Source organism: Colias croceus, chromosome 6 (assembly GCF_905220415.1).
Source record: "Colias croceus chromosome 6, ilColCroc2.1".
Classification (NCBI taxonomy): Eukaryota; Metazoa; Arthropoda; class Insecta; order Lepidoptera; family Pieridae; genus Colias; species Colias croceus.
Genome location: NC_059542.1, coordinates 7413145 through 7485233, shown reverse-complemented (window position 1 = coordinate 7485233; position 72089 = coordinate 7413145). Strand labels below are relative to the sequence as shown.

General features: G+C 31.3%; 1 protein-coding gene across 1 annotated transcript; it reads left to right on the top strand.

Annotated features, from left to right (window-relative positions):
- Nucleotides 1–27065: 27065 nt before the first annotated feature.
- Nucleotides 27066–49897, top strand: LOC123692828. Its single transcript, XM_045637626.1, has 6 exons — nt 27066–27233; nt 36955–37160; nt 39663–39798; nt 41300–41433; nt 43327–43531; nt 47808–49897. Exons 1-6 carry the CDS (start codon nt 27194–27196, stop codon nt 47900–47902), a joined length of 816 nt encoding a protein of 271 aa, XP_045493582.1. The 5' UTR covers nt 27066–27193; the 3' UTR covers nt 47903–49897.
- Nucleotides 49898–72089: the final 22192 nt, after the last annotated feature.

The window sequence follows — 72089 nt, the reverse complement described above, 5'->3', positions numbered from 1 at the left end:
CACAAATCGCGATAGGCGCACTAAAAAGGCGAACAAATTAAAAACAAATAACAAGGAAAACGTCAGGCGGTAATTTGATCTTTTTACACTCGAACAAGTGACCGATCACATCTCGATTTCACGCAGGAAATCACTCCGGAATGTTTGCGATTCGCTGATTCAGAAATCTGTTTCCTCGTAACTTGGAGTGTATTGATGTTATGACTGCCACGTTGGAGCCGACTCGCTGAATAGGCTGTGGAAAGTGATGAATTGTGGTGCTGTAATCGTGTTCTTTATATTGTTTGTTGGTAGTTCTGCTTTCCATGTTATAAGATGTGTTCCGAATATGTGTGTACCTAATTAAAAAAAAACATTTTATACCCTCATAGGTAGAATGTAGATTGTGTATGCAATGAACATGAAATAGGCTAATATTATATTGATGATAGGTAAATTATAGCTACGTTTATTATTATTAGGGCTGATTTTTCAATCCTTGGTTAAAACTTATTTGTCGAATAATGTATAAAACTCCCATTTTAAAAACGTATTCTAAGTGCTCGTATTTGACAGTTTACGTGACATTTTAATATTGTCGTGTAATACTTTATTGGACGGATAAGTTTTATCCAAGCATTGAAAAATCGGCCCTTAAAGTAAGTTAAATATTTTATTTAACAGATAGAACGTCTTGTCTGTTTTCTTATTATTACATTCTTTACAAGTTTCCAAGTAATAAACAGCATTAAATCACGTTCACTAGAAAATATTTAGAAATTCAACCTTTCTATTTGAGATCTTGTTACTATAATAAAATTCTCAGAAATTCTTCAAGAATTGTTTTACCCTACATTTTATACCAAGAATCGTAGGAAAATGCTTAACGTGTAGATCGGGATAACAAAATATTTAGATGTTACACAAACAACTAACAGCTGAGCCGCGGTTCAATAATAAACAATTAAAATTAAGCAAATCATACAATAACATTAATAACAATTTATTTAATTTCCTCTAAATCACCAAGGATTCATAAACTTTCACGCACATAGATAAGACGCAAGACACATAAAAGTTAAAAATAAACCATTCATCTTCAGCCCGATTTCTCTAAACTCAATCTTTGTGAAAAGGCTTGAGCACTTTATTATCTGGTCAATCAAATGGGGATTTAGGATATCGATTGAACGTATGTAATATTAATAGCTTCCTTGTTATAATGATAAAAGACAAATGTGTGACATGCAGGCATCCTGATTTTCACTGGTAAGGCTTTTCAGTCCGTGGAATCGGGAATTACCGATAGAGAAAAGAAAAAGATTCAAAAGTGTACATAGAAAAAGTTGATCATTATCTGCAAGTTGTTCCATACAACAATTTAAGAGAAAGCGGACTTTTATGCTGATACGTAGTAAGTAATTCGTTTGTCTTTTTTTCATGTCGTAACAGTATGATTAGATTTATGGTATTATCCATACTAATATTATAAATTCGAAAGTAACTCTGTCTGTCGGTCTGTTACTCAATCACGCCTAAACTACTGAACCATTTTCATGAAATTTGGTATGGAGATATTTTGATACCCGAGAAAGGACGTAGGCTACTTTTTATCCGCTAAAAATTGAAAAACTACACAATCCTGGAAATCCCACGGGAACGGTAACTATGCGGGGTTTTCTTTGAGTGCGCGGGCGAAGCCGCGGGTGGAAACCTAGTTTATATATATGGTAATAGTAACGAGGCTAGAGAGCGATCGGCTTCTTTTCACCACGATGGGACATCTCCTTCAAAGCCCTGGATAACAAACCTAATATCTATTCTATAACATTAAATGGAAGTCAATCAAATATACCAATGTTAAACGGGTTGAATTCAAGCGGAGTATTTAACATTCAAAGCAGACTACGGGAAACCTCAATAGATTTCCATATATTGGAAAGTTAAGTCAACTATCTGTACCACAGTAATTAGATCCGCGTAAAGTACCTAGACGCTGTTAGGTTCCAAACGGCAATTAAAACATTGGAGGACAAATTACATTTTATAAGTCTCATATGTTTTACATTCCGTAATAATTCATTTCAACAGTATAATATTATCTTGTCTTAAAATCATGATAATTCAATAGCGATAAATTAAGCCTCTATAGTATAAGAAAAACAAAGTATAATTATTAAACACCGTGGATAATATTATAGGCACGTAGTAAAACCTATTCCCATATTAAAAAATTCTTCATTAAGTTACTGCAATATTTCCGTAAATTCAAAGTAAAGGAAAATTTAAATATAAACAATTATATTTATAGTACTGAGGGTTTAAGTAGACTAACAATAACTACCGTAGTGGATGCAAACTGAAGTATAATTTCAAGTGGTTCTTGCATTTCTTTCTAAAAATAAGTCCGCCTACGCTTTCTCTTCTTGAGGAATTTACAATTATTATTGCTTTAGACTATTGTAATGTCAATGTTTGCAGCTCCTCTTTGTACTTTACAGTTAGTTAACTGGAAATAAAAAATCTTGTTAGAGTTTTTTTGGTATCGAGTATGTTAATCGACGTTATAATATGATAATAGCTGCGCTTTGCGGTTCCACCCGCATGGCTCCGCTCCTGTTGGTCTTAGCGTAATGATATATAGCCTATAGCCTTCCTCGATAAATGGGCTATCTAACACAGAAAGAATTTTGCAAATCGGACCAGTAGTTCCTGAGATTAGCGCGTTCAAACAAACAAACAAACCCTTCAGCTTTGTAATATTAGTATAGAGTACCTACTAGCTATGTACAAATTTCTATCTAAATTCGTTATTCTCAATCAAGTAATTAACTCCGATAGATCTAAAAATTGCTATTATAAATTAGTATTTTTCTTCGATAAAATAAGAATTCTTAGCACGTAAGTATTAAGAATTCTTTAATATCGATGCCAGGTCTTGTACCTCAGTTTATTTTCGATCAAGATTTAATTTATTTTATGAATAAAACAAGAAATAAATTACTAAATATAGATGTTCAAATGTTTGTCAATAGTCAAAAGATTCCTCGAATAAGCCGATTAATGTAACCGTGGTAATAAATTACCCATTTCTAATAATTATTTCAAATAAATAGTGGAGGGTTATTTGTTACAACTGCTTAGTAGCTTCTGGTAATTTGCCTTTTTCATTAGCGTCCTTTTTAAATATCTACTAGGTACATATTTTATTTTAAAATACATAATAATACATAGAGTCGCATATTTAGAGCATTATGTAGTTACTCTATATTAATATTTAAAATTGTAGGCAAATAAGCATATATAAAAAAATGTGTGCGCGTACTAGTGTAGGTACACACTACATACGTAAGAAGTGAAACTTCTTTATGACCTTATTTAAAAAAAACAATTTACTATATGCAACTTTACAGAAATACGTCTAATCACGCGTAGTAGGGATAAGAAAAAGATGGCGCGTAACGGAAAAATGTCACGTGTAACAAAAAAAATGTTACACTAAATTTTCTTCCAACCCCGATAAAAAGTTTCACTTCAAAAATTATTAACATAGCAATATAAACTACTTACGTACTTTGGTAACTTTCTCCAAGCTCATTTACAATTTTCAGTAACTTATGTTATTTTTTAAATGTCATAAGTCTCAATTTATTTCGATTCATGATAAATTGTGCTTATAGCACATTATAGTTTAAATTTAAAAGTGGTATAAACTTTATTCGTCACTAAAGCTTTAATTAATTCAAACTTTAAACAAAAAGAGGGTTACACAAATAGAGGGTTGATAAAAGTTTGAGGCGAGTGTCCATAATTTAAGATCAATAGCTATCTTAAGTTAGGCTTGTTTGCGACCGCTGTGCCCTTGGGAAATTAGACTTATGTATAAAGGACGCAGGCTTACGGGAATTATATATTAAGTGCACGGTATTGTTGCCTAAAGGTGGGTTAACTACATTTAAAATGTATGAGCGAAATGGGACATACCTTACAGAATTTATTTAATCAATGTCTTAATAAATACAAATGACCCGAAATTTTGCGTCATTTGTAACAGGATGGCGGTTCTACAGGGGTCTTAGTACGCAATGACAAAAAGATGGTCAGAACGCTGATACTGTAATATTTTATATTAGATAATCTTAACATAAAATATTATAGTTTCTTCACCGTGTATGACGCGCTTTAATGTTTACGGACGGCGGTGAACGGGTTAGGCTTCTTGTTGTATTATTATTGGAAATGCTTGATTGACCGATATTTTTAATTTCTTCTAGTACTAGATTTATTAATGATAAATTTGGACTTTTTAACTTTACGATCGTTACGTAATATTATTAATGAATTACCTTATGTCAGTTTTTATTCTACGAATCTCGAAAAGTATAAAACAATATCTCGTTAACCTTAACGGTAGGCACACAATTTATTTTCGCTTCCATGAAACCTTGGCAAATACCTAGTATTTTATATTATAGGAACAACAAAGATAAATATATAATTTTACATTTTATTATTTACCCAATGGAATATGGATGGTCATAATTTATTATTACAGCATTATTAAGACTTTATTTTAAACCTACGAATAAACACAAAAATAAGGCTAAACAAACTATAGAGAAATAACATATTTCACAAAAAGCCACGTTCTAATATGTCAGTTATAAACGTTATCCTAGCGATCAAACCGGAAGATCCAGGATTGAATCCCCGGCGCAGACCAAAATAAAAGAGATTCGATTCGAACGCCTCTTTATGTCGAGCTAAATCTATAGATAGGTACGTAAAGGACGTGTCCGATGGCTAGTTGATGTTCACTAAACGTTATTTAGTAAATTACCTACCATTAATTATTGCGTTGATAACTTCGATCATAAATAAAAACTTTGATAAAAATTAAACCAAATTCAGTAATAATAAACAACGGTATTTTATGATCCATGTATACAGAAAATTTACAAAATTCAGCCCAAAAATATAAAATCACGCCATCAAGATAAATAAGCTTTTAAAAATTAAAGTATTAAAATTCAAAAGTCAAATGCTACATGTCGTGTTTATTTCTGAGACGAAAATAAATATGAATTTTCATGGACTTATTGTGGTCACGCACGGCTTAGGGCGGTTTCTTTTTATTGCTCAAGAAATTCTTGCTCCTTTTATGTTAGCTGGTAGTTGGTACTTTATCGTGTTGCATGCTAGCAACCTTCCAGTGGGGCCAATAGACACAAGTTAACATTTATTGCTTAGTGAAGCCCACTATTATCATCTTTATTACTCATAAAATACATAGATTGTATGGGAGCCCTTGTTGGATAATTGTTTTGGGATCTATTTCTTTTATTCGAGAGAACATTTTACATTTTATAAAATGTCTATTATCTAAACTACTGGCTTATTCTTTAAAAATTGCACATATCCCCAATACATAGGTAACATATCCGCAAAAATCTTTAATATTAATATGCAACGAAACCTTAAAAGGTTGTCAGAATATTTTAAAATGGTCATGCCACGGCACGTACTTAATTGATATTCTTTACGATAGTTGACGTGCATGTCGATTAAATTAGTGCTATTGTGCTATAAAATTGTGGGAACAGTAACTTCTAAACGACTAAGGCACTTTTAATAAATCCATAAAGTTTAAATAATTGAAATTCTAGTTTCGTTATTTGGCCTAGAATGGGTTTTAACTCGGTCATCGATTTACTGGCCGTACAATTACTGAGGGAAGTACATATTTATTTGTCAGCAAAATCGCGGCACCCATTAGGGCTCGGGAAATCGTAACCACGCAATAAGGACTTTTGGAAGTTGTAAGAGCTCTCAGGCCTCTGACGTCATGTTTATATTTCATACCATTAAGGAAATGGTCTAAAATAAGACGAAAAAGCCCATATTTTTCGGAGATTGAAATTATTTTATTAGATTAGGTAGTAGAAGGGTAATTTTTTTATAAGGCTTTATTTATCCTTATTTTTTTATATATCCTTTCATTTTCATTTATCTATTTTAATTTAAGGGTTATGAGCTTTTTAGGAGCAATTTATTACCACTATCCTAATCTTCCAAAATGTATTGCATGTGTATGAATTGTGAAGTTGTTTTTTATTATTAAAAAAAATACATAATATACATACAACATTGTAGTTCATTGATAACATATTAATAAACAAAACTTAACAGAAACAATAAATATCTTCAACCTAATTGGAAGATCTTAGCAACAGTTATAATATTATATTCGGTATAAGAAAAACTCCGGAATTTTTTATATTTAAAAATTCCATGTTATTTTCCAGGCGGATATTTTATCAGATCTAATTAGGTTACTGAAGCTAATGTAATTATGAATTCCTATTTTATTTTTCTGTACTTAATTCTTATTTGCTTGACTTGATGTTATTCATGACTTCACTCACGTTAATATTATCATATTATTTTTTTCTCTCGATTATTCTGTCCTTTTAATTATTGTCTGGAAATGAATAATTGGTATCAAGTTAAATATAATAAATCAGAATCTACGTAAGGTAGTGTTAACAAATTTTCAATATAATATGCTATGATGTGTGGTGTCTATATAGTAAGGAAATGAAGTAAAAAAATTAAATTATTAAGACTAGCATACCGCCCGCGGCTTTGCTGCTGCGCTTTGGCTAAAACCTAATAAAATATGTACTAAAACCTTCCTCTTGAATCACTCCATCTATTAAAAAACCGCATCAAAAACCGTTGCGTAGTTTTAAAGATTTAAGCATACAAAAGGGGCAGAGAAAGCGACTTTGTTTTATCCTATGTAGTGATTCTTCATCGCAATTGTTAATAAATCCGCCGCATCCAACTGAAACATACCTATTATTATATAATCTTTAGTTTCATATTATTATTTTCTCTATTTTACATATCATTTCTAAAAAATCGTAAAATAAGTTTTTAGAAAACCTTAACGCGAGGTATTTCAACGCGAGGCAAGATTGGAGGTGAGGTGTGCGGGGCCGTTCGCGTGACACGCGCTCCTCGCGCTCCTCGCGTCGTTTGTTTTTCGTAACGTTAGCGCTATGCCACAGTGTAAAATACTTATATCAAAAGTAAATTGTGATCAATTTTTATTATGTAAGCAATGTAAAAGTGTTTGTGTCAGATTGTAAATATAAAAGTAAATAAAGAAATCATTTACAACTTTATAAACTGAGATAAGTAGGTACTAGGAATTTATTAATTAGCACAACATAATTATGGAAGTACTTGGTGTAACTAATAAATATTACTTGCTGCTACCAGTAGAAGCTTAGAGTATTATATTAGAATAGTATAGAGCGCGTGTATTACAATATAACTACAATACTACAACAATCTACAAAAATGGTCTGATATTATTTCTTCGTAAAATTATAAAAAAAAAAGTTTTATTGAAAAATATAAATATCGCTAATTTCTGAACATTTTCACTCATAACATTTTTATTTATAGTTCTATGACAAAAAGTTACTAGACCAAAATTGTAGAAAATTTAATTTGCAACAAATAATGTTGACAATTTTTTTTTATCAGATTAATAGTTTAAGAGATATATCATAAAAACCATATTAAGCGCTATTTTTAAGATGGCGGCCGTGGGACAAGGGTGGCGACCCCACAAACTTGGTGATAGCTTCACACTAACCCCCCCTACACATCAAAAAAATAAAATGCGTCCTCCTAAAAAACGCAACCCCAAATGTAACTTTTCAATGAACTATAATAACAATGATTATGAACTAACTATTATCATCTATTATACAGTAAAAGTTCCTTATTCGCGCTTCCTTTATTCGCGTTTTCACTATTCGGGAATTAAAAAAATGCGACCCAATTTCTATATTCGCGACTAAAAATTTTTTTATTCGCGGATTTAATAAGTACATACATAATAATAAAATTATTCCAATAGGTATCTAACACAATATCCTTGTCAAATGGACTAATAAGAAAGTAAAATAGATCTTATTACAAGTTAGCCTAAAGTACATAATATTATGTTGTTAATTAATGATATCGCCGAGGCCTTTGACCCAAGCCGCCTTTGTCGCAAGCCGCCTTTGCCGCGATTGATGTTTTTGAGAATGTAAATAAACAGAATGGAAGCAACCTTATAACTCAATAAATAAAGTATATTTTTAAATGTAGTTCCGTTTATAGTAAAAGCCGCTTTGCGTGTTTTATAGGTTTCGTCTTTCACATTCGTTACAAAAATAATTGTGATCGAGTAACGTCTACTGCACTCTTCCTAGTTTATAAATTTATAATGTCAACTAAAAAAAATGAGACACGAAAAAAATCTCAATCGTCACCTAGGAACGTATAACGTAGAACCTATAATCCCATATAATAATTACCATTCCGTATTCACGGTTTCTGTATTCGAGGCATATATTTTATGGAACATATACCCCGCCAATAAGGAACTTTTACTGTAGTGATTAATAATTATTATTAGTCAATAATCATTATTATTTGACTATTATTAATTATTTTTTAACAAATAATCATTATTGTTTTTTTCCTTAAAATAAACAACTGTAATTAATAATTATACCCCAAAATTATGCAAATAATACACCAATTACGTAATAATAATCCATACTAATATTATAAATGCGAACGTAACTCTGTCTGTCTGTCTGTTACTCAATCACGCCTAAACTACTGAACCAATTTGCATGAAATTTGGTATAGAGATATTTTGATACCCGAGAAAAGGCATAGGCTACCTTTTATTGCGAAATATGTACCACGGGCGAAGCCGGGGCGGACCACTAGTATTATATATATAAAACAAATTATTATAAACTAAACTCTTATTTCACAGTAACGCAGCTTTTATCGTTTTGAAATAAAAGCATACGAGGTGAAACTTTATGACCAACTGATATTTTTATTCTGTGGCATCAAGTAACTACGTTTTTATCATATTACTCAATTTACATACTAGTTCTCTTTTCCTGTCCTTTTTTGTGATACTGACACTGCTTTCTTCCGAATTTTGTTTGTTTTGTTACCCATTTTCAATAATTTATCTTTACTCAAAACTTAAAATCGAGCGGAGATAATTTGACACAGGTCCTACGTTAGCAAGCGCCTGATCAGGACTGGCGGGGTAGCGGGCAGCGCGGTTTGTAAAGAAAACGCTGGGCAACGTTAAGTTCTGAGATATAATATGTATTTAATAATTACAGGGCTTCAGTAGAAAACCAAAATTTAGCACGTTTTCTGCAGTACATCAAAATACATATCCTTATATAAAAATTATTTCCAAAATCAGAAATTTCATTAATAAATAATTCGTTTTCGATCTTTATTTTAGCCTATTTTTATGATTTTATATGATCGAACAAAATACACGTGGTTGTGTAACAAATTAGCACACTTTTTAGGAAATATCTTGAAGTGTATTGATTATTTTTTCTAGAAGCGTCATATAATTGCAAATACATGAAAAATTTGATCTTGCAAACCAATTTTACTCCGCTTCGCTGAAAGGACTCCCCTTAACATGTCTATAACGTAATATTTTCCACCCATAACAATTCCACAATAGATTTCACATTCACATTCGTAATACAAGAAGGAAGAGTTGTATCGAATAACCCAATTTAATATCTACGTACTTTACAGTTGCTCGGTAACAATAATATAGTTTCTTCATTGTGGCAGCAGGTGATCCTCTCGGGAAATTAGCGATAGATTGCAACGTCAAAAACTTGATCACATATTATTCGAAGCCGATATCCTTCAAGTATTAGCGATAATACCACGTTATTAGTTGCCTAACAATATAATATGTATAAAGACCGTACCTCACGACAGGTATTGTATATTTTATTCCATTTATATGTAGCGAATAACAAATACTATATTAAACGAGAATATTAAAATAGGATAATATGTATTTCGTAGTTCTGTGAATAGATGAGGTTGTGACGGGACATTAATTCGTGATTTCAGGTTTATTAAGCTGTTTCTTTAGTTTAGTTTCGATATAAATTCTACATCTTCAGGCTTTACAAGATTCAGGATAAGGTAAATACATCCTCCGCAAGCAAAAAACGTACCCTCTTCAAAAAAACTTTAACATCGACCATGACTTTTATTTTGTATGTTGCTCAAAGATATTTCAAAAGATTGTTCAGCAGCTGGACGTGCATCCACGTATTCCAGAGGGACAGAAATATCATACTTCCTTGAAAGACATCGTTCTTAGAATCTTGTTTTCTGGCCTCACTTTCTTTTCGTGTCGTCACTTTAATTAGAACACGACCCTTGATGAAATTAATCAATTTCTTTTCTAGCAGAGTGTAACAGACACATTCCAACTATGAATTGTTTATAGAATTTTATCATTTTTTGCGTCGAATCTTTCATAGAAATGAAGAGAGCTTTCATATTGGAACATTTCGCTCTACCATATTCCATGTACTATTCCATACTTATTCTAAATGCGAAAGTAACTCTGTCTGTCTATCTGTTACTCAATCACGCTTGAACTACTGAACCAATTTAAATTAAATTTGGTATGGAGATATTTTGATACCCGAGAAAGGACATATGCTACTTTTTATCTTGGGAAAATGACGCAATCCCGGAAATCCCACGGGTACGGGAACTATGCGGGTTTTTCTTTGACTGTGCGGGCGAAGCCGCGGGCGAAAACCTAGTATTCGTATAAATTAGTTGCAAATATTATATCTATAGAATCGATATTTATAATCGAACGTCGGATGCTATTGTGAATTTATAGATCCACAATATAGAGACAATCCTACACTGGTCTAATTGTTATCTTAGCTTTTGGTGCTGTCAAATTCTAGCATGAGTATGTACTATGTATGTAATGTCATGTATGATAATGTCGAACGTAGACAATTTGATATAGCTTCAAAGCCATCCTGATTAGTTATGTCTTGCGGATGATCAGTTCACTTATGCCAGTATTTGTATCTGTATGCTAAAATCTATCAAACTACGCAACGGCTTTGGTGCGGTTTTTTTTAATAACGGTTTTCTTGTTTCCCACCCTGGTTCTCGAGGAATGTTTTTAGATTTTTGTGCTTATATAATTTATTAGGTAGGTATTGGAAATAGCAGGGTAAAGCCGCCAGTGGAAAGCTAGTCTATGTTTATGTGGAATTATTAAAGCTTACTAAAAAAGTAAAAACGTTTCCAAGTGACATTGGTGTTTAAGAAAATTACGCTTCTATACAAATTATTTCCTCATTGCAACCTGAGTTCCGGACTGTAACCAGAGTCTTTATATACGTAGTAAAGTGCAAATGAAATTTCCTTAACAGTAACGCGTCGAGTCAGGGATGTAATGCTCAAGTTTTGCTTTTAGGGAAACAAGAAAACCGTTTTGCCTTCCTTGACGTCACAACAATGACACAAATTAAAACAACGTTTTGCACTCTCAAAATTTGACTATAAATTGGGATCCTAAATAATGAATTGGTTGTTACTGCTTCTTGGTATCTCCATACATTTACAGGTAGCCTGAATAACATTTATTGAAAGTAAAAGAAAGTAAGAAGAAAGTATATGTAAAAATAAATAAATAAAAAAGTGGCTAAGTAATGAAAACCGAATGTTTTCTGTGATTTGTTACAAATATTTAAATACCTCAGGTATTATTATTATTAGGTAGGTAAATATTTTAATAAATTCGTAATCGTAAAAATATTTTTTACAATGAATTACAAAGCTGCCACGTGATGGCGTGATTGTTTATTTTTTTTATGTTAAAAGACTTTGTATAAAATATGTAAAATTATAATTTTCATTTCAAAAATCATATTTTGATTTTATTTGAAACTATATAATTTTCCTGTTATCTTTCACATAAATTAAAACTTTGAAAGCCGTGTTTTATAATATTTTCAGATTTAACAATGATAACCATTTACATTTCAAAATAAAAATCTATGTTTTAAGAATAAAAAACAATAATAGATAAGTCTGATAGTTCGACAATTATTGGCACCACGAAGTGTGACCCTTATCATTATGCATGAATAGACATTACCAGTGAGTACATGCAATAAGCCTACCCTTCTCAAGCTACTTTCAGTTGAAGTGTTCATAAGCATAAGGAAGTTTGAGTAAAAATACAAGCAGTGAGTCAGCCAACTATAAATTACTTAGAGCGAAGCATGGACGTGTACTTTTTATCGATTTCTCATGTCGCGTTAAAAGGGCTCATTTGGTTTTATTGTATAAAATGGATGGTAGTGTAATTTGCATTGAGTCGGTGGTCACGCACGAAGCGGCTTACGGCTTACCTTTTTATTGTCCGACTACGCCTTCGTCATTCCTTAATGTGGGCTCGGACTTGTAAGTAGCGTTCATTCCGACAAAACATTATGCTTGCGAACAGTTTTAGCGTATTGTTGATAAGTTTGTACAATGTACACCATTCAATTTTAATATTTGATTTATGTTTATTTATTTTTGTTTACTCTTTGTTATAAATAAGCAAAAAAACGGGAAAAGATAACTGAAAGAACGGATTGCATTATTATAAAGCTTTAATTAATTATAACTGTCAATGAGTTTGTTTTATTCTTTTTACAAGTATCATTTATATGATAAATAACGTTTCCATTAACTAAGGGATTAAGTCCAGTGATTATCGCTGCTGTCAGGATCAATTCTGTTCCCGGAAGGGCTTTCACGTCATAATAAGCAATTGAGCAACCTCGTCAATCAATCAACTATATCAACAACCGTGGTGTACGTTATCATTATAATACAGTTCATACAGAAATATCTAATATTATCAAAAAGGTAAGGTTCAGAAGTAAAAGTAATTTGTTATTAAGAAATGCGTCTTTCTTTGAAAAATCTTTAAAAGGAGAACATTTTATATAGAAAAATGTGTAATTCTTGGTATGACTACTGATAGCAAAGAAAATAAAAACTTAAGTCCGGAAATATATGCGGAAATAATTAGTGCCGCTAAGCCTGACACTGAAAACAAACTGTTTTAAATCCATAAAAATAAAATATCCAAAGTTCTGGCTCCACTCCTACGTTATGTTCCTTTAATAAAATATATTACTTGGTCTTGGTCGATTTCTTTATAAGTTACATTTCAGTTATATATTTGTACTCTTAATACTTCGTAGGTCCTTCATATAATACTCATCTTACTTATTAATGTAATTATATCGGTTCATTCACCTCACTTCGGACATAAAATTTTACTTTATTGAAAGCACTTAAAGCCTTATAATAATGAAATACTTATTTATCCTTCGTGGAAATCTGGACCTTATCCCTGAGAATTTATAAATGAAAATACCTCTTTGAAAAAGGAAGTTTATTATTTCGTATAAGTTCTGCTTACATTTTATCAAGATTATTGTGAAAAATGCCTCGGCATGTACATAGTAACAGTTTTCTGTATTTCGTATAGAATTGAGCATTAGGGTGATTATGAAAATATTTAATTGAATTCTACTAATGAACGTGTTTTCTTATCTAACATAACAAGTCCTTAGTTAATTAAGCATGGTAAACGAAATTAGGTTGTTTTTACTGATACACTTAGAAAAAAAAGAGTCATAAATCCCACCCTTAAGTAATTAACCCGCCTTAATGCATCAGAGCTGATTTCAACTGTATTTTTTCCTCAAACTGATGGAAGCATAAAATTGATTTAAAAGCTACATTTTGCTGCAGTGAATAGATATAATATTACTGGTCGAGTTTCTCTTGAATTATATAATCATATTATTATGAAAAAAAAACATGTATAAAATACGAAACTAAGTAAAAAGAAGCGGTCTTACAAAAAGCATAATTTGTACAGAAGGTGGCCTTATTGTGGAACAGCAATCTCTACCAGGCGACTTGGCAGGAAAGGAAATGCAAGAAGATTATGGGATACCTAGTGCAAAAATAGAAAAAAAGTATATATCTATGAACCTAATAAAAATTAAAATCGATGAACATTGAACATATTATTATAGTTCCTTTTAGCCAATTCGTAGAGCCGTCGTAGCACGTAGCATATTGTAGCGTTCTCTAGCTGATAGCTGCTAGTACTATTAGCCGAACAGTCTTACAACACACAAAACATTTATCACTTATCACGAAAATTATAAATTTATGATCTGTTTCCCATAAAAATTGGGATAGTGATACGATAGAAGAGAACCTTCTTAACATGGGAAATGTAATTTAATGTTGTTCATACTATTTTCACAAATAAAAAAAATTACAAGGAAGAATTTAACACAGGCGCAACCGGGGCGATTGACTAGTAATTTGTACTGTTGTACATTAATTACGATCGAAATGTAGTCATTTACTTAATCGTCAGTTTCTTTACAAAACTTAAGTGGGGTTTTTCAAATTCTGCAGGCCATTAAAGTTGAATACATTTAAAGTAATTGTATACGCGAAGTGCTACTTCGTGAAAATTTAACTGAAAGGGGTGGACAGGAAACGTAACACGGCTGAGTGAATGCATTCAATTATATTTTCCATGTTACATGCTATAATATAGAACGGAATTCTGAATAAAATAGGTTCTAATGCACCAAATTTTAGAAATAATCTTCTTTCACGCTTATCCGTGTATTTTTATAGGCACAAAGTATAAATTTTACATATAGAATAATCTAATAAAAGGCCCACTTACAACTGGCAAGGTCACTTAAACTACACAGTATGATAATAAACTTTTAGCTGTGAAAGTCGACAAGATGGCGTTAAAGGGGTTTCTCAATTTGCGATCATGAATATTGAAAAGTAATAACTCAGATAATATTGAAAATGGAATTACATTTTAGGAGAAAAACATTTGTGTTTAACGATTAGGTACTTCATCGATGTTATAATAACTAATGTGTTTAGAAATTTTATAGCGCATTTAAATCGCGAATAGTTTGTTTATGTATAATAAAATAAATAAATAAAATAAATAAATTTTATGCTAAATTTAATTTATTAATAATTTATTTGAAAGTTTTATGCTAAAGCGCGTCACACACGGTGAAGATACTATAATATTTTATGTTAAGATATCCGGTATCAGCGTTCTGACCATCATTTGACCCGAAACACTGACACAAAATTTCGGGTCATTTATAACAGGGTGGCGGTTCTACAGGTCTTAGTACGCAATGACAAAAAGAAAAATGATGGTCAGAACGCTGATACCGGATACCTTAAGATACTGTAATATTTTATAGTAGAGAATCTTAACATAAAATATTATAGTATCTTAACCGTGTGTGACGCGCTTAAACCTAAAATTATAGTATTGCATTTCAATTATATTTCGTTTCGGTTTAGATATATAGATAGATAGAAAACACTTTATTGCACACAAAAACAAAATTTACAGAAACGATATTATTATAATAAATGTACAATTTGGCGGCCTTTTCGCTTAAAAGCGATTTCTTCCAGGCAACCTTGGTGTACATATATATTACTTCAAAAATCCGTTAAAAATAAGCTTATGGATTCTTACAAGTTTTCTTTAAGGTTGAAAGTCTAAATACTAACAAGGAGTAACACAATGCATGCCCGGAAATTAAACTAGAGAAGTTAGGCGTTACATTCGAATTTACGATATTTATACCAATAAGAATGTAGGTATAAGAAATACGTATAGAAAAACACTTGTAAAAAACACCGATATAAACCTGTGCACAATATTTTTTATCCCCCAAAACATAAACACGAGAAAGCATTATAATTATAACTGTAAATATTACTTAAACGTCAGGTTCCTACGCTAAGCTGATTTACTCACTGACCCTTCAAATTTGACCTTTATTACAAAATATGACCAGTGAACAAAGATTAAGGACATAATTACGCAAGCAGTTTAATTTGACTAATTGGCTCAGCGATGAATTAACTTCGCTGACTTATGTAGAAAATAAAATATAATTTTTCATTTATGTAACCGATACATTTAAGGAGATTAAGGTGAGTAACGTAATGACATTATGAATTTTTAGTACGCTTATAATAGCATTATAATGAAATACAGTTGAAAGTCACATCAGCAACTTAACTAAGTATAATAATCCTTATTGAACGGTTTTCAAGGTTTCGTTTAGGGCCCTTTGGCAATTTAATTGAGTAGTTTCACAAAATAACTCATTTAGCTTGGGATTAGGTAACACAGCTTTTGCGCAGATAAGTTTTAATTCCTACAGTACATTACGAGTAGCGTGAAAGTAAATGATTTCTAGCGAGTGTTGAATTAACGATGTTATTTTCAGGACTTTCGTTCGTATTTTCGTAGATTCGTATTCGGATACGTTATATTATTAAAGTTGGTATGTGAATATTCAACGCTAACTTTTTAATTCTATAATATACGTTGATTGACCATGATTGGACATTTGCTTAGACCAATTTTTAATGAAAACGTTTCATTGTTTACGAGTTAAAGAATTTAATAAAGGTGCTTGGAGAAAATTTGTAGAAAGGTACTTCTAATTTTCAACAAATTAATACATGCAACGTCCATCGCAAAACTTTTTCTGTATCATTTAATTATAAAAAAAATCTAGAGAATCTAGAGCTATTTCTGTAATACAAAGTAACATTTTTTTATGTAAATTATAAAAAAATGTTCCTATGTATTACAAAAATAGCTCTAGATCTTCCCCTCTTTAGAAATGCTACACAACGCATTTTTAATTCCTCGCAGTGATTACGCTAAGGTTTATAAAGGCCGTTTCCAGGGCCCGGGCTGTATTCTAAATGTCTTTCCAATGCGGTGGGTTTACGTGATACATGAAGGTACCAGGGGAGCATTATTTCAAAGAGATGGTGAACAGGGTTGTAAACCACTAACGACTGCCCGACCGCGATAATGAATTCACTCTACATTTCAACCGACACCGCATTGGATCTAACGAGGGCTTCAAAATATTTGAATACAGGCCTTGATTTTTAACAAAATAAAAACCGATCAAGCTCGACCTTGCGTCGCACTTTGTGGGTTCTTTGTCAATGCGTTTTTTTTGTTTTTCGATTTAGTAATACCTACTTAATCATGTATTTTCATGTTAGAGTATTTTCGTTTAATCAATATTTTATATGTTTTTCGTATTCGGATCTAGTCTTTGAAATAAAAATAACGGGAAGTGATTTATCAAATATTCCAATGATCTATTGAAAATATTATTATTTGTACTGCAGCACTTCTGCTGCAATATTTGTAATTCATAATAATTATAATGGTTTAATTTACCCTTGTCATAATCTACACATTTGAAATCATATAATAATAGTGGTACGGATTGTTTATTTAGTTTATCTACGCAACCCTAAAAGTACTCGAAAGAAAAAAATAATAGTTGAATTTTCCCCTAAGAGTAAAAAATGACGCTGCTGTTTAACCATTTCAAGCTGTTCAAGAGTTTCGTGTTTTGATATTGCTCACTTTATTTTACTTTTTTGTTACATTTATCATTGCTCTTATAATGTCACTAATAAGGTTGAAATTTCTTTATCCATATATTTGGTAACCTATTCACAGTTAATAATATATTATTAGTAGATTTAGGAGATTAGAACGACATAGTTTTGATAATAATATAGTTATGAAATGTTTAATAATCTTCTACTAATATCTTGCCTTTAGAAACTAGGTATAATATAATATAAATGTGTGTGTATTAATACGTTTTAAATAATACACTAGTCTTACAAACAAAAACATTCCAAAATAAGCGTTTCCGAGTTAAAAGTCTAAAGTATTGAAAAAACTTAATTTGAATGCTGAGACCTAAGAATGTAGAAGGAATATTGAATGTGCAAATGCAAGGAAGGAAGCCATTATTTATAGATTTTAGTTAGAACAACTCAAACCTAAGTCTCCAACGCAAAATTATTCTCAGTATCTGTTGTAGTTTTAAGACTGTTTAGTTATCGAATACGCAAGGTAATGGTAATAATTTATATTAATAAGTGGTTTAATTTTAATTCAGAGGAAAGCTTTTGTTACAATCTATTTTTAGACACAATAAAGATCACTAGATGTAATTGTTTTAAGAAAGGTAGAACTGAGTTTGCAATATTAAATATCTTTTTATAATATTACTGAGGAAAATGATGTTTATTCGTATTTGTAATACTATATACATTAATGTTACTTAACAATTAATTTAATCATAACATTAATGATTACTATGTAGAAAACAAGCAGAGTAGGCACTTACAATTAATATGACTATAACTATAAAAGTAATTTGGTTTGGCACACATTGCTATTTGGAACAATAACATTTTGTACTAAGAGCAGGAAGCAAATGCAATTGTCTTGTTTTAAACACTCACGACAAAGAACAGTAATAAAATAATTCAAAATATTTAAAATGCTGTACTTGGAAAGTGTCTTGAATTACAGTGAAAGGAAAGCCTTGCAACATTTGTTGTATTTTATTCTAGCAGAAAAACTACTAGATATTAGGTACTTGCTACACTCTGACAGAGTTATTTTTTTTAATTAATAAAAAAAAACTTGTTCCTAATCATTTTCCATTGGATTAACTTACAATGGAACAGTCAATGTATTTATTAACAAAAATCTCTAAATAAATAAAAGAAAATACAAATTTCTATACAAAAACTGGTATAAAAGACCCACGAATAATCTTGTAAGCTAAGTTAACATCACAAGCGAGCCGGGACCAAAGCTTCCAACGCTCTCATTTAAAGCATGAAAATATTAATTCAAATACGATAATTAGTGCACGGGGCTAATTAGTTCTCGTTTTGTTTGCTGAACAGCGCCCTACATTTTATTTGATGTCTCTAATTACATAAACTAATTGCCACTTCTCATAGGCGATCAATTTAATGAATCAATACGTATTGGCAATCAACATTCACATGTTGTGTGTTGTTATTAACCGCAACGCGTGGAGGTATTTAGACTTTTAAAGCTGTGGATGCTTGAGCAAAAATTATATTTAATACATGCAATATGCATTATAAATGCAATTATAAATAACATATTGTAACGTTCCTGATCAGTATTTTATAATTGTATTGATTAATATTTAATACGCTTCAAGTACGGTAAGTATAGATGAGTGATATAAGTAGTTTGTATCCGTAATATGATTTTCGTAACGTTTTACAGTATACAAGCAAACCAGTTTACTCAACAACTTCTTTGTCATTTCTCCTATTAATGTATCCTTCAGTTATTTAAAACTTAGATTAAACTTTTATCAAAACATATTATCATAGTAATAAGATTATAAACAAAAATATAACTTAGCAGTTGCAGCCTAACGCTACACAATAAAGGTCTTATACATAACAACCTCTACCAATAAATGTGACAGGAACAAAAATTCCATTTAGATTTAATGATAGCGTGATGTCGTTCGGACATTCATATAGCACGACTTACATGCATACTCCGTACAATATGAGGAGCAGGTGCCTATATTTACTCACGTTTTCCGACTTATACGATTATTACTAATAGCAAGCACTGCCACAGGTAAAATAATTTGCATGAAGTATATTCCTGCTTTATAGCTCGCGTCACGGCATCTATAATGACTGAGAAGGTACTTTGCGACGCTTTTGGAGTGTAATTAAAGGCTCTTGAATAAAAGCTTTTAGATTTTCCAAGTGAACGAAGACGTTTATTTTCTGGGAAAGGATATGTGATGTAAGTGTAGGTTATTTAATATTCTTATTACAGTGTTGGCTGCTATCTTTTATCGAAATTTCCTTTGTTAATTTTGTGCTTCTGAAAAATTGTTTCGTGATGTAATAAATAGGAAGCATTTATGTGACCATGCGACGATATAATATATGAATATTGTTTAACTATATCTAATAATCATCTGTGCATGTGTGATCAATCCACCACTCGTTACTTCTTCCGCTTATAATAAGATGGGATGCATTGCAAAATTGATGCCATAAGGATATCTTATTTAATTGTATAGTTATAGACAAATATTTTTTTCATTTACAAATTTTCAACTTGCAATGACTGTTCACCTTTCTTCATAAGAGAAAATAAATACATGGTTAACCTCTATCTACTATAATAGTGTAACATGTTCAAGCTATTATTAATATTACACTATTATAAAAGTAGTAGCACTACAAAGGCTCTTAAACAATAATATTATAAATAATCTTTACAAATTAAACATTAAAGTACCACCCACAGCAGCGAAGCACTGACAATGTGACCCCAATTATTTTTACAACAAAGCTTTCATTGGACTCAGGAAATCCCTCGAATTTGCATGACGAAACCTCACATTAAGCGATTTGTTTTTACAATACCCAAGTGTGTTTAGGATTTAGACACTCATAATTTTATGTATGAATTTTTCAGCCACTCATAAAAATATTGTAAATTTGTTCATCAAAACTCTTTATTGCGATATAAGCTTATTTATGGATTCTTCACGTATCAATTATTTTAAATTATGACCCCTTTCCCAGTTCCCACGTTACGGTTTTGTGAGTTACCTTCTTAGTAATATTTTTTGCATGCATTGTAGTGCGGTGCTTTATAACATCATGAGTTTAAGCGTGCTTTTTTAACTAAGTATAGATAGTAATTATAATTTACACACTTACCACGAAGCGAAATACAATCGCGTCCTAAGCTACCAATTAAGTTATTAAATGGATATTATTATAATGTACTTAACTGTAGTATAATGTGAAATCTTACTTTAAAATATGCTCCAACATTATATCGATGATACATATTATAATGATAACAAACTTATTACGGTAAATAATAAATATTCGTACTTGATTGGAGTATGGACCTTACAAACATCCCGTGCTAGTCCAGACCACGTGGAATATTATTCCAAATGATAGACTTTCTTTGACTCTCTGTCAAGGGAAACCTAATAGCGTAGTGTTTCACAGCATGAGTTGGAAAATAGAGTCGTGAATAGGCAACTTTTACACGAATATTGTTGCTCTGAAAAACTAAGATAATTTTCTTACACTTATTGAGCTCCACCGTTACAGACCTAAACCAGCCGTATCTCTGCTCACTACATAAATCAAACATAAATAAGGGACCTCATAAGCTGTCAACGTAATGCCATTGAAGCCGGGCCAGGGTGCGTAATATAGTCAAATAAATCACTTTCACCTAAAATACGCCTGGAAAATCATTGAATATACAATTTCATGGAGATGTGAAAAATTGCTACAAAGATTTTGGGCACCTTTTGTCTTTTAGGTCACCTATTTATCTTTTAGATATTTAGTTATTAGGATGAAAGCACCGATAACATTCCTATTTGCATACACAAAGGTTATTTTGCATATAAGATAGCTGTATTTAAATATTATGTATGTAATCATATTATACTTCATTGCTTTTAAGAATTCTTAAAGACGCTAAATTACAAAAGTGTTTACAACAATAAATTATTTTTTATGGCTCGAAGTTTACGGCTCCTTATAAAGAAAACAATAAAACCCAAGTTCAAAAGTTGTATTTAATCACGAAAATGTTTACAATTACTTTTACTTTTATATTGGTTTGAATAGCTTTTTTATAACTCTTTTATACCATTTGATTTTTTAATTTCTATATTACAGTAATATTATAGAAAATTAAAAAGCCGCTTTTCATTGAGTAAATATTTATTAAGCTATTTTTGTTCAATTTATCTTCAATATCTATTAAGCTATGAAATAGTAATATACTGGGCTAGTTTTATATTATGGTTATAATATAGCCCAATTAATAAATTGTATTACGATTTCTATTGGCGAGGTCCTTTGTATGGGGTTTCGTAAAGGTAAAGGCCGTTGATTCGATACCGGGTGAAAATCGTTACACACTTTACCTGTACCTGACCGATCAGTAATAGAAATTTGAAACGCATCTATTCCCGTAATCCATAAAGAGACATGGACCTCAATTATACATACTAAATCCTTCCCATTTCCTGCCTAAAACCAACTCCACATAACACATTAATAACATTCCGTGACGTCACAGCTTTACCTAAATTGTAGTCCTGTAATTAACCACGTGAAAAAACCGACAGGGTGGCTGAGGTTTAAAAAAAGGTTGACCGTTAATTGCATTACTCAACTCCGCTCTGACCTCAGGTGACTGGGGAAATTTGTTATATTACCATGTCTGGTACTAATTTATCAACCTGTTGGTTATTAGATTTAACTCGATGTTTTTATGATAGTGAAATGGCTTATTGAGAAATTGAAATGATCAATCAAAAATTTGATAGACGAAAGTTCTCGTTCTGTTTAGGACGATTAGATTTGTAACTTTATAAAACACTCAGAAGCGCTGTTATTTGATATTATATATTTCTTTAAATAATCTTCATCCCAGTTTACGTACCTCAAATTTAAGATATCAATTAGATTGATTAAAGACATCAATTAAAGTGAATATACACCAAAAACTTAAAGAGGAACTTTAGTAACAGTGTATATTATTCACAGCGCATCATTGCATGGTTTAGCGATAAAAATAACACATTTATGATTACAGATTTTTGGATGTAACTATAATCATAAACGTAACGTAACTTTTGTAATATAATACATAAGACACAAGATCGCTTTAGACATAGTTTAAAGTATAATAATTGGGTCTGCTATATTGATTCATAAAAGTGAAATATATGTATTACTGCTAGTAAAATTCAGTGACAAATAATGTAAAAAACCGGAGCGAAATCCCCAAATCGTTAAGGAAGCAAAGAATATTCCGAACAAAGGAATTCGACTCTACAAAGTTGATCCTATTACACCAAAGATATGGACCCATAATCGTCCAAGTAATATCTACAAATGTAGCATAATATAAAGTAATATCATCAGTTTGGGCCAGAGCCAACTTCAGTCAAAGTGGTACAAATACCTTGGTAAGTTACGTACATGGCTGCGGTGGGAAATCGCTTAGACACCACACTATCGGAGGACTACATTAAGTGAATATTTAAAACACAACGTTTATTGAATTCATATTCTTTACCACAGATGTACGGAGAAGCGTCGTGCTCTTAAAAGTTTCAGCGACGCGCTTTTATGCATTTTGCAGTTAAATTCTGCACATGCAGCGAAATTAAGGTACTCGATAGATACTTGATTTTGATCCACCTCGAACTCTAAGAAAGGATAGACGCATGTAATCAATATGTTTACTAGAGAAACACTAACTACGGCAAATATTGCATCACGTTTGCACCAAGCTTCGCATTCTCACGGAGATGTTAGTTAGTAAGAGGGCTTCTAAGAGATTTTACAATTAAGACTAAGGTGTAAGTACTATAATGACTCTTCGAAGATTTATATTTTTAAAGAGTATTTTATTATAAAACTAGCTTACCGCCCGCGGCTTCGCCCGCTTTCTCTAAAATGATTTGAGATTTAAACTATCCTATCTCTCAAGTTGGATCGAACTGCACATGGTGTGCGAATTTTATTCTAATCGGTTAAGTGGTTTAGGAGTCCATTGAGGACAAACATTGAGACACGAGATTTATATTATAATATATTAAGATTAAGATTATGATTATTTGCTTATTGATTTCGATCACTTGTCTTTACTACATTTCTAAGTGATTGTTTTATCAAACGTTTTTAGGTTATATTGCAGTAAATTCTGTACAGTTTTTATTTAATATTCCTTAGTGGAAATAAAAAAAACTATTTAAAAACAAATAAAAAAATCAAACAAATAATAATGCAAACGGTACCTAAATTCCCCGTATTTGTTCTGAAAATCATATATTTACTTAGTCTATTTACCCCGATTTCCGTCTTGAAAATCTCTTAGATGTGATCATAAATCGTATCGGTTGACATAATAGCGTAGAGGGGACGGCGTAGATTTATGCATGTTTGATTTACAGAAAGGTGAGGGTTGTCATATTTGTATATTTTACCACTAAAATATGAGCCCGGTTGTACGAAAATCACGCAAACGACGTGGCAGTATCACATTAACGTTAGATAAAAGCGAATGCTAATGTTGCAAATATACCTGGTTTTCCGCAATACATACGCCTATACGAAGAGACTTAAATTTTGTCAGTAATTTTTTTAAATAATAATTTTCAATTTCTTTTGGTATATACTTGTACAGTCTTAGACAAAACATCTTAGTATTTTCTTAGTGTTATAGTAAAAAAAAATTTCGCATGTAGGTATTCATTACATAGACATTTACATATATACCTACATCTACTTGAAATAGGTTTTGAACGAACAATTTTTCTGCATGCATATCATATATAATATATACATAATATATTATTACTATATATCTACATAATATATTATATTCCATAAAAAGAATAATATTTTTAAATATTTAGTAATTAATTATTTCCGAAAACCAATTACAATATTCAATTTACAAATTTCATAGTTAAATTATTAATACAATATTTTCCACTTATTATAAGGTAATGCCAGAACTCACTGGTGTTTCATTTATTAATTCCTGTATAAACTCAAAATACCAAAAAATATTGTTTCTAAAGAAACGAGAAGTAATATGAAACATTCTGAAGTGAACAATGAACGTAAAACATATTCTCAAGCATCGAACGCTCTATTGATCAAAAGTTATTGCCTTCATAATAATTTGGATATTATGATTCGCCTCCCTCGAATAAAAGTATCGTAAACTCGTCTCAGTTTACGTTTCACTTTGTCGATATTACTGCTGTCATCAAGTGAATTCCGTCAGAAAATAACGTTCAATTTGCGAATTACGTAACCTTATTCATTTGTCAGTAATCATGCTTTGATGATTCGTTCTGCCCGGGCTCTAACGTCTTGTGAATGCTGAACACGATTCAAATTAAGTGATAAAGCGTTGGATGTAAGCCGCCTGTGCCCGCTCGTCATGTAGAAGGGCGAGTAAAGCTTAACTTTATCTGAAGAGCTCAATGCGAAGATTTTTTGTTTCGCTTAATATGTAACTTACTTAGATAAAGGCTAAGGCAGTTTTTGTTTGAGTAAAATATTTTATTTTGAAGAATGAAGTTGTTACAATGATGCAGACAGATAAATAAAATAATTTATTGAGCTACCAGATTAAGTACAATATCTAGGTTTGAATCATGAATCAAATACAGTAAGAATGCATCATTATAAATAATATTATTCTAGACTATAAAATGTACATTATTATCTCCATGTGTCTCTTTATAAATTAGTATTCGTAACTATGAACCGAGTAATTAAATTCAGGCCCAGCACCGAATAATTAATTTCAAGCCAAGAAGATTTACGCAAAAAGCTTAATACGTTATATATGGCCTCAAAAATACTACGTGTAAACGAAAAATCAGTGAATTCAACCGAATAACAATGCTCTGAATAGTTCAACAAGATAATCTGTCTGATGGAAAAACATTCACGTACTCGGTAGCAAATTCATAATCGACCATTCACGATAACCCGGCAAATTCGTAAAGGATAGAACGGAGTGTTTATGATTTTATGATGCTCCTTCATAGTCGTACAATTACGATAACGTTACGATCCACTCGATGCCGAGAAAAGGGGAAAATATATCACGTCCTAGTTATAAAGAATACGAAGAACATTTACCTTAATGAGAGGAACATGTGATGTTGACATCTTAGCCTTAATAACTCAATGAATGATATGACTACGTGACAAATTATACGAGATGATACAATAGCTGTGTATTCTTTTATAATAGTATCTAGAGCTAATGATGACAAAATGGTTTCGTAGTAAAATAAGGAGAAACTAGAAAAACAATTTAGCATGATACATTAACAATATCTTGACCAGGTTTATAAAAATCTAATTGAATATGAGTACCTACATACTATAAAACTTATGCACTTTTTTTAATCCATTTTCCTATCAACCGATGGATTATCGAGTGCAATGTGCTATTACTTTATTGAATTGGATTGTTATTGTTTTCTTGTTTGGATTTATCTTACTTCAAAACAATAAAATGGGAAATTAATATCGGAACATATTTACAATAAACGATATAATATTTCAAATTTATCAAATTAAATTTGAACTTCGGGAATGAAAATACGATACGCTCTCGATTTTATTACAATGCAAAACTTATAAATGTATCGTAAAAATGAAAATATATTCCCGTCTTCTATGTATGCTCCAGATTTCATTAAAGCCAAAAGCTTTCTGTTTCTACAATTATATTTAGTTTGGCAAATCACTAATAAGGAAAGACAATTGCCGTTTTACACTTCTGGTTTCCCAATATTATTTTATTTTAAAATATTTTTTTTCATTCTAATCTTATCTATTAGTTACATCAAGGATAAAGGGTTTTTCTTAAAATAGATAACTGTCGATAGAACCCAAACGTGAATTTTAGACTGAGGATCCGAAATAGACCCTTGAGATAGGTACGTGACCAAAGGTGACATGGAAACAATTGGATCATAGACAAACGGCAATAAAAATAAGGCTTTGAAATAAAATAATATAAGACTCAATTTGAAAATAATATCCTAAATTTAGATTTTATTTAATTTTATGATATTTCTCAGGACTAACAAGTAATTACTATTTTTAATTGCTTTGTGTTAAGGAAATATAGGCACATAGTTTTATAAATATAACTGTTAAATGACTAATTAATAATTATTACATAAATCACGTTCACAGGCGTTTATATTTTATTTATAAAACACCAACAACATATTATTCAACAGATTTTATAAAATTAAAACGTTAAATGAATCATAGAATAAATAAAAAACTATATTGTTTTATTTCAGCTCAATTTTGCCCAACATTTTCATAAAGAACTGGGTCTACGGGCTTAAAGAAAGCGCTACGAAATGGCTACGAAGCATCTGGACCGATGCAAATTGCAGCAAGGTGTCGCGAATGACATAATACATGAGCTGTGACGGATTTGATCAAACGTAAACTTTGTCGACTTACGCTGTAAGATCATGAAAATATAAAAAGGCCTTTGTGACCTCGACAAGGGGGGGTGGGCGGCCAAATCCAACCGTCGCCGTTTAGTCGACCGCGCGCGCTCTATGGCAAAAGACGTGTGCATTGAGCGCTCACGGACAATACAAAACGTGTTCGTATAATAAGTTACATAAACACGCGTGAACTGTGCATGACAAAAGTTTTGTGATATGTGATTCGAAGTGAACAATACTTAAGGATGTATATCGTTTTAATATTTCTGAGCTTACTTGTTAAAGGTAAGATTATTATTATTTTGTACATTTTAATAGTAGTGCAACGTTGGGCGCCACTGAAATTTTTCGAGAGTTTTTAAACAAAATTTTAACAATGAAATAAACAATATTAACTAATGAAAATATTATTACGGAAAACGAGTTTATAAAAAAAAAGTATTTTCTTACGTAATAAAGCAGTAGAAGATAAACATAAAAATTATTATTTGTTTTGATGTAAAAATCGAAAGGTTTTCGACTTCGTTCTTTACTTTGTCACAAAACATTTTAATTAATCAATAAACTTATAAACACCAGAAAATGCAACTTTTGTTAGCTCTATCTGCATAAAAAGTCGAGTCCTAGAGTGTTTTCCGATAATTTTATTTTATTCCAGTTTTCCTTATAAATAAACTAATACATATGACAAAAATAACAATATACCATTAGTATAAAGCATTTGACCCACATGAGAGTGAAACGTTGCTCTGATTCTTTCATTCAATTACACGATTCATCTTTCATTTTAAAGCAATTATTTTTCCAAATATAACACGATAATTGATACGTTTCTCATTTAACAAATGACGCGTGACTCTATCTTATTTTCCTAAAAGATACGAAATTGTTACAACCCTGCGTATCCTTTTTAATGAAAAAAAATCCGTGTTTTCTTACAACACTTATTTTAATATTTATTAGACTGCCTATTCAACAGAAATCGAGGACATTTCAACAATACTATACCAGGGCCTCAAGAACAAATATGTGCTTTTAATACAAACAACCCCAATCTACAATACGACAACGAGACAGAAAAACTGTTTGTGGCTAGTACCATCTAGAACCTATTACTTAAAGTTACCTTACTATTATTTATACTCATTAGTTTTATATGTGCATCAGAACTTGTATAACGAGAACATTTATAATATTATATAAACCGTAGTGTACATTTTGCAAAAAATAAGTAAATCAATAAATAAAAATAAAATAATAATAAACTTCCCTGCTGTAACACAGTGGCGTCAGCGACTAGCACGGAGGGATGTATGTATGTTTGTACCTAATAATTGTTATGTACCTATATGCCTTATGTTTATGTGTAATAATTGTTATGTACCTATATATCTTACTGAAACGCATGTAACATGTTCTTTGTAATAAATAAATAAATAAATAAATAAAAAATAATAATTTATTTATTGATGAAGAAAGTGAGATTCCTTAGCACCACACGTTTTTGGTTCATGTTATTTTTCTTTCAAATTTTACTGAAAGAAACATCTTGCTAGTTCAATTAATAAATACGTGAGATGTATTATAAGGAATTTAATAATTGTAGAGTCTGAGCTCTCAGTCTCTCATATTTTCAAGTTTATTTACAAGATTCTGCTCGCAAGTGATATCGAGCACACACGTGCAGAAGAAAGAAAGAAGTAAAGAGTGAGTACAGAGCATAAATTGCATTGTTTTATGCATTTCTTTACAATGTTCATTATGAATGATTTCCCACTAGCGGTCCACCCTGGCTTCGCCCGTGGTACATATTTACATTTTCTATCTATACATAAGAACCATCCTCGTACTTCAAGGAATATAATAAAAAAAAGAATTATCGAAATCGGTTCAACCGTTCACACGTGATGCCGTGACGACGCGAAACGGGTTTCATTTTTATTTTTTAGATATATAGACTAGTGGTCCGCCCCGGCTTCGCCCGTGGTACATAATATTTCGCATTAAAAGGTAGCCTATGTCCTTTCTCGGGTATCAAAATATCTCCATACCAAATTTCATGCAAATTAGTTCAGTAGTTTAGGCGTGATTGAGTAACAGACAGACAGACTTAGTTACTTCCGCATTTATAATATAAGTATGGATTGGACAATGAAGCAAATAGATTCCTAATTTTAGTACATAGAATGTGTCTGTGTAGAAGAATACGTAGCTCGTAAAATGCGTGTAAACTTTATAATGAAATAATAACTAATAAAAACAAACATATTTTGCAATAAAAATTATTAGTATTAATTAAAACATGCTTATTTAATGTAACCGCTACGTGAAGTCAACAGTTTGTAAAGTATTCGGTATATTTATTGTTTTTCGTGAAAGTTCCCAAGTTTTCATAGTAAAGTTACAATCACAGCTCAATATTTCCACGAAAAGTCCAAAACGTTTTGTTAATATTTGTGATACGGTTTCATGAATAATTTTTTTTGAGTACGAGAAATTAAACTATATTTTCCTATTAAATTTATCGATTGCAGTAAATAAATAAACTTTCTAATGCTAGACAGTAAATACACACATAATATGTAATTCTTACCTACGATTTGACTGCGTAACTATTTACATGATTACACCTAGTGTAAACATACGAGTTATCGTTAAACATAAATAAAACAAATGTATCATCAATAGCATATATTTAAACATAACAAACATATTCTTTGTAAATACATAAATAAATGGAGGGTTGTGTGCCGCTATCGTTTTTGTCATTGCCCGTCAATCAAGCGTGTTTTTTAATTTGGTTTTTGGATAACGGATGCATTGTCATTGATGAATGCGATATTTTGCTTAAGCTTCGGAATATTGGGATGATAAATGTGAAGATCGTGCATATACGTATAACTATGGGTAGGTATTTCATGATGAAATCATACGAATATTGATGATATATGAGCTAGTAATATGTAGAACATTACTTACTGCAGTCCGTTAAATGTGACATAGGTCAAACTAGTTAAGTTTACGTAATAATATCCATTTTATTAAAGAAAATAATTAAAATAAAAGTCATAATAACTACAATTATTATCAACATGGCTCATGTTTAAAGTTATTTCGTTGGTTTCGTTGATATCTGTCACAGATATCAAGCTATATTTAAGGACTGCTAAGAATAATTATTGATAGTTTAAGGCATTATTCATTTTTCATTTTCTATCGGATATGAATTCTCTGATATTCTGAGTATATAATTTAACAAACGAACAGTTGTTTTGTTTTAGAATTACTTATCAATTAGCTCTATCGCTCTGTAGATAATAAATATTTAATGTAAGTAATAATTGTAAACATGTTTAACCTTTGAACTTCGCGATAATTTCTAGTGATAACTACATAAAAATATTTCTCATCTTTGTTTTATTATTTACATCTACTGGTGTAGTACACCAATCCAACAATAATATTATAAAAAGTATACAATAATGTCTACTAACAGCTGTTATAAAATGCAAGCCATGCATAACGATAAAGTTTTTGTAGATAATAATTTAGTATCGTTATATTATGCAAAAAGGAATGTATGCAAAAAAAAATAAGAAAAGTAGCTGTTAAATTTATTTAATACATAAGATAATGTGTTACAATATGCGAAATAAAACATAACTTCAAACAAAAATTAGGCTCCACACATCAAGAACTAATCACAAATGTTTCACCCAATTCTTCTGAACCTAGACATAATAGGCATAATAGATAATTTCAATTATAAAGAATGAAACATAACACAGAATGCACCTTCTCTAGTATTCCTTCATGAAAAGTTAGAAAATGATATTCTTATGAGTGAACTGGATAACCTAAGATGTATCCCTAGAGAAAATGTTGACGATCAGTAGAATTTTTGTTTCGCGTTGATTTTGTTCAATACAATTTTATAAGTTACAAACCATTCATTGCTTATAATATATGTAAACGTAGGTACGAACTTTTTGTCATCTAGAACATGGAATTAATAGAAGTTACTCAAATATTAAAGTAAATTTAGTATCTAATTTATTAGTCACAGCCGACACTAACATCAATAATTCTGAACTAAATATTATTCTGAATATTTAATAAGTATCATGTGAAGACAAGACTATGTCTGTAAAATATATTAGAGTTGTCTTGTCACTACTCATTATCATTATAAATGAGTAAATTAGTTTATTTTTGTGGAATTGTGAAAATTGTAACCTCTTATAGTGGAAATATTTCCTATAGTTACTATAATATATCTATGAACTATAACATAAAATGCCTTTTTTTTAAGTGGGGAAATCTGCCAAAGATACCCACGGCCCCCGGGGAAGGAGCCGTGGGTTATGTCGGATTCTTACCGACTAAAACCCCACTGTGTTCCGTCAAGCCGATGATGCTGAGTGATGGGGCGGCGGGTATTGGTTAGAATTCTTCCGCGACTATAACATATGCCTAGCAAAAAAGTAACTAAAATAAGGTGAATAGTTTGAATCCCAGCTTTTTTTTTCCAAAAAAAAAAAAAACGAACCGCTACAAATGAATAACTAGGTAATATTTTTTATTACATATAAATAATATGACATTGTAAGTTCCTGTTAGCAAGGACCTAGAATTATTTTTTTAAAAAGTATCTCATTGACTTACATTTTATCATAACAACGTTTACAATAAATAGTTACGAGAAATAGTATTCCTGTTGCACTTATATTATGTTGGCATTTAGAATATAAATAAATACACAGAATTCAATGTTATTCCATGAATTATTCACAAAATTACTTACATAAATATATTCATTTTAACCTTAGTACAGAATTAGACGGTATTGTATGAAAAAGTATGAATCTAGAGTCATTTAGATATGTTGTTGGAAAAATATGCTTTTTGCTTCGGCTGTGCGGTTCCATTACTTAATATCGTAATGTGGAATTTCAACCGTATAATTATAACAGTAAAGTCTACATTTTAATGGAAATAAAATGATATCTGTATTTCCTGCATGAATAGACAGATATGCACTTTTGTATAAATACCTAGTCGCATTTCTCTTCGTATTTAAAAGATAATTTACGTTTTTTTTCTGAAGCACTAATTGTTAAATTTATCAACTAGATATCTTTAGAATTGTAGTTATAATTATTATAATAATATTATAGCAATTAGGCATTATTGATACGAAGACAAATTTCTAGTAGCCTTTGTGATAATACCTACATAGCGTCCTACAAAAAACTACTCAGATATCTTATGTAGAGATGTATCAAATATCATATTAAATACATAGGTTTGAGATCTAATCAAATTTTCTATTCGTATCTGAAAGACTTAATAAAAACGAAACTAACTGCAAAGTAAAATTTATTTTATCATTACATAATATTATTCGATTGAAAAATGTAAAAAATATAAGCTTTATACAATTTTGTTCAAGGAAAATCCATACTTCCATACTTTATTTTATAAATGCGAAAGTAACTCTGTCTGTCTGTCTGTTACTCAATCACGCCTAAACTACTGAACCAATATTCATGAAATTTGGTATGGAGATATTTTGATACCCGAGAAAGGACATAGGGTACTTTTTATCCCGAGAAAATGACGCAATTCCGGAAATCCAACGGGAACGGGAACTATGCGGGTTTTTCTTCAACTGCGCGGGTGAAGCCGCGGGCGGAAAGCTAGTGACCAATAAATACTGATCAAACTACTAAAAAATGGAATTTAAAAAATTCCGAAGTTTTGTTAGTTTTAATTAATTTAATACTTACCGCGAGTTAGTATTTTATATTTCATTTTATAATCTTCTTTCCACAGTGGCTTTAGAACTTTATATGAATTTCCAATAAATGGTCGTAAACAAGCGGTAACTCGGTCGTTATTGTATGAAACTATTTTTGAACAATGGTAAAGGATTTAAAATGAACACGTTTATATTATTTTGCATAGCTTAATCACTCATTCATATGAATAACTTTAAACTGTTGTGAATGTAGAAATTTAATGGTGGATGATAAAATAAATGTCTATTTTTACCTCTTATAACTAAAATAAAAACATCTATTGTAACTTTGGAATACCTGTTTCGATTGAAAGTCTCACTTATTATTTATTAATCAACTGTGAACACATCAATTTATACGCAAATAAGAAACTCCATATTAAAATACTCTTACATGGTGGCAGTATTTTTTATCAAATGTAAATATTATAATTAAAATATATATAAAACCAGTAATATTCAGTAATAAGTACCTATACAATTTCAACGAATTTGCTGCACAAAAGTTACAAATTCGCAGCAAACTGTAACAACGATCCATCAAGTGTTTTCTTGTGTTCAATTTTTTTACAGATAAATCATGTTTAAATTTATTTTAGAGAAAGATATTCTATAACACAACGTTAATTCAACCCTTATTTATAGAAAATATTATCTTCCACTGAAGTGTTCTATATAAAAATAAGTTGCCTGATTTTATCAAATTGCATGAGCATCCGACGTTATTTTTAAAAGAAATATTTGATGAAAAATTTCCTGTAAATGTTTTGCAGGAATTTAAACTGGGTGTAATAGAAATGTGCAAAAGATATTGCAGGCGTTTCACTTATTTGAATATTCTCACTAATTAGTATCACGTAATTGGAAGTATCATCACATTTGAACATTACATGAAAATTTACATCTCGCCGCGCATTCAGGTAAAATTACTACATCAAAATTTAATAAATCCCCTTTGTATAATCATGGACAATTTCAGGCGGTTTACGCTTTGCAAATATGCACTGAAATTGATTTGGATATGAACTTATTAGATTAATTAGGTTGTCTTTTCAAGTAATTTCAATATTGTATTATTCATTACATACGGCCACATAGCGTTAGGCGTTTTGTTGAGTAAAAAGCACATAAATTCATATTATACTTTTTGTGTTTAGATGATCGAATATTTTGTATTTCTATTTTCAGCAATATTATAAAAGAAAGTAATAAAGCAATCATTCATCTGATTTGAAAATGCAATATCTCTCGAAGTTATTTTGTATAATATTGTCCCTGGAGTGAGAACAAATGTAGGCTACCCAGAATAATCTGATTTGGTTTCAATTTTGATAGAAATAAAGTTACTATAGCAACTTTGGATCAATGTATATTAAAGATACGATTTAATAGTACTTTATATACCCACTACCTAATATTTTCACTAATCTAACGATCGGTCTTTCTATCAAATGTTTAAGGATGATTAAGCCCTTAACGATATTATTTGAATTATTATTTATTTCTATGACTATCGCTGTAATTATAAATGAGAATTGTTTACTTTAGATTTCAATTATAGGTAGGTAATATTAATATATTTAATTCAATATTACACGATATTTTTGTTTACCTGTATAACTTTGAGAAAAATTTTAAATATTTGTAACGGTTCATTTACATCAAACCAAGCATCAAACGAACGAATGCTAACCTAACCACACTATGTCAAATTGTTGTTGTAGTCAGTGCGTTGGAAAATATTCTATACAATGTTCTAATACCTACTGAACAACACTGAATACGAGTATTCGTTTATACTAAAAGATCACCAAAGAAAGTTCTTGCTCTAGCTCTATGTCCATTAATACATTTAATTTTAAATTTTACAAAGTTAAAATTATATGTAATGTACCTTACCTCATCGCTTAATTACTGGCTCACAGAATATGCGAATTCAGAAGTTTGCATCTAAACGGTTGAGCTCTAAAGATTAGCGTACAAGTTCTACTTCAGTCTTTATAAGTTTTCGTTCACCGTTTTTTGGTATATATTGTTCATAAATCGCAAGAGTTCATAAAGCATGACGCTACACCCTACCGGGGACGGAAAACAAATGACACAACGTCCATACACATTTCAACGCCGTGCTCCGTCCGGGTCGAGTCCGTGCACGGCCGAGCCACGTTCAGGCTTGAAACACTTCATACAAAAAGTATACAATAATGTTTGATCCAGCCCCGGAAGGGGCACGCGCGACAAAGTGCAGTGTAAATCATGCTTTCTCCTTGCATAGTTTGATTGATTTTTACTTTATAAAGCCCCGGTAGCTGTCTAAAGTCAGGATTAAGATGTGCTACACTCCCGTGGCTTGGATTAGGTTACCTTATCGGTCTCGACCAGAGTTGATCTCTCTCCAGTCGTGGGATTTGTCCCATCGGACTATGAGAATAATGGAATAGAGTGCGCCTGTATTTGCACTCACTTAAACACTGAAACTTGACTGTTGTGTTGAAAGTATAATATGGTTTTTCTTTTTGCAGTAATTTCTATTATTTTTGCAATAAGGTATATTATTTATTGTATTTTCTAAAGCTTTAATTGAATGTTTACATTTTATGACCACCTATCCGCAATTATATCTACGTCAATAGGTATTTTGCTTACTAGTACGAACAACATATACTTACTCGTAGAAGAAATAAACTTCGAAGGTATACGTATGGTTGCATTTATGGGGTTTGAAGTAAGAATTCAATAGAATTGGTATCGATAAAAATTCAATTTATGTCATGTTATAATGATAGTTCATAAGTGTTGGTTGTATCTTCACTTTTCATACCTTGAATGAATTATATTCTCCTATAGCAAAATGTATAGTTTATGATTATTACCTAACTACCTAAAATCTACTATCAATTTATAATATTGAGAACCGATATAATAATATTGTTTTGAATAACCTAAAATTATAACAAAACCCAAGTACAGTGTAGTACTATGATTAAAATTTTTGATAAAATGCTCCCAAAAATAAAACACAAGGAAACACTTAGCCAATCGTAATTTATACTGATACAATAAAGCTGAATAGTTTATTTATTTCTTAACCTCTGAAAGTTCTGAATGGCCCACTTCTCGAAGGCCATTTAGCATCACGCTACGACCCTTAGGGGCCGAACGAGAAATAAAAGAGCCAAGAACGATAAATAGAAAGAAAGGGGCGATATTATACTGTAATCGGTGGGTAAAACCACGGAGCAGAACTAGTCGTACAAAATAAAGACAATTTAAGAAATATAAATAACGAGACGGTACCAGTTCATGGTAAGAGTTAATCAAAATGGGTTTCATAAAGTAAAAACTAAAGTTTTCTTTTAATCTGTCATATCTTTTACAATTTTATTACTCAAAGATATTCGTCTATTTTGTGTTGTATTTTTTCTAAAAGTTTTTTCTGCGTGAACTGTTTATTTAGAATTATCGGAAACAATTATAAAACTTAAGAAAGATAACAATGTCGTGCCGCTAAAGGTTAAAGAGTTAAATTAAAGAGTTCGCTGTCTAATTGCTGTTCCAACTATGGCTCTTTAACTTGCGTCGGCTTATCTCCTTTTAAGTTTTACTCCTAATTGTTCGACAGTTTTATCTTCGTTCAACGAATAAATTGCCTACTGATATCTTTCAAATTGTATTTAGTGCTTCTTGCGTAAAAGTGTACAGAAATATATTAGGCAGCTTTACAACTTATCTAATTGTACATAAACCATGTTGGAATATTATGTCGTTTACATTTGTGTGTGTTTCTTTTGATTGTTGACTTGGGAACGAACGATGAATGTTATATTTCTCTTTTTAAATAACTGCAGGATGTAGCTTTATATATTTTATCAAATTTAGAATTTTTTTTTTGCTTCATTTTGAGTGAAAGGGATCGAACAACGTATGGATTAAAAAAAAATAGGATAGAGAAAATAATATGTATCAGCCTATACATGGGTACAACATCTGTCATTGCAAATTTACACAGATTGAAATGTATTTAAATCCTTTTTTTCTGTAATTTACTTAAGCGACATTTCTATGAACTACGAAAGATTATGGTTATGAATTCCTAATAATATAAAGACACAAAGAAACTTGTCGACAAGCCATGGAACTATATTACCAACTACCATACAAACTGCTGTGATAAAAAGCTACCAATAATGTTATTAATTGTTTCAGATTCTCTACTTCTAAAAGTGGTTCGGGTGACGGTCCCGTCATACCGCGTGAGGGGTCAACCGGCCCAGTTGGAATGTAATTTCGAGTTAGGTGAAGACAAATTATATTCAGTCAAATGGTACAGAGACAATGAAGAGTTCTACAGGTACATGCCGAAGTTTGATCCGCCCAAACTCGCTTATAAAGTCGAGGGGATTAAGGTTGACGTGAGTATTATACGTTTAACTTATGATCTGATGGATTAATTAATACAATACTTGTAAGAGGATTTTCACAATTGCTTGTTTAGTCCTTTGTACAATTAGTATTGGATATTTTTGTTTTCTAATTTAAGAATAATGAATCCAAATACGTAGATTACGTGTACGTTTAGCGATTATGAAAGTTCATTCATAATATATTTTTAGTATGTTCAAACATCATAAATATTAAAAAAGTATAGTTAATTATTATATTATGTCGTTCTAAAAAGAAAGGTAAATAAGGCATCTTAGTATGTTACAGATATTTTCATTGTAGAGTACCACATTAAGATATACGAGTATTTTATAATGCAGATCTGAAGATAGCTTTTCTAATTATTGTTATTTATTAGATACCCTTTTAATTAAACAAAGACAAACATTTAGAATGTGAAACGTAAATTTGCATGCATTATAATATTATGATTAAAGTTTTATTTATATTATTCTAACTTTTGCGTGCGACATTTTGTTTAATTTACATTTAAGGTTTAGTTAGCTGTGCCCTGCGGTTTTACCCGCTCTCTTCTCCTGTAATTGGTCTTAGCGTAATGACATATTTCAATAAATGGACTGTCTAACAGTGTCTTTTTCAAATCGGACCCGTGGTTTCTGAAATTGGCGCGTTCAAGCAAAAAAAAACAAATCAACTATATACTATTAGTGTAGATTATTATTACAAAAAATGATCAATATTAGTAAAGCAAATGGGACGAACGAAAGCATTCACTTTGTACATTATAAAAGTGAATATTTCAATGTTCGGTCGATGTTATTAACTTAATGATAAAATTCTAGTCGCTTCTTTCATTTCCTTTCTATCAAAATAATGTCTGAAAATATTTAATGATTGCACAAAATTTTATTGAAGTTAACGTTAAAATATTTTTACTGTAACATAATATTAAATTTAATAATGCTTCAGTTAATATTTGGAATTTTATTTCACATTAAATTAAAATATTTTAATTTAAAACACTATTTGTGGACGTTATTTTTATGTGAATATTTTACATTATCATTTTGTTTTCCGAAATGCTTCATTTAATTAAAATTGTTCGATTTTAGTAATTTAAAACCAAAAGTAATTGTAGGTAATGTTATGTAATTAGTAGGCATGTTATATAAAACGTCTATATAAAATGAATTGTGTAGATAAATGCTTAATTGACCAATTTTAACTTGTGTCAGATTCATAAAATTAACTTTTGTAATTGCCAATCGTAACAAACTGTATTAGGAAATAATTAAACTTCAACGGATATTTGACTTTCAGTGAATAGTTAAGTATAAATCTAATAATATATACGAATGCATTATTTTTGATATTCAATATTAAGTCATCATTATATATGGCTTTAATATTTATAAAAATTACTTCAATTAAAAAATTGTGCATATACACATGTAAGAAGTGAAACTTCTTTATGACCTTATTTTTCAAAAAATAATTTAATATATGCAACTTTACAGAAATACGTCGAATCACGCGTGGTAGGAATAAGAAAAAGATGGCGCGTAACGGAAAAATGTCACGCGTAACGAAAAAATGTTGCACTAAATTTTTTTCAATCCCGATAAATAAGTTTCACTTCAAATATATTGGTATCGTTTTTAGGCATGTTCATGAATGCACAATTACATTAGATAGGTACTATTAAAATATCGTCTAACTTATGTAAATCCTTTTAGATATACTCATTCATATAAAACTTCTAACGTCGAACTATTCACAGTGAGTATATTTCGGTGCTTCTATATTGTATAATCGATATCCAAACTTTCTGAGTAAACAGTCATAGCGACAAGTTCTGTTAACTGTCGTCAGTTGATAACAAATCAAAGCCTCAATTAAACTGTCGTGAGTGACAGAACGGTTCGTCAACAAATCGTTGTTTAGTTTAAGTTTAGGTATTTCAATAGCCAATATTATGGAGGTTTATGAATAGAATAATTTTATTTTTACACCAAGCTTAAATAAATGGGTGTAATTTTCAGAAATAAAACTAAATTTATAGTACCTATGCATCGCAAATTGCGCTATCAGAACTCAATTTGATATTAACTAATGGTTTTAACCTAAAGACTACAGTGTGCCTAGTGCGAGTTTTCATCGAGTACGAAACGTTACTATCGCGTCTGCGTCACAGCGAAATTTGTATGGGGAATCAAAGCTTCCCCATACGTCCGCTAGGGGCGCTGTTCGATTTCCCATACTAATTCGGCTGTGACGCAAACGCGATAGTAACGTTTCGTCCTCGATGAAAACTCGCACTAGGCACACAGAACCTTTGACTACAGAATTGTATTGGTTGCAATGGCGTAAATAAGACCAAAAAGCTAGTAGAGACCTTTTGTAAACGATATAGTATTATAATAGTTCAGAAAGCTAGTAGAGTTATAGTAATAGGTGTCGAATTATCTGTGGTAATAGTAAAGTAGGAATAACGCTTAAAATGCTTGCAGTTATCAAAATCAGACATGAAGAAGGTGTTGCTTCACCAAGTGACGCTCAAAACAACAGGCATATACAGATGTGAAGTGTCAGCGGAAGCGCCTAGTTTCGCATCTGCAGCCGACGAGGGAAGAATGGAAGTTATTTGTAAGTCCCCGCAATTCTTATAAAAGTTTTCAATTTCATTTAAACTACATCGGTCGGCCAGATTAAAATACCTGGATGTTAGTTCCGACTTAGATGAAATTTTGTTAGAGTGTTTTGCTGCTTTGGTTATAAAGACATTGTTGTTTTTGTAGTTTATATTCTAATTATGGCAGGTTGCTAGTACTGACGTTTCTGGGCTTATTTAATTTATTGAGTAATTACTGCCTACTTATTGGGTAAATTCAGAGTGATTTTCATCTTCTTAACTCTTACAATACCCTTATAAACTGATATACCCATTTGTTTAATAATAAACAGTACAGACTGTAATCAATAAATTATTGAAATGGACAGCTCTGCATTCATTCCTACCCACCTAACCCACTAATGTAACCATAATAAGGCTCCAGTAAATCGGCTAGATCATCCATTCATTACTTATGATCCTCTTCACTTCAATGGGTAATTTATGTATCGTACTTAATAACGAATTTGTCTAAAGCACATACATCAATCGGTTTTATTGCCCAATAGCCCACACAATAGGCTTTACCAGAACACTCAAAACCAATTATTTTAGTTGAAAACACATATATAATGTAATGATGTATATTGCGGCATATTAATGGATGCGCGATGTGTTATTTTGACAATGATTTCGTTGCTGGTAACTCATTTATCAATTCAATCCGGTAAAATAGTGTATTACTGGCATTGCTATTCAAATTGTATTGCTAAATTTATTTATGGCGTTTGTAATTTTCAATATTATTATTTGTCGGTTTGGTCTGATGAATACAGAGCGATACATTACCTAATAAAAAGTAAATATGTGTTATTATATTATGTATGCAGTAACTACTCAATATATTTAAAACTAGCAGTCCGCCCCGGCTTCGCCCGTGGTACATATTTACGTTTTCTCTACATAAGATCCATCCTCGTACTTCAAGGAATATAATAAAAAAAGAATTAACGAAATTGGTTCAGCCGTTCTCAAGTTATGCGCTTACCAACACATTTTGGGATTCATTTTTATATTATACTAGCGGTCCGCCCCGGCTTCGCCCGTGGTACATATTAACGTTTTCTCTACATAAGAACCATCCTCGTACTTCAAGGAATATAATAAAAAAAGAATTATCGAAATCGGTTCAGCCGTTCTCGAGTTATGGAATTACAACGAAAAGTGGCATTGATTTTTATATATTAGAAGAGAAGAAGATTAACCTAGAGACAACGCTTAGCTTTGACAATAACCTCTATTAATTTCTAATAAAACAAATAATCGATATCAATCATCACTTTTAACAGAAAAATAAGTGGAACCATTGAACAAGAAATACGTGAACTTTGTACGAACGTAGGAAAATGGTGAATAGTATGAAAAAGCTTTTAGAGCTTTGCGCGTCTGAAATCAGTCAACCTAACACAATGCCTAAAACACTTAGCATTATCATATAAACTGAATATAGATTCTTAAATAATTGTGTTGTTACAGATCTACCGCGTGAGGGTCCAAGAATAACTGGTAATGAACTAGAAAATAGAAGAGGTGACTCATTATTTCTGAACTGTACGTCGGGGCGATCATACCCCGCCGCAGTTCTAAGTTGGGACATAGATGGTGAGAAGGTAAATAAAGATTACATTATATATTTTAACCTTATTTTAAGTACATCTTTATTGTAATAAGTGCTTTGGATTCTCGATGAGGACGCAGATATTATTTTTTTTTTCTTCATAATTATAGACATTATAGTTTTATTATATATAAATATCAACTGAATTTGTGAGTGAATGTGTGAGTAAGAGCAGTGGTGGCTCAGTGGTGAGACCTCGGACTTCGAATCGATAAGTCCGTGGTTCGAGACCAGGCGAGCGCGCAGGAAATAAATTGATTTTTCAATTTATCTGCGCATGTTGTAACATCACCACTGCTCGAACGGTGAAGGAAAACATCGTGAGGAAACCGACATGTCGAAGAATTAAAAAGTTCGACGACATGTGTCATCCGCCAACCCGCACTTGGCCAGCGTGGTGGATTATGGCCTGTACCCTCATAGGAGGCCTGTGTCCCAGCAGTGGGAACGTATATGGGCTGATGATGATGATGATGATGATGATGAACTGAATTTGTTGTTAAAACCAGTTTAAAGTACTGTACGGTTGTGTACGTGTTAAATATTTTTTACATTAGTATAGTAATAATACATATTATTCCGTAATATGCCTTAATTAATGTTTCTCTACCATCAACCACATACCAATCGTTATACAAAATATTATCCATACTAATATTATAAATGCGAAAGTAACTCTGTCTGTCTGTCTGTCTGTTACTCAATCACGCCTGAACTACTGAACCAATTTGCATGAAATTTGGTATGGAGATATTTTGATACCCGAGAAAGGACATAGGCTATCTTTTATTGCGAAATATGTACCACGGGCGAAGCCGGGGCGGACCGCTAGTAAGTTATAAATTTATAATACCTTACTGACGATAAAATAATGATGATATGAATAATGAATTGATACGTTCAAAGTTTTCTCAATAAATTTAAGCCCGTGTATATCCAGTATGAAACCTGATAAATAAAACAATGAGGTTGGTGAGAAATACAATACTTTACAACAAAGTATCGTAAACTAGGGGTTAAAATGAAATACAAAATGTTCGAGTACTAAATATCTTATAAATTCTTAGTAACATGCTTTTGATAGTATTCTTTACATGTAGGAAGAGAACTCACTTAAAATAAATTTGAATTATAGCAGCATTTTGACTCTTTTAATAATTCATTAATTTATTCAAGTAACCAGGACTCATTATGTTAGTAACAATTCATAACTTCTAACAAAATCCTTTTGTTTACAATTGCAATCCTACAATTACTAGTATCTATTAGTATGAATTCATTTATGTATTTTCAGAAGATTTTGACTATTATCCCCCAAATTTTACAACATACAAGTCTAGACGCTTAAAACTTATATAAATAATAATATCGTTAAAGTTTAAAGGTCGTGTTTGCTTTAATTGTATTAATAACCCTATTCAAAGTCAGATGTCAGAATATCTGAAATAATGAATATAATTAATCAGAAATAATGAAATTAAATGGACAAGTTTATATAAATCGTTTCGTCAAACATTTATAAAACAATTTGCAATTTTTCAAGTGTCCATTTATAGAAACAATTTGCATTCCTTCACAATTTTCTGCACTTAAATATCGAAGTTTAGTTTTTACTTAATAACGTAGTTATAACACTTAAGTTACTTACATGAAAAAAACAACCCAAAGATTTTTTTAAAGATTTTATTTTTTGAAGTGAAACTTGCGCTGAGTGTAAAATTTCAAGGTCGCGTCATGGCGATACCGTCACGTCATGGAGAGGCGACTATATCTCGAGGTATCTTTGAATCTTGCCAAAGAAGTTACACTTCTGACGCTCGACACACACGCTATTTTGTGTTTATTCGTTAGGTACCTATGATAATAAAGATTTTATTTTGTTCAGGTAACAGACCCAGAGTTACTAGTCCACTACCCACCAATACAACACGCTCACGGGCTGTTGTCGACCGCGCTAGGGCTGCGCGTGCCAACCGGCCGAACCATGCAAGTTCGCTGCATAGCCCGCGTCGCGCCCGGTTGGCGGGAGGGCAGCGAGGCCGTGATCGGCAACAGCCAGCTAGCTGATAGTAAAGAAGCTATGTTATTAGGTAAGCGAACTTGAACCGTGAGTCTAGTGACATAAAGTTACAAGTGCGCTGCATAGCCCGCATCGCGCCCAGCTGGTGGGAGGGAAGCGAGGCCGTGACCGGCAACAGCCAGCTAGCTGATAGTAAAGAAGCTATGTTATTAGGTAAGCGAACTTGAACCGTGAGTCTAGTGACATAAAGTTGCAAGTGCGCTGCATAGCCCGCATCGCGTCCAGCTGGCGGGAGGGCAGCGAGGCCGTGATCGGCAAAAGCCAGCTGGCTGATAGTAAAGAAGCTATGTTATCAGGTAAGCGAACTTGAACCGTGAGTCTAGTGACATAAAGTTGCAAGTGCGCTGCATAGCCCGCATCGCGCCCAGCTGGTGTGAGGGAAGCGAGGCCGTGATCGGCAAGCTAGCTGATAGTAAAGAAGCTATGTTATTAGGTAAGCGAACTTGAACCGTGAGTCTAGTGACATAAAGTTGCAAGTGCGCTGCATAGCCCGCATCGCGTCCAGCTGGCGGGAGGGCAGCGAGGCCGTGATCGGCAAAAGCCAGCTGGCTGATAGTAAAGATGCTATGTTATTAGGTAAGCGAACTTGAACCGTGAGTCTAGTGACATAAAGTTGCAAGTGCGCTGCATAGCCCGCATCGCGTCCAGCTGGTGGAAGGGCAGCGTGGCTGTGATCGGCAACAGCCAGCTGGCTGATATTAAAGAAGCTATGTTATTAGGTAAGCGAACTTGAACCGTGAGTCTATACTAGTTCAGGATACATCGCCCATTTTTGCAAGTGACTATTATCAAGCTGATTTTCCGTTTGTAGCTTTATTTTGATGAGACGCCCAATAATTTCGTGTACTAAAGTCTCGATTGTGGTAGCTAACAGAGATACCAAGGATAAAAAATTTTGATTTGATAGTTCTCAAATATTTATTACTAACTGATTTTTTTTTTGTTCAATCTCAAGATAATTACCTAAATTATTCGAAAAAATGTTTGTCCTACAAAATCTATGGTTGGTTCAAAGAGTCCCCCTTTCCAAAGTGTATCGATAACGAGGTCATCATAAATGATTAGGTACTAACAAGCTGTCGCGGAAGAATTCTAACAAATACCCGCGGCCCCATCATTAAAGCGGCTCGACGGAACACAGTGGGGTTTTAGTCGGTAGGAATCCGACATAACCCACGGCTCCTTCCCCGGGGGCAGTGGGTATCTTTGGAAGATTTCCCCACTATAAAAAAAAAAAAAAAAAAAAAAGGTACTAACAAGCTGATTTTTTTGTTTTCACTTAGTTAATGTTTAAATATAATTCAACAGACATATTGTCCTACAAATTGCGTAATAAATATTTGAGAACCATCAAATCAAAAAATTTTATCCTTGTTATCTCTGTTAGCTACCACAATCGAGAGTTTCGTACACGAAATTATTCGGTGTCTCATCAAAATAAAGCTACAAACGGAAAATCAGCTTGATAGTTATAGTCACTTGCAAAAATGGGCGATGTATCCTGAACTATACAAAATAATAACAAAATTTGACTCATCCACTGTCAATTGCTATTCTAATTATGACAATATAAAATCACGCCGTTTGTTTGAGACGCTAATAGGAAAACTTTGCGCATAATAAGTCGCGGCTATCAGCTAGTTATACACATAATTGAACTTCGATATCAGTTGGAGAGTATTATCAAATCCACTTTGAATACGCTTACATTATTAGCAATTAATAAATTATTAATATGATCGTTTTCCTTTACGCTGGCTTACCTAATGATAATGCTCTTTACAACCTCGATTGACGCATATAAATAACTTTCTATTTATTTTCAACGTTCGTGTAAAATAAATTTTATATATTTGAAAGCAAGCGGAAATATTCAGACTAATTTATTTCGAACTAGTTACATCTTTTCATAAACAAAAATAAATACGATATTCGAAAATAAATGCTTATTTTAATAATATTTTTAAAATGATGGAATATTTTTCTACACGTTTTGATGCATAAAGTATATAAAAATAAACCGTAATAAAATTTGATTGTCTGTTTTCTCTAAGTTTTGCTACGTAAGTTGATACGCCCATGTCTAGACAATGTGGTCTGTCCCTTACTTGTGTTTCATGTATTTTTATTATGTAAATAGACATACAAATCGTATTAGAAAGGTTAGTCCCGTTGCAAAACACTGTACAATCCCCGATTAAGGACAAGTTGTAACATTGTTTGTAATCTATGTATCGACATTATAATACCCCCATAATTTAATTCTATACAATATAATTTTTATTCAATTAATCACGGTAAATATTTGAGCAGATAAAAAGCAAATCTTAATTCAGTTATATCAAAGACTAACTCGGCCAACACCGAATATACTTCGCTGCCCTCTCTAAATTGGAGCTGCGATATTTTCAATTGTGAAACGGCCATGATATTACATTTAATCAACGCTAATAATTCCCTTTGCTATTTCTACGGAATGAATTCCTAAATTGACTGTATAATTTATATTCCTTCGCCGTGGGAGATTATACATTCAAGCCACTGCATTCAATTTCGTATTAAACGTTGAATAGAAAAATGAAAAGCGTAGATCTATTATATTGATGGTTAACTTATGCTTTTATGTGGAAATGAATATCAAATATTTACCTAATAGTATCTTTTATACATCGTCTAGATTATATTTTAATACATTATTGTAGCAGTCGTTTTATTAGAAACTAGCTTACAACGCGCGGCTTCGCATGCTTTGTTTAAAACTTTACAAATTATATCGAACTAAAACCTTCCTCGAGAATCACTCTACCTTTCAAAGAAACCACGTCAAATTTTGTAGCATAGTTTTCAAGATCTAGGGACATAGGATAGCGGATAGCGGGTATAGGGACACACATACAGACAACAACTTAGTTATTACAATTTATTATTTGCTTATATACAAATAAATTATACAAATAATTCACTGTAAATTCGGTCCAAATTTAATAAACTTTATATACCTCCTATAAATAACCGGAATGCATCGCATGATCGCATTCGGGTTGCTAGTTAGTTCTAGTGGCTGCAAAATTAATTATGTCAGACTAGTATTCGCACACGGCGCCAGTCGCCACCCGTACTTTAAATTGTTTTTATTTTAAATCTCTGCTATTTTTCAATATCGTTTGCTTTCGCAAATTCATATTTAAAAGGGGATTTTAAATAACTTAATATTCCCTTATGCAATCGAGCTGCACAAAAATCTAATAATGGAGGCACGAAACTTTTGAGATATCATAAATGTTTAAAACCCAAAGTCTGAGTAGAGTAACAAGGTAAGTAAACGAAATATAATAAAGAATTTAATATGCTCATCAATTACGCAACGGATTTTTATGCGGTTATTTTTAATAGATAGAGTGATTCAAGAGGAAGGTTTAAGAATACAATTTATTAGGTTTCAGACAAAGCGGGAGAAGCCGCGGGCGGTAAGCTATTTTAGGTTTAAAGGAAGAAATTGCTTGAAGCAATAAAGCCGCCTTTTGTCAAATGTCCTCTTTTTAAGTAAAATTATTTGTATTTTCTGTTTGTGTGCAATAAAGTTTATAAATAAATAAATAAATAGGTTTACTATTTATGTATATTTTAATTAATTCCAGACTGAATGACTGACTGCAATTTATCAACATATGGATAGAGACTAAGACTCATCTAGTTTAGATTAATTACGTAGCGGGTTCGTTAGCGTATTAAGAGTAGGTATGTTAACTCCTTACGAACATAACTTTGAGTTGTTATTTGTATTAATATCATAACAACTTTATTAAGAACATTTGTACACAGTTGAATGTGTAATAAATTAAAATTAAATACAAACTTAAATACGATAGTAACATTTAAAACTTACAAGCTTCTGTAAAAGATAAAAAGTTCAACTTGTAGTTCCTCATTTATTTGATCAAAAGATAATAAATTACACCCTACGAATTGATATAATATTATTATGTACTATAATTATTCTAAACCTATCTTGCGACATAATTCAAAAACACAGACGTCAAATAAAAAATTAAACAACGTAAGCAGCAAAAAGCATTACACCTCGCATAATAAACCACGCTCGTTCCAACGAAAATAACACGCTATAAAGAACTTTTTAATATTCATTAATTATGTGTAATTAGAGCTGCAAAGAGATGAACATAAAAACATTCTTAAATACTTAACGCAATTCCCTCGTCTTATTCACAGTTATCATTACAAAAGTCCTTCCATTAAGTTGAATAATAACGGCTTGTTTGTTTCAGTGCGAAGTTCGGGCGAGGCAGCCACGTTGAGTATAATGCTGTTAACACTTTCGCTCCTTCAAATCCTCAGTTCGCTAATACAATCAGAGACGTGATAAATTATCACTTGTATTTATTAACCGAAAATGTGCTAAGACGCAACCATGACTCTGAATTCGTTAGCAATGGGTTCTGATTAGGTGTAAGTTATTTGCAATGGGGTACTTGTGTTCTAATTGGTTTAATTTAAGGATATATTTCATCGTTTTACTGTACTGTTATGTTTATTTTTGGGTTTTGTTTTGTATACTTTTAATTTATTATTTTGTAGGTGCATTTTGATATAATTTAATTTGGAATTTTACAAGGTTTGTCGTATATTAAATATTTCGTATCTGTGTATATTGGATACAATGGTTTTCCAGAAATTAAACCTTTCGTTTATATACACGTTCTAAGTGTAATTTTTATTTACGTTACTTACGTTATGTTATTATAAGTGTTTACTTCGAAAACTTTTATTTTAATATCGATGTTATAATTAAGATTGTTAAACCTCGTTTAATTTTGAGTCCCTAGTGAATGATTTGTATTAAAAATGCAACCCCAAAGCGATAATTGTGATACTTATAAGTAGTTAATAAATTTTTGCATACATTGTTTAATTTTCAGCCATGCAAGTATCCCATACTTTATAGATAGATATTTTGGAAATTAGTTAATCATAAGCATCAAATACATATCTGTAATTAGGCCACTTATTGTTTTATATACATGCTTGAATTTCATTTATTTCTCATTAAAAAACAATTTAGTTTGTTCTCTTGGATATGAATAAAAACTTAGTAACGCCTTCCTAGTAAATAAATCTGTAAATATTGCATAGGTGAAGTTCTTTTGTAACATGATTAGACAATCTTTATAGGGATAAATCTAAAACATGTACTATGTAAATGTTATCTATTTTTAAATGAAATATTATTTTTCAATTCTGGCTATTTTTATTAGGCATATCTTCACAAATTATTTTAGTACTCAGTGCTATGTATCGGTAAACTTGTCAATTGTAAATACAAACATACGAATATTTTGTAAGTGTAATGAAGTAATAAGTTTGAATGTAAAAATATGATAATGACGTGTTCTCGTTAATTTTGGATTTTTTTGTAGTTCTTGTAATTTATGAGCCCTACATTGATTTACTCGTGAAAATAAATAATCCGATGTACTAATCATTCAAAGCTATATAATGGCAGATACTGAAGGGTTTTTTAAATTAAAAAAGCAATCTGAAAGAATATCAACTTCTGTATAAGTCCATGTAATATAACATAAATTCAAATATTACTCGAGTGAAGTTGCTAATATTAAGTTCGAAATATCTAATTCATCATAGGCATATGAAATATTTGCAATAATAATATTTTTACGCGTTCATTTTTTAGCTCTACGTTATTAAATATGGACACATTATGATCTCATAAATTACAAGAACACGAAATAAAAAAAGATCCTAATTAAAGTTCTGTCTAGTTTCAATGTATTCTCAATACTCAGCGGCCGTAGTCCGATGTCGGGTTACTTCTTTGTTCCGTGGATTTCTCTTGAGACAAACCTACGCTAAGGACTTGATTACCTTACCTTGAGAAAATAGACTTATTTATAGTGATTGCCGTTATTTGTATCTCTGTAGAAAATAATGATTTGTTTGTTTTGTTATACAACTATTTTGAAGCGTTGGGTAATATTCAATGTATTATGTTATTAGGTATCAAGTTACCTAACTGTTTGAACGGTTGAACACCCTCTAATCAAGGTTGGTTCTAACTTAAACAGTAAAGTAAGTTTTACAGCTCAAAGAAACTAAACGAACTTATAGTTAAACGGCGAAACCCAGACATCAATTCGGCTTAATCCATTTTATTAGTAAATAGCTACAATTTCATGTCCTTTTCTTATCCCTTAAAGAACTGAATCAAAATCGAAGTTTTTTATAACTGTTAAGCTAATGTGAATAGATTCTAAGAAACGAATGCTTTTGTTGTTCAGTTGTTCTGTATCTAGAATACAAGATTATGATTTTATTGAAATAAAATAAACTATTAACATAATGAATTTTATTATTAATTAGTTTTATTACCTTCAGGTAATCTCCCTCACTATAATCTACTATTACATCTATATCTTTTTAGTCTTACTTCAATTATTTATCAAAATATCGACTTGAATTATTTATTTTCGATGAGAAAAACCAGCGTAGGAAACAACTGGCTGAGACAAAACTGCTTTACAAGACATAATATTTACAATAACAATACATACACGATTATAATTACACAAATACATCGTCTCTTACCGTATACATATAGGTACGTCAATGTGGTTTCTGGGAAAACTTGAAAATTCTAAAGTTGCTAGATGATCTCTGTACGGCTATAAGGCACCAAAGGCTATCTATTTCATTGATATAATATGCTACTTTATCTAGTATACTAATACTAGTACCACACACTCTACATACCTACTATACGCACTATACAATGAAAATACAAAACTATTTTAAATGGACCTAATACTAATTGAAATACTTAACCTTTATTTTCTTTTATTAAACTCTATTTACTTACACAAAGATTCCGATCTTACCGAAATCAACATTAGTGTAACCTTTAAACAACGGAACAAAGGTACGACAAAGTTGGAAAGTAAGCAACTCCCACTAATATTTACAAAAAGAAAAACAACAGTCATAAATTATGAACTCTTCGATAACGTATCGCTTGGCAAAATATACGTTGAGCAACAAGTAGTCTTACATGAAGACTAATATTGACTGCTATGTCTGCTATTCTTCGACATTGCTTACACGAAACGGAATAATTTTACTAGTGTTTCTGTGCGACCAGCTTATCTAAAATTTTTATCATGAAGCTATGTGATTTTCAAGGGTTTTAATAATTATATTTGAAAATTATTTTATACCAATGTAATTTTGGAGGTTGAAAATATGATTATTAATTCGTATTCAATAAGCTTTTTCAGTGCAATTTTGTCTTTAGACACAACAGTTAATAATCGCGGCACTTTGATACAAAAATGTAGTACTTACTAATATTTCTGTCTACAGATACACTTAAGCACTCAAACTGATTTACTTAATACCACTTCGAAAATACACAAAAGATAAAAATTGCATTTCTTCGAACCCACTTAGAACGTGACCGCAATACATTGGATCAATATCCGTATATACCCTTAAGAATGTTACCCTTTGGGCGAGCCAAACAATAACAACCCATGTTCATATAAAGATTATGAGGACGGACATAAATGCCACCATTTTTCATTCACAACGAAGACTGTGCAATAATACAGCCGAGAATCGTTTATGGTAATTTTGCCCGGCAACTATATTGTTATCAGTTAACATATTTTATTCAGAAGCACTTCTTTCATCCAATTTTCTTCAAATCTTGTATTTTTTTTCAAGTACTTCATTGTAATTTTAAATTCATTTGAATTGGATATAAGATAGACTTTGTCGCTATGTACTCATTCATAATTTAATAGGTAAATCAAATCAAAATAGTATATTTAGTTAATAAAATATTAAATCAACGAATCAAACCTGCACGAAAGTATAAACAAAGGGAAGTCAATACAAACAAGGGTAGTCTGTCAACTAGGTAGGTATAAGGAGAATATAATATATTCAGCTATAAATCTTTATTTATTTAAAACAATTATGCGAATTCTCCGATCAAAAGTTTATAAACAATAAACTAAATCTGCACTAAAAAATACATCCAGTTGGAAGTGATTGACTGGTTTTCAATAATCCCCGATTCTAAAGCTTCGCAAACTGACCAAAAATGCAGCTCAGAGTTATTACTATAAAAGTCGTACAGTTAAGAAAGTAAATCCTGCTTGAAAGGTTCGTAAAGCACATTTTATCCTGACCATCTCGGGCAAATTGCTGAAGCTGTCTACAAGATTCTTTTGTCAGCAAACCAACATACTTGTGTACGAGCCCTTTGTCGTATTTCGTCGCTAAATTGAACTTACAGTAAGTATATTAAATTGACTGAGTCCAACAAAATATTATGTTTTATGGTTTTACTGTAATATGATAAGTTTGTTTTTTTTTTGTCATTTTATAAACGTTTGAGAATGTTTACCTGTTTCTTTATATTAATAGCAATGGTTCAAACAAACGCAATAATGTTTATGTAACAGTAATAGTTATTGTTTATTAATAATGAAATTTGTTATTTAATATAAATTTTATGATTTATGTAATATTATCGGTTATCCATTCGTTCAATAAATATATTATTATGTCTCTACATTCAACAGCACTAATAATAAATACAGTATGTATTATAAATTACTGTATCGCTGTTCATAATTTTATTTTAGTTAAGCCTACGTTAATCCTACAATGGAACTATGCCAAATACGTATTGTAAAGTTTTGTTAGTTGAATAAAAATAAAAGATAAAATGTACGTACGAAACGTGTGTTTTTTTATTATTATAATTTTCCTCATAATTCGTAGTCGAGATAATTTTTTCAATACAGTATTGTATGCTCAATGGAACTTAGGCTTTTCATACGCTAACTGCATAGAAACAAACTCCTTCAAATTAAAGATCATTGAACTCAATTTCAAACAATCAGAATATCCAAACCAGCATTATTTAAAGTAACTGTAATCTTCCCTTATATTTTGGCACGCAAAGAATCATTTACGTAAATCAACGAGTGATAGGAGGGCCATCAAAATAATTAACCCGCCACTTTTAAATGAACTGCCTCGTTTCCCTCGGATAACGAACAAAGTGATTATATCAGGGTAATGTGCCAAAAAGTTTAGGTCACAATTAAGTGGTCGTGTCAAACACGCGTTGTGAGTTAATAACGTGGGACACGCAAAAGGGTGTAGCTACGTGTTAAATGCGTGAACAGAGTGCAAATAATTGTATTCCATGTTTATAACACCCTCTAAAAGTTTAAATGAGATTCTAACTGCGTTATTAAATTTTTGTCGCTGAGTTTCAAACTCCGCGATGGCTCAATGCAATACAAACAAGGGTAGTCTGACAGTTTTAGGGAATAACATTTTTATGACGTCTTTCTTCTAAGACGTCGAGACGAGGGCTTTGTTATTCGCAATAACAAAGTTGTATGTATTATAAATAATACAATTGGGGTGAAGTTTTAACTTTGTAGAGCTACGCAAAGTTGCTTGTGATTGTTCGCAAATGAGCACCCGTTGTTGTTCCTTAATAATACCCATTTGAATGCTTTAGGTTTTGGCCAGAGAGGGTCAAGAGGCTTCTATACTTACCTTATAAAGTAGGTGCTTGAAATCGTTTTAAATAAGAAATTATACCCCCACTTGTAAGGAATATGGAAATAATTATGAAGTTCCCACAATAATATAAAAATTATTAGCTATAAGAATTTGTATAATCATTAACGCTAATTAGGGTACACAAAACGGCGTTCTTTTAGACTTTAGAGTCTCATTTTAGACTTTTTTTTTAGGTTAACTTGGTAAATAACTAGTTAGGTTGTTTAAAAGATTTTAAGCGGAAAATCTAGAAACATGAAATCTACAATAGGTACCTAATAAACATTATAAAAAGATGGTTACAACAAAAGTAGTAGACTCAAAGTTAGCTACGGATTCAAAGTTTTTGCATAATGATTTCTTTTAACAAGCGATACAAATTGTATAAATAAAATCCTTTCTCTGAGCCTTCTCTAATTTTCAATGGCTATATAAATTTAATATTAGACTTTTTTATTTTCATAAATTTCAGTTTTATTTTCAACTAGCTTTTACTCGCGGCTTCGCTCGCGTTAAGAAGTATTAATATTAATTAGGTATATTTTTTGCGGCTTTGGTACATTTTTTTAGCGTATGTAAAAACTTAGGGCCTACAAAACTACAAAACTTTAATCACATATTTTATCCCCTTAGAGGTGGAATTTGACAAAATCCTTACTTAGGGAATGCCTACGTCATAGTAGCTTTATGCATGCAAAGTCTAAGCCCGATCGGTATAAAATTGACATAGTTTCATACAAACTTTCATCCCTTATTTAATCCCCTTGGGGGTAGAATTGATCCAAATCCTTTCTTAGGGGATACCTACCTGCATGCCAAATTTCAGCCCGATACGTCCAGTGGTTTGGGCTGTGCGTTGATAGATCACTATATCAGTAACCTTTGAGTTTTATACTTATATATAGATTACTGACTGAAACCGCAGGGCAAAGCTAGGGTATGAATTTTCGAAAATCTTTTCTTACCGGACGCCTACGTGTCATAAGATCTATCAACATGCCCAATTTCATGCAAATACATCAAAGGAATAAAAAGTTTCCTACAAATGTCTATTGCCTATTTTACACCTTTAGGGGATGAATTAAAAAAAAAATCTTAACAGAACGTCTACGTCATATGATCTATTTACATGCCCAATTTCATGCAAATACATCCAAGGAATAAAAAGTTTCATACAAACTTCTATCCCCTATTTTACCCCTTTAGGGGACGAATTTTCTAAAATCCTTTCTTAGGGGACGCCTACGTTATGACATCTATCTGCATGCCAAATTTCAGCCCGATACGTCCAGTGGTTTGGGCTGTGCGTTGATAGATCACTATATCAGTCACCTTTGAGTTTTATATATTATAGATGCTGACTGATGCGAATTGTTTTTAAAAATATTTTTTTCACATTTACACAACAGTCTTTGTGTAGTTATGATATCTATAAAATTTCTATAACTGATAAAGTACCTAGTTTATGTATACTTATAAATATTTTATTTTCAAGGGATAACAAAGACGGGTTTAAATTTCAGATACAATTAATAGTAGAAAGAATCCGGCTTCTACAATAATTATGGTACGGCTAGTCTACTCTATCTAAAGTTAACCCTACACCTTAATAATATAACTATGTATTATAACCATCAATACAATTACGACTTCAAAGTTCATAGAGTTCTATATATAAATGCGACAAATAAAAATCAATTTGAATTTTTATGAGCTAAAACCGACTAATCAGCGTTGTTCATTCTTTTAAACCACGACTTTTAAGGCTAATCCATACGTAAATGAAGGATAACTTTATTTTGTTCAAAATTATTTAAATTATTATTGTACACGCATACTTTTTATTACTCACGAGAACTAACAAATTGATATTCTAATATGTAATATAAATACATCAAAGCAACATTTATATTACTTACACGAAGGAGTCTGGTTTAGTAATCTATTCAAACATAAATTAAGGGATATTAGCAACAGAATTTAATTATTAATTAAGCTGGATTCAGGATTATGAATTAAATTAATTATTCATTATAATTTATCAGGGAGCTAAATCTTACGCGAACCGAGATATAAAGATTTTTGAGCAGTGTCTTAATGGTTCAGAGTAAATGAATCCATTACTAATTGAATATAAATAAATTAGTCGGTTTTATTCTTTTCATATTTTAGAAAATCAGATGGAATTTACTTCCATCAGATATTTTAACGGGCTTTGGATACTCGTAACCCTGATATCGACTTTGCGACAGAGAGTAAACTTAGCAACTAATAAGAACAAGTTGAAATGTGGATTGCAAAAAAAAATACCAATAGTATCTAGCAATGAATTAAATTTAGGATGTCATACGATAACTTGTCAAATTCACAATAATTGATCAGCTTGGATGATGGTAGAGTTGTAGTGCCGAATATAGGCTCTGATTCGACGAAAGCGTTCTGAAATAATTATTCAATACATAAATAGGTACATAAGCTACCTATGGATAGCGAGAACTTGATATTTCAAGCCACTAGTAATCCCACTATTTATTGTTACGGTAGTACAAATGTATCCGTGGACTTTTATTGCGTAGGGTCTGATGGTTGACAAGAAAGACAACCAAATGGCCACATAATCTGATTAGAGGTTAGCCGCGTTTTGTCACGCAATGTTAACTTGTAACTAAATAAAGCAATTTTATCACTCACGAAGCTTTAAATACTTCTGAATACAAGTAAAATATAGTATTTTCTATAAATTAAAGATTATAATGAATTTTAAAATCGATTTATTCAATATATTATTATTCCGATGTTTCGCACACTTTACAGAGAGCTCGAGCGTGGTGACGTAGAGACTGTCTTAATTTCTATTAGTAAAATATATCTTAGTGTCTGTTTACCCTGTTTATTTATTTTATTTCTTTTTAAATACGTGATTACAGCAGGTATTTATATACTAAAAGCGATAAGAATCTTAAGAATCAATAGGTAGAACTTCTACCACCGCTCGAAATGATCCACATTTATTTTACTTTTTCTTGTAAATGCCGAAATACATTTTCTTCTTACCTTTCCGTAATTAATTTCACAAGTATTGGGTATATTATATCGATACTGATTCGGTGGTATTAATTGGATCTATGAATTTCCTTTATCATATAAATACAAGTAATACCTAAATAAATTACTGTTGAATAGACTAGCTTATAACCAACTAATTAGCGATCTTGTCGCGATATTAATACAGTATTAAGTGATTATTGGTAATACGTTAAAGTGGGTTTAAAGGCTTAATGTAGATAAAGTTTATTAACTCCTTTAAATATTAATAAGCTTGTCGTTTTTAAATCACATGATTGAAACATGATTTCTTTTTTTTATCATGCTTTATAATATAAAAATGAATCCCAAAATGTGTTGGTAAGCGCCATAACTTTAGAACAGCTGAACCGATTTCTTTAATTCTTTTTTTATTATATTCCTTGAAGTACGAGGCTGGTTCTTATGTAGAGAAAACGTGAATATGTACCACGGGCGAAGCCGGGGCGGACCGCTAGTTTCTTATAACCTCTTGCCGATTATAAAGACAAAGGAAAAAGTATGCTAAACGCTTCTGTTTCTTTAATAAATGTTACAGAAAATCCAAATGAAGATAAAAATCTTATGTATTTTACTGAGGTATTAATAAAGTCTTAAATTAACGTCGCATCTCAAAACATAAGCGCGTCAGATAAGCCTCGTGGCATTAATAAACCAGTAGATTGTGGTTATTAACTCCGCGTAGATTACCTATATTTTTCATGAAATTAAATGACGAGCGAATATATTTCAGATTATTAAAAATTATTTAAGCGCGTAAATAAAAAATAAACACAATCCATTTATTACTGTTGCGGATTGCGGATTTAATAGGTTTCATGGTTGTTTCAGATTTAATTGATTTCACTGAAACTATATTGTATTCGCTAGCATAACACTATATTTTATTAACTTAAGTTTGATATGGATTACACATGATTGTGTTCATTGAGGATAACTTAATAGATACTTTTAGATATTAGAAAAAGTAACTAATTATAATATTATGTATAGGTTCTTAACTATTCGTTTTATTACATATTTTATTCAAAAATTTATTTCATTTACAAATGCTCATAAAAAAAAATAATATAGTATTATTTACTCAAAAAAAATCATAATTTCAAAAGCGATATTTATCGGTTAAAGGGTGTTTAAACTTGTTAAATAACATTTTAATTACGATTTTTATTGAGAAAAATGCTGGTTTCGTGTCCCAAAAGCCTTTCGTGACAAATTTAAAGATTGTAACACTTCGGAAGAGCCCTGTGCCTATAAATAAATCACGGTTACTGCCTCTAAATAAATCAAGGTGACTTGAACCATATGCAAAGAAAGAAATTTTACCTATTTATGTAGGTACTTAACTGATAACTGTTATTTTAATAAAAATGTAAAAAGGTCTCTCAGTTATGGTATGTCTGTAGTTTGTTTTTATTAAAGAAGTACTCTTAAAAAATCTGTTTTAATATTCCCCATCCTCCATTTTATATCTGTAATCGAGCTAACCAAAGTACAAACAATATAGGTATAAACAAAATCTTTAGATACAAATAAAACAACATATCGGCACGTTATAAGTTGTATATGTTTTTGTTCCCTTTTTCACTTCACAGAATCATCCAGAAAGTACTTCAATTGGAGTAGGTAAATAAATCAAACGCGGTCCACTATCCACATCAAATGTTTTACTAGGTTCGAATTTTCAGTGCAGGAAGCAGAGGGCAATATTTTTTGTGGGACTCACGGATGCGTTTGCGAATCCCGAGTTCCGAACGCCGTCGGAATACAAGTAAATGATGTTACCTTTGTGAAGCTTGCGTGAACGATTTTTGCCACCACTCTGTCAAATTGCTTGGGTATTCTGATAGACTTAGCTAATCTGATTCTAATGAAGACGTTATAATGTTGTTTAACCCTTAAAGCTTTTCTGTCACTTTTTTAGTACATGAACTTATTGCCGTGTAAATCTTAAACGTTCCAAAAAATCTAGAAAATTGACTACGTTGGAGAAAGTACGATAACAATCCTTTATTTTTCTCCTACATGCCAATTATAGAGATCATTTGATTCGTGTGCTAGGTGACTGTTGAATTTAGGGATTTCCGGAATTAGTGATGGTTTGTGTTTCTGGTCAATAATAGCTTTTATGAAATAGTTTCCGTGTTTGATTTCTATTGATTTAACTTTCAGGTGAGATAAACTGTTGTTTTTGCTCTAAAGATTATGAAATATTCAAATAATTCTATGACAAAACATCCGAAATATAGCTGGTCCGTTTTTTGGGACAGTGCCGTAGATACAGGTAACTAAGAACCATTTGGCATGTCCCAAGAAACGGACGTTGCCATGATTCGTACTTTAATAAAATATCACTTTTATGGGATTTCTTTGCTTTAGAGTCTTTAATTATATGTAGAATTATTTTTAATTAAGTTCAAAATGACGAATATAATCTAAGATCAGTTAAATCTCTTGGGTCTACAATAGAACCGGGAGTTCCTCGACCCCCACATGCATTTAGGTTTAAAGACATTTATTCCCATTAAGACATTAAGTCACTTACATGAGAAACTTAAATTTTAAACATAGGTATTTATAAAAAATATCATTCGTTAGTTAAAAATTTAGAGTAAGTTACATACTATAAACATAAGTTTAGGTTAGGTACTCATTCATTGCATTCAAAGTTTGAGCGTGTGGTCTTCCAGGATGTGTTTCGCTAATTGTTTTTTGAATACAATGAATGAGTTTACACTTTTTAATTTGCTTGGCAATCCGTTATAGAAACGTGCTCCCTCGTATGTTGCCGTTCGCCTTCCATAATTCGTTCGGATCTTCGGGAGGGCAAGATAGCTAGCTCGTCTATTAGGATAGTGGCGATTTGATGTTGAGAATATTATATTTGTATTTATGTTTTTATGTAGCGCTTTGTGGATGAACATACACGTATTATAAAAGTATAATTGTTTTAAATTCATTATTTTAGTATCGTCGTAGATTTTATTTGTAGAAGTTAAAAAAGGATATTTAAAAATGGTTTTAATAATTTTATTTTGTAAAATTTGTAGTGGCGCTAATTTATTTTTGTAAGCGCTACCCCATACTTCTATTAAATACATTAGGTGAGGTTTGACTAACGTGTTGTAGATGGTGTGGCGTAATTTATGAGGAATGCAAGAAGTGATATTACGCAGAGATCTAAGAAGTGCTGATAATTTATTTTTTAGGTGGTCAATGTGATAATTCCATTTTAGAGAGCTGTCGATTCGCAAACCTAGGTATTTCTCGTGAGTTTTATGTTCTAATACAACACCGTTAATTTTAAGTGGAGCGTGTGGTGGAATAATTTTGTTCTGAGCTTTGAATTTAATATAACACGTTTTAGATATATTTATTGTTAGTAGATTGTATTGAAACCATTTATTTAATTTATTTAAATCATTTTGTGCTTGCTTTATCATGTCATGTATAGAGGGACCAAAATAAAACAGACAGGTGTCATCCGCATAAAGTGTTAGATGACCATTTAGTTTTAAGTCTTGTAAATTATTAATATAAATTAAAAAAAGCAATGGGCCTAAAATCGAACCTTGTGGTATGCCACACGTAATTGGTAAGGGAATGCTATTGTAGTTATCTATTTTAACGATTTGTGATCGATTTTTTAAATATGATTTCAGCATGTCTAGTGCTTTACCAGTAATGTTAATGGATGCTAATTTCTTTATTAAAAGTTCGTGAGAAACGGTATCGAAGGCCTTTTGTAGGTCAATAAATACTCCCAAAACTAAATTTTTTGCGTCAATGTTCTGTTTTATTTTAGTAGTCAGGTCTATAGTCGCTGACAGAGTGTTACTTTTTGGCTTAAAACCGTATTGACGCACTGAAATAAAATTAAATGAGTCTAAATATTTTTCTAATCTCGTGTGTAAAATTTTCTCTAATATTTTTGACAACACTGGCAACACCGAAATTGGCCTATAGTTACCAGGTTCAAATTTTGAACCACTCTTATAGATAGGAGTTACCTTCGCTATTTTTAACGAATCCGGAAAACGTCCTTGACTTATAGCTTGGTTGAAACAATCGCTTAAGGTATGATTCAATTTTTCTTTAATGCATTTAATTGCTTTTGTGGTAATACCATCAAGACCTGTACTACAGTTTGAATTAAGGTTATTTATAATTTTTAAAATTTCATTAGGTGTACACGGATCAAAAGTGGATAATTCGTACTTTTTTGATGGTGATTTAGGTAAGGTTGAGGAAGAGTTGGTTTGATATTGTAGGGGTATTAAATTTGCTAGACGAGATCCTATTGTAGAAAAATATTGATTAAATATCTGGCATATTTCATTTGGCTCGGTAATATATTCAGAATTTATAAGTAATTTAGCAGGTAAAGTACATTTTACAGTTTTGTTATTAGCTAATTTATTTACTAAAGTCCATAATTTCTTGGGTTTTTTTATATTCCTTGTAAATTCTTGGTAATAGTAAGAATCTTTTGTGTCTTGAATAAAATTTTTTACCTTTATTTTTTGAGTGTTAAATTTTATTTGAATGTTTTTATTTTTAGGGTTGTTTTTTAGTTGAGACCATAATAAATTTCTTTCGTTAATTTCTGTTAAAATTGCTTTGTTTATCCAGTCTTTTCGGGGCAGATTTAGAAATTTAGTTTTAGTAATCTTACTTTTATCTATAATAGATTTAATTTTATTTTCTAATATTGTATAATCTTTGTTTATTTCAGTATCAACTATGGAGTCAGACAGGGATGATAATCTTTCGTAATTAATTGCTTTATATTGGGTTTTAACACTTTTTGGGGGTAAATATTTTTTTAATTCTACGTATATGTGCTTATGGTCGGAAATACATGAGTTTATTATTGCGAAATGAAAATTATCGTTTTGAAGGTTCGTACTTACATGGTCAATGATAGATTTTTTTGAAGAGTCTCTTGTGCTGTATTTTTTAGTTAGTTTATTGAGTAATATATGTCCATTACACTTAAGAGTATATTTGTATAGTTTGGTATTTTTATCTTTTGTTAACAAGTCGATATTAAAATCTCCAAAAATAATAGCTCTGTGCCTTTTTTGTAATTGCGATTCATACATTTCAAGGAATTTTTGACAGTTAGTATAGCCCGGTTTATAGATAACGCCTACATCAATTTTACATCGTTCTAAACTTATCCATAAGTAATTGTTCCCTTCCTCGTATCGTGATTCAATAAGATTGTGTTTTAAATCGTTGTGGATGTATGCTGAGACTCCACCCCCTCTTGCGTCAGTCCGGTAGTTAAAATAATGTGTGTAATTATCAATATTTAATTCTGAAGCTTGCGCATCAGAATTTATCCAAGTTTCAGTAATTAGAATTACGTGGATAGGTTTTATTAATGAGCTCAGGATACATTTTACTTCATCTAGTTTACCTTTTTTTCTTATGCTTCGCGCATTGAAGTATATAAATCTAAGCCTGGATCGGGAGAGTTGCAAATTTTCATAGCTGTCTAGTATTTCGTAGGAGTTGATATTTTGGTTGTTTGTCTTTAAATTTATTTCTAGTTTTTTGACATAATTTTCTTTATAGTAGGCATTCCGTTAACGTATTTTATTGTGAGATCTGTTTCTCCTTCACCAATGCGACGGTTTAGTTCATCCTGTAAACTTTTAAGATATTTTTCCTGAGCTGGCGTTTGATCACTAAAAGCTTTAATATTGTTGGGTAGTTTATTTTTGTTACGTAGGATTATTTTAGCAGATTCAATTGTGTCATAGCAAACCTTTATTCTACGATTTTTCCCCGGTGAATACTTGCCAATTCTATATATCTTTACTGGCTTCGGTAGGTCTGAACTTATTAGCGAGGTAATTTTTAAAATTTCGTAGTTGTCTTTAGATATCCTCTCCTCTGAGTTATAAGATGTCGATTCTGGGAAACCAGCAAAAATTACATTTTTTTCGCGGCTTTTTCTGTCTCGTAGTTCCTTGATTAAGTGTTCATTTATATGTAGTTGATTTTTAGACGTAAAACCCGATGGATTGGATGACTGATTTATTGATTGAAGATTTAACTCCAGTGATTTTATTTTACTCTCACCCTGGTTGATCTGGGATTCTAATTGAGAAATAGTACTCTTCAATATGTTTTGTTCAGTAATTATCATACATGCTGATGACTTAATTTCATTGATTTGATTCGTATTCTGGCGAATTAAATTCAAGGATTGTTCGTTGGACGATTTAATTTCGGTAATTTGTGTTTTTACCTCAGAAATGTTTTCATGAATTTTGTTTATTATTTGTTCGTTTGAGCAAACATATTTTTCAAGTAATGTACTAATACGGCTCAACTCCGAGCGAATATCCTTCATATCATCACTACATCTGCAATCTTGTTCTAGCGGTTGTTTCCGTTTTCTGTAAGTGATTTGAGTATCAGTTGGCGTAGAACTCGTTGAAAACGAACTTAGCTTCGATAGATCGGGATGCGATCCACCGGCAGTACCCACTGCACCACTGCTGGTTAAACGTGTTGGCGATCTGCGTACACTCATATTTACTCCGCAATGGATAATTTGTGCACGAATATGAGTCGTTCTACGGTGCGTGCAGGACAAAAAATTGCAATTGTCTTGCTCCCGCTTGAAACGCTCGCTGTGTTTCGAACGTAAATTGAAATGATATAAATACCAAACACTAATTATGCAACTTGAATTCTTATTACCATGTAAATAATTATTAAAATCGCAAAGCACTTTATAGTAAAAAGTAATACACGTCTATTCTGATTCACTAACGAACGATTTATATTTCATTTCGACTAAATGTCCTAATCATGGGCCAAATATCACTTCACATTTAGAAAAAACCATTATTATTTGTATTAAATGAAACCAAAGGTTGCTTGACACAAAATAATAAATGTTATTTAACATTCCACCCAACTAAATAGTGTGATTGAGCTCGAGAGGGCTCAATTATCATTTGTTAGGTATTTAGTTAAAATTGAAGAATTTTTTGTTATAAAAGATAGTGAAAATACTGTGATACAATAAAACAATAAAATGCTATTTGAAATTGATTTCAATTGTGTTATATTAAGTGAATATTTATTTTTTTCATTCTTATTTTATAACCTGTATGACAGCGTTGTCCGTTTTTTGAGACAGCAATGAAGATGGGGTTCTTGGCAAAGGCCGTTTTAACGGACATCCTGAAAAACCTACTTACAGAAAATTTGTTTTATTTTTTTCTCTACTATAGTATTTTTTAATCAATAACTATCACTAAAATCAATTCAAGTCATATCTGGGAACATTATTTCAGGGCTTGCCGTGTTAAGGGTTAAACGATTTCAAGTGTATACATTTATGTATGATAAGCAGCTTTTTAAGTAGAAACTATCAGGATAGATCTATTATTCTTTTTTTGTTGACAATTAATAATTATTATCACATTGATCTACGATAGTTCATCGTTTCAATATGTCACCTGAAATAATTTACTAGACCTACTTATACCAGTTACTCGTTTAATAAACCACATTTTGTCTTCTTACATACTATTCTGTTCTTATTAGCCAACTACATGTTAGATATTTAATTTCCACGATCATAATATAATAATTGATTCCCTTGTTTTTATTCGGATGGACGCGTAATATTCCCTTCCATATATCATTATAACAGTCCGTACCTAATTAAGTAACAAGACACGGCAGCGATTATATTATATACAAATATATTGCGTGCTTAGTCCATTAATCAAGGCATTGATAGTAAACGAAGCAATTAGGACACACAGCCATTTGCCAGTTACGACAACACTATTCTATTAAACCAATATACTATAACGACAATTTCAGGCAAACCTCAATAAAAATGACGCCAAAAAAGTTTCCCCGAAAACATTCTCGATCAAATAAAAAGCCCAGTTAAATCTCGCACAAAAGGCGCTGGGGACGCCAAGTGGCCACACGTCGCATTAAAGTAACAAATTACGTAGGTATGAGAATTGCTCGCACCCACTTTGCCCGCTAGGGGACGCTCCGTGTGAAAAAAAATGTCTTTCGCATCTATCTTTCAAGAATAGTGATCAATGAGGCATGGTCACGCAGTGCTAGTGCACGCTATCTGTCCAGCCATTCTTCAGTTCCTCCGTTTGTAGATTACACAAAAATAGTTTGACCTTTTGCTGGTAACTTTTTGGACTCTGTCAACCATGTATTGAAACTGCAACAAGATACCTGTAACATAAAGATTATTGAAACGTAATTGTGAGAGCTCTGAAAACTTGGTACAGACCTTACTTCAGCTCTAATATACTTGATTTTTATTACATGAATCGTTGCCTCCCTACTTTTCAATACATTTTAGTACATTGTATTACATTGTATTACAATTTTTATTTACAATTTTGTAAATTGTACATTGTACAACTATAAAATTAACTTTTCGTTTTATAATAATTAAATGTCATTCAAACCAGCTGCAATGATTTAACTATGCAATGATTTAGCTTTACTAGAATGCTTGATTAATTACATTTTCTGATAATTAAATTTCAAATTGTCAATAGATTCCCAGTTCCTGAAATTTTCATATAATATGAGAGTTTGTTTGTTTGAACGCGGTAATCTCAAGAACGACTGGTACGGTTTCAAAACTTCTTTCGGTGTTAGATAGCCCATTTATCGAGCAAGGCCATATTATAATATTATCACCACGATAAGACCAACAGGATCGCAGCAATGTGGGTAAAACCGCGGGGCACAGCTAGTTAATAGATAAAAATTTATACATAATGAAATCATGAATATCAATCAAAACTTGAAGGAGGCCGTATTTTTCGTATGACTTTACTTTCCTTTACATAGTTCCGTGCCTGAAAGTTTAAATTGAAGCATACTTTTACAGAACATTTAAAACTAATTTCGGAGTTGCCCGACGTTTTATAGTGCAATATTTTTCTTAACGTGATGCAGAGTTGATTAAAAGTTGTTTATATTATCACAAACAAACTATATCTTCATAGCTAGTATTTTTTATTTTTAGATTTGTCACATTAACATTTTTATATTATTGAGCCCATAGAATACCTTTTTTTTTAAGTGGGGAAATCTTGAATAGATACCCACGGCTTCCGGGGAAAGGGCCGTGGGTTATGTCGGATTCCTACCGACCAAAACCCCACTGTTTTCCGTCAAGCCGCATCAACGACGGGGCCAAGGGTATAGGTAAAATTCGTCCGTGACCCCATCAGCAGCTGCCCGTCTCCAGGCCAACACAAACTATGAGCCCGCCAGCTCTGACCTAATGAGGCCTGAAAATGATCGCTTATTGTTGTTATCGAAAAGATCTCGAGTCTTCTAAGTCTTGATTTTCAAATGCTGAATGAAAATTAAGTACTTATAGAGTTTGTTTTTCATTGTAGTAATTTTGATACTCTTTAGACCGTCAGTTTATCAGTTAACGCGAGGTATTTCAACGCGAGGCAAGATTGGAGGTGAGGTGTGCGGGGCCGTTCGCGTGACACGCGCTCCTCGCGCTCCTCGCGTCGTTTGTTTTTCGTAACGTTAGCGCTATGCCACAGTGTAAAATACTTATATCAAAAGTAAATTGTGATCAATTTTTATTATGTAAGCAATGTAAAAGTGTTTGTGTCAGATTGTAAATATAAAAGTAAATAAAGAAATCATTTACAACTTTATAAACTGAGATAAGTAGGTACTAGGAATTTATTAATTAGCACAACATAATTATGGAAGTACTTGGTGTAACTAATAAATATTACTTGCTGCTACCAGTAGAAGCTTAGAGTATTATATTAGAATAGTATAGAGCGCGTGTATTACAATATAACTACAATACTACAACAATCTACAAAAATGGTCTGATATTATTTCTTCGTAAAATTATAAAAAAAAAAGTTTTATTGAAAAATATAAATATCGCTAATTTCTGAACATTTTCACTCATAACATTTTTATTTATAGTTCTATGACAAAAAGTTACTGGACCAAAATTGTAGAAAATTTAATTTGCAACAAATAATGTTGACAATTTTTTTTTATCAGATTAATAGTTTAAGAGATATATCATAAAAACCATATTAAGCGCTATTTTTAAGATGGCGGCCGTGGGACAAGGGTGGCGACCCCACAAACTTGGTGATAGCTTCACACTAACCCCCCCTACACATCAAAAAAATAAAATGCGTCCTCCTAAAAAACGCAACCCCAAATGTAACTTTTCAATGAACTATAATAACAATGATTATGAACTAACTATTATCATCTATTATACAGTAAAAGTTCCTTATTCGCGCTTCCTTTATTCGCGTTTTCACTATTCGGGAATTAAAAAAATGCGACCCAATTTCTATATTCGCGACTAAAAATTTTTTTATTCGCGGATTTAATAAGTACATACATAATAATAAAATTATTCCAATAGGTATCTAACACAATATCCTTGTCAAATGGACTAATAAGAAAGTAAAATAGATCTTATTACAAGTTAGCCTAAAGTACATAATATTATGTTGTTAATTAATGATATCGCCGAGGCCTTTGACCCAAGCCGCCTTTGTCGCAAGCCGCCTTTGCCGCGATTGATGTTTTTGAGAATGTAAATAAACAGAATGGAAGCAACCTTATAACTCAATAAATAAAGTATATTTTTAAATGTAGTTCCGTTTATAGTAAAAGCCGCTTTGCGTGTTTTATAGGTTTCGTCTTTCACATTCGTTACAAAAATAATTGTGATCGAGTAACGTCTACTGCACTCTTCCTAGTTTATAAATTTATAATGTCAACTAAAAAAAATGAGACACGAAAAAAATCTCAATCGTCACCTAGGAACGTATAACGTAGAACCTATAATCCCATATAATAATTACCATTCCGTATTCACGGTTTCTGTATTCGAGGCATATATTTTATGGAACATATACCCCGCCAATAAGGAACTTTTACTGTAGTGATTAATAATTATTATTAGTCAATAATCATTATTATTTGACTATTATCAATTATTTTTTAACAAATAATCATTATTGTTTTTTTCCTTAAAATAAACAACTGTAATTAATAATTATACCCCAAAATTATGCAAATAATACACCAATTACGTAATAATAATCCATACTAATATTATAAATGCGAACGTAACTCTGTCTGTCTGTCTGTTACTCAATCACGCCTAAACTACTGAACCAATTTGCATGAAATTTGGTATAGAGATATTTTGATACCCGAGAAAAGGCATAGGCTACCTTTTATTGCGAAATATGTACCACGGGCGAAGCCGGGGCGGACCACTAGTATTATATATATAAAACAAATTATTATAAACTAAACTCTTATTTCACAGTAACGCAGCTTTTATCGTTTTGAAATAAAAGCATACGAGGTGAAACTTTATGACCAACTGATATTTTTATTCTGTGGCATCAAGTAACTACGTTTTTATCATATTACTCAATTTACATACTAGTTCTCTTTTCCTGTCCTTTTTTGTGATACTGACACTGCTTTCTTCCGAATTTTGTTTGTTTTGTTACCCATTTTCAATAATTTATCTTTACTCAAAACTTAAAATCGAGCGGAGATAATTTGACACAGGTCCTACGTTAGCAAGCGCCTGATCAGGACTGGCGGGGTAGCGGGCAGCGCGGTTTGTAAAGAAAACGCTGGGCAACGTTAAGTTCTGAGATATAATATGTATTTAATAATTACAGGGCTTCAGTAGAAAACCAAAATTTAGCACGTTTTCTGCAGTACATCAAAATACATATCCTTATATAAAAATTATTTCCAAAATCAGAAATTTCATTAATAAATAATTCGTTTTCGATCTTTATTTTAGCCTATTTTTATGATTTTATATGATCGAACAAAATACACGTGGTTGTGTAACAAATTAGCACACTTTTTAGGAAATATCTTGAAGTGTATTGATTATTTTTTCTAGAAGCGTCATATAATTGCAAATACATGAAAAATTTGATCTTGCAAACCAATTTTACTCCGCTTCGCTGAAAGGACTCCCCTTAAGTTAAGATATAGTCCACAAATACCCTGAAAGCTAAACCCGAGTATTTTCAACGAAAAAGCTACTTTGATCGTAATGTTACATGAAATAAACTCCTTTTTACTTCAACATACTCTATAAACCTTCATCTCAAACAGGTTATACCAACACACCCTAATGTAAAATGCTTAGCACAACGTATTCATTTTCCGTTTTCATTAAAATTTCAACAAAAGCCGCGTCTTCCATATAAATTCAGGCGTGACGTCATTAGCCTGTGCTTATATCGCTTTGTGAGGTAAGTTTCTTTTATTTTATTTACTTATTTTCTTGTTGTGATTCGTTCACAGCGGAACACCTTTGTCAACGTATTTCAAGAAATCTTGAAATTTAAAATTGTATTTTTCATCTTCTTCAACTATAAAAGTTTGTTAAGTTAAGAACAATATTTTATTTATTAACAATACAGTATTGGTGGAGAAAACCTCGGGATAAAACTGGAAATTTCTAGAACATATATTATGTAAGTTTAATAATATAACCTTGCAACCTAGACATGGTAAGAAAGATACATTTTACCAAACTATCTTTCTTCAGGAATACCTAAAATAAATAACAAATTACTAAAATGGTTGATGAGATCTCAAGGGTCACGATTTTTACCTCATCTAAGATGAAATCAATAATTACTATAACGTTACGTTGGCAACAATAATCGTGAGCTTGAAAAATAATTAACTACTTACATCTCTAGAGCCGGGACTAATAAAGGATATGACAATTAATACCGTGCTCAAGTCTAATATTAAGGCTCTATGATAATTTAAAATTTGACTTTCATAGTTCTTAGATACTTTACTGTTTATTATATATTTATTATACTTTTATTTAACTAATGTGATGAAATGTAATGAATTTTATGTGATTGAATTTAATGTAGGTATTTATTGACTTAACTGTATTTTATGTGATTTATTGTATTGTAGCTATATTGATGTGAAATTTATTTGTATTATGATTTGGATTCAATTTATTTTATGACTTGTATTTAAAAAAATGTTTCACTTGATCTGTGAATTGTTGAAATAATGTAATTTTTAATAATTTTTTTTTAACCTCAATTGTGCTGTGTACATACAATTAGGCTGGCATTTTACCGCAACATGATTGTGATTAAATTTGTGTATAATAAGTCAAAATTGTCAGCTGTAGTGTGTACCTATTTAAATAAATAAATAAATAAATAAAAATATTAATTATATAGAGATGTTATATCGCCCCCACAAGCTTTCATGATTATCAGACCGATAAGAACCCAAACTGTGAATATTATTGGCTTATGGAGTACGCTAATAAATAAATTAATAACAATTAAACAGTTAACCAATTGTATTCTGTATCCATTTAAATGTTTATTTATAAGTTAAGTGAGTAATGTTGATTGGAATTTTCATTATGTTTGTCCGTCTGTCTGTTCTTTCATTGATATCTCTGGCTTGTTGAATTAATCTTCTTAGGAATAATTAAGGATTTAATCAAAAAAGCCTGCTATTTTTATGTGAGAGAAGTCACGATAATTACATAGTGGGAAGTCAATATAAACTTGATCCAGATAATAAAAATAATATCTTATAAACAGATAGAGGATGTGTCGTTTAGTTACTGGAAGAGATGTTTGCTATTTCCTTCATTCATTATTACGTAGAATTCCAGTTTTAGAACGCTATAAAGTATGTTCTGTAAATGTGAAACTTTGCGATGGATGGATCGATAGATTCCAATAAGGTTTCCAATAAGTCTGAATTTGCAATAGAGCATTAATTAAAAGTTTGAAATAGCGCAAAATGTTAAAAATTTATTTGCTTTTACCAAGTAACACATACAATATAAAAATTATTTGATACGTGACTCGTGAAGTTAAAAAGCCTATGGCCCCGCCTACCCCTTGTCACACAATGTTACAATCCGTTGACACTTCCCTTTACTTCCTAACCCCTAACGTGTTTTTTCAATTTATGGATGACCGATTAAATTTATTTTATATACCTACGTTTGTTTGTAATATCTATGCATTATACAATTTTTGTTAGTTTTATATTTCACACTTTGTTGTATACTAGGAAACAAAATACAGAGATGAGAAATAATATACTTGCTATATGCCCGCGGCATCGCTCGTATGCATTTCACGTCAACCGATTTCTATTACATAATATTTCAATCTCGGATTTCATTCTGATAAAGTTTTGTGTAGCGTGTGTAGGTAGCTACGTAAATAGGTAGGTAGGTATATAAAAAAATCAGATAGAAACCAGTTTTCTAAATGATAGAATTTCCTTCAACAACGTTATATTGTAACTAATATGAGGGATTTCGAGCATAATTAATTCAAGTGGACTTGGCAAATCTCTCGCGAACGCGGATCACAGCATCATTATCTCTAAGCTGAGTCCTCAAGACGCTGCTTACTGCGGCGCTCTTTTGTGATCCGTTATTAATAGGCTTAATATTTCGTACATTTCCAACGGATTCACTAATTTTCTACTCGATGATAAGCAGGTATTCAGAGATTATTTTGGGCACCGCCGCGTTAAGATCTCAGGGATTAGGGGCTTTAAATGTATTAAAGTCCAAAGGCTTCATGGAATATTATTTGATATTAAATTGTTATAAAATTTGTGAGTTTTGTATAGCTCTGCGATATAACTAAGTGATATTGGGTATATAAATACTGAAAGTGGATTTAACATATAAGAAATAAGAATATATATTGATACTGATACGATCAGTTAATCAATAATTGTATTAAATCACATTACAAAATGGAAATCTGACTGGACTGTAGGTCAATTATAAAAGCATCTGGTTTTGAGGTCTGAGTTATGATTATCTTAAAGATTCTAAATACAGCCAATTTAGTTTTTAATTAATTAACTAAGTTTGCAAACCACTCTCTCGGTATTAATTATCTAATGAAAAGTCTACTTTAGTACCAAAAATAACGTAGATTTAATTATTTTAACGTAAAGATATATTTTAGGTCATAGGTATTACTTTATTTATAAGATAAAAAACGAACTTTTATTAATTACACTAATTTACAAACAATTCCTCATCCAGATAATATTTTAAACCTTACTCAATTTCATGTATTCATGAAATTTAAGCAAATAGGTATTATATATTTGCACAAATCGCGAGTAGACTTAAGGATATATTTACAAGAAACATGAGACCGTTATACAAATATCTTTTACGTTATTTCAGTCAACATTCGTTTCAATTTTCCGAAAATCCCTGCAAATATTGTTAATATTGTAATCTTAACGTTACAGTCGGTAGGATCTGCTTGAATACGAGAGTATATTTAAATATTTTTCTTTTCTAAAATTCATGGCACAGAACGAACTACTCAACAGTGAAGTCCCCAAGTGGGTTTTAGTTTCAGAGGTAATATCTGTTGAAGCAAGTAGGTACAAGTACAAGCAGATGTTATAGATATAAAATCGTCAAAAAAATTAGCTTAACTTTATGATAAGACTCTTGAAACATAATATAAATCAGAAAAAGAAGCTTTCAAGAAAGAAATGTTTGACGCTTGCAGCAAAATTATTAAGTGTTAATTGCTACTAATATGTATATAATTTTTTATGGAAAACTACTGGTCTTTAATTCCGAAACAAAAAAATAATATGGGGTATATTTTTTTATTTATTTAATATTGGGTATATTGTTCATTCGTGTTTTCTACCATCACCAATATATCTATAGAGTAATATAACTCTATGATCATTGTCCCATAATCGTATTTGAGCATATAAATGCTACTAAATTC

What these genes read in the sequence shown, in the direction of transcription:
- LOC123692828 (XM_045637626.1), top strand. Translation starts at nt 27,194, where the DNA reads ATGTATATCGTTTTAATATTTCTGAGCTTACTTGTTAAAG. An exon ending in TCGAGGGGATTAAGGTTGAC is followed by an intron (nt 37,161 to 39,662) that starts GTGAGTATTATA and finishes AAATGCTTGCAG; the next exon opens with TTATCAAAATCAGACATGAA. An exon ending in TAAAGAAGCTATGTTATTAG is followed by an intron (nt 43,532 to 47,807) that starts GTAAGCGAACTT and finishes TGTTTGTTTCAG; the next exon opens with TGCGAAGTTCGGGCGAGGCA.